Source organism: Eleutherodactylus coqui, chromosome 7 (genome assembly GCF_035609145.1).
Source record: "Eleutherodactylus coqui strain aEleCoq1 chromosome 7, aEleCoq1.hap1, whole genome shotgun sequence".
NCBI classification, from domain to species: domain Eukaryota; kingdom Metazoa; phylum Chordata; class Amphibia; order Anura; family Eleutherodactylidae; genus Eleutherodactylus; species Eleutherodactylus coqui.
In genome coordinates, this window is record NC_089843.1 from 141,375,643 (window position 1) to 141,447,731 (window position 72,089).

The window sequence follows — 72,089 nt, forward strand, 5'->3', positions numbered from 1 at the left end:
TAGATATGTGCAGAATTTAAAGAATTACATTGTGCTTTGTGTCAACAAAGACCAAGAACGTAACAATAGATGTCAGTGAAAAATCTCACTGTCTGTGGACTTGACACATATAAGATATTTAGATTTCTTGGAACATCAGTTTGCTTTTTTTGTCGTTACGTATATTTCTGATATTTCTTAGTAGGATTTTATCTACTCGGCCTCTTACAGTTAAAGAGGGAATCCATCAGCTAGCCTCTACAAAAGAGCCCATGTAATGTCCAATTAATTTACGCCCACTGATTCACCCACACTATTTGCTTCCCCATCCAATAGTCACCAATAGCTAAGTTTATTGTAGGTGAACCGTTTCTGCAATAAAGCATATAAGAGCTACAATTTTTACAGTCAACATTTTGTAAAATTTACTATGCCTTTTAATATGCATAAGATGGAGCTACAGATCTACTATAGTTTACCTTGATAAGTAGCATGTTAAAAACTTCTGTGGCAGTTTATTTGCCCTTCAGTACCTTTTCAATGGTTTTTGTCATTGTTCCAATAAGATATCATGTTACAGCAAGTTATCACAGTTAAAGGGATTATCTAGTTGTAAACTACTGATGGCCTATCCTTAGGACAGGCCATCAACAGCAGATTGGAAAGGACATGTCATCTGGGATCCACGATGATCAGCTGTTTGCCACTCCGCTGCACTTGGGCACTGAGCTCATCTCTGCAGGAAACAGATATCTCTGTTCTCACCATAGTAGCTTGTCTTGGTATTACAGGCAAAGTTCCCATTCTCTTCAATGGTAACACTGTCTGCAGTACCAGGCCTGGCCACTACAGTGAGAACAGAGCTGTCTGCCTCTTGGATGAGCACACTGGCCCGGAGAACAGCTAATTAGAGAGGTTCCCTGGCGGCGGACTTTTGCAGATTAACTATTGATGACCTATCCTAAGGTTAAGTCATCAGTAGTTTACAACTGGACAACCTCTTTAAGTTAAAGGGGTTTTATGTGACATAAAAGATGTAAACCTCTTAAAATGAAGAAAAATTAAACACTCACCTATCCCAGCATCTCCGGTTCCAAAGCAGCAGCACTGGTGCCCACTGCACGGAACCTAAAGAAGTGGCGGTCATATGCTATTCATTGTGCAAGTGACTACTCAGCCACTTACAGGCTTCAGCAGCCATAGAAGAATCACTGCTGAAGCCTGTGAGTGGCCAAGCAGCCACATGTACAATGAATGGCACGTGACTGCCACTTCCTCAGGTTCCATGCAGTGGGCATCAGTACTGCACATTGGACCGGGAGATGCTGAGATAGGTGAGTGTTTAATTTTTTTTCATTTTAAGCGGTTAAAAATTTTTTTAATGTCACGTAAAACCCTTTTAACTTAAAGAGGTTGTCCAGTTGTAAACTACTGATGACGTAACCACCCGCCGCTTCTTCCAGGTTCCAAGTGGCGGGCACTGGGACTGCAGCACTGGATGGGAAGCTACCGAGATAGGTGAGTATTCGATCTTGCTTCATTTTAAGCACTTTTAACTTTTTTATAGTTGCTTGAGAAAGGCGACGAGCTGATGCCGAAACGCGTTGTATTGTTGTACCCTTCATTTATACCCTGTTGTACCCTGTTATACGATTACATTTTTGAACAAAATACTTCTTGGTCAAGCTGCTGGTTGCACATCCAAGGGGAAAGAGGTTTCTAGACATAGATCCCCCTCCTTTTCCAGTAAGTACTATTTTCTTTCTGCATACGTTTCCTATGAGCGCAGAGAAATTTATTTTAATTTACTACTCCATTTTTTATGTCCCTTTTAAGTTTTTTAAAACTTTGCTACATCTGGCCTTATGTGGTGCAGAGTGCTAAGGCAGCAGTATGCAGTCCTAAGCTCTCACTCACGACCTGAAGGTTGCAAGTTCAATTCCTGAATGGTTCAGGTAGCCAGCTCAAAGTTGACACAGCCTTCTATCTTTCTGCAGTCGGTAAAATGAGTATCAGCTTGGTGGGGTGGGGGGAATAAATTACCTGAAAGCGCTACGGAATAAGTTGGCGCTATACAAATAGCAAGTCCCTTTTCCTTACCGTATGTCGAAGCTCATTTTTTTCCATTTTAATTTAGACTTTCTATTTTAAAATAGACACTTTTACACCTCCCTTCGCCTCCCGAGATTACTGGCATTGCTTTAAATAAATCTCCAACTTTCTACTAAGAGCACATAACTTGTTTCTAGTGAAGAATGCAGTCTAGTTTACAGCTCAGTATCTGTGAATTCAACTGCAGCACAGTTATCCCCATTATATAATTTTATGAACTCTGTGTGACTCCTTCTTCTCTCTACCCATGGACCTAATGTACCATTGTGATAAGTTTCAACAGTGTACAGCTATGGTGCTAAAACCTATCCTGAGGACCCACTAACAGGCCTCATTTACTGACTGAGCACCTGGAGAGAATGAAAAGGAACGAGACTGCAAACACCTCACCTGTGCTTCAGCATGAGCATTGTTAAAACATGAGCTGCTAGTAGAGCCCGAGGAAATGTTTAAGTCGCTGCAGTATAGAGAGGTAGGCTTGTGAGAATTTTTTCCTGAATCATAATAAGGTTTATTTTCTCTGGCAGATTATGTGCTGCAGCTCGGAAGTCAGCAGTAAAACACGGTGTGATTTTAACCTTAGTCCTTTGCAGGGTTCCTTTGTGGACTGAATTGCAGATTGACTGTTGTCAGTGTATAGAGATAGACTTCTGTGGAGTTTTTTTTTCCCAAATTATAATAAGGTTTATTTTCTCAGGCAGATTATGCGCTGCAGCTGGGGAGTCAGCAGCAAAACACTGTATGATTTTAACCTTAGTCCTTTGCAAAGTTCTTCCATCAACTCAATACCAGACTGACTGTTGTTGCCTGGGAACAATGTGTTATATCAGTAAGCTCCTACTAGGCTCTGCTATGAAAACACATATTTGTTGACATATTAAACAGGGAGAAGTGTAGTTATTTATTTTTAGTACTGATGGTATAGATACACATTTTAGGGAAAATAATATAAAAAATACTACTTACCAATAAGTGGTTATACACAGCAATGCATGTCCCTAAGGCCACCTGCAGACGGCCGGGTCAGATCTGGCTGCGAGAATTCTCGCAGCGGGACCCGACCCGAGCCCCTGCAGAGAGCAGCGCGTACTCACCTGCTCCCGCGGCCCCGACTATTTGATGTGCAGAGTGGAGCTGGCGGCCGGTGAGTGACGTTCCTGTGCGGGGCTCGCAGAGCCCCGCACACAAATAGAGCAGGCCGCGATTTGTTTGCCGCGTGAAATTTCGCGCGGACAAATCGTGGCCGTCTGTCTAGAATTGCGTTTGTTAATGCAATCCTATGGCAGCTTCCACGGGCGGAAATTCCGCGGGAAATCCCACCGCGGAATTTCCGCCCGTCTGCAGGCAGCCTAAGTATAGTGATAATTGCTATAAGTGCTTCAACAGACAAACGTATATGTAATGGAGCATGTTTGCACATGAACAAGGGTTGTCCGCAGGGTCACACCTTTCACCTGGATTTGTTTAAAACCTGACATAGACTTCTATGGCAACTTTCTGCATAACACACTCATGAGAACGAACCCATTGAAGTCAATGGGTTCAATTGGTCACGTTTTGCAGGGGTGAGTTCCATGAGTGTAAAAATGTACGCAGGCTCGTTAGGGCTCATGTCCACGGGCAAAATGTGATTTAAAATCCGCAGCGGATCTCCCGCGCGCGGATCCGCACCCCATAGGGATGCATTGACCACCCGCGGGTAGATAAATACCCGCGGATCGTCAATAAAAGGCATTTAAAAAAAAATGGAGCATGAAAAAATCTGGACCATGCTCCATTTTCATGCGGGTCTCCCGCGGGGACGGCTCCCGCGGGCTTCTATTGAAGCCTATGGAAGCCGTCCGGATCCGCGGGAGACCTAAAATAGGAATTAAAAGCATTTACACACCCGCAGCGGGCCGCGAAGCTCTGCTCTTCCTCACGGCCGCATCTCCCTTGCTTCGGCTCGGCGGATGTGCCCGGCGCATGCGCGCGGCACGTCGACGACGTGCCGGCGACGTGCCGCCGGCGTCAGGAATTCATCCGCCGGCCGAAAATGAAGATCCGGCCGTGAGGAACAGCTGACCTTCCCCGCACGCTACGGATAGGTAAATGCTTTTAAATTTCTATTTTCAGCGCTCATGTCCGCGGGGCAGGAGGGACCCGCTGCAGATTCTACATGGAGAATCTGCAGCGGATCTGATTTTCCCCGTGGACATGAGGCCTTAGTCTATTTAAGCCCTAAGGTATAGAAAACGAATGTGGTTAGGGATTTATTCATTTTTATAGCAATGCTGTATAAATCTATAACTTAGGGATTCGACAGACGAACGTGATACGCCGCGATTATGCACACAGGAAATTCCTGCGCACATTACGCAGAGAATAGAACCTATTGATTTTAATGGGTTCATTCTTGCATCTTTTTTTTAGGACCTTCTCTATGTTGTAAGTGTTTGCACACCAAAGAACCCCATAGAGGTCTATGGGAAGTGCGTAATCACGGATATCTGCCCGCATGTGTATGCACTCAACGCAGCACATACCTGCAATCACCAACATCTTGTTAGGCAAATTAGCCTTTTAAATCAGGGCAGGGCGACTCACCCACCCGTGTGAACAAGCAGTGCCTGCACAAATTGGCTCTGTATTTGCACAGGCACAAGCGCTAAATATACTTGTTCACTGTGCAAAAAATTGTACAGGAGCAAGTGCATTGCGATTTTGCACGTGTCTGAGCATTTCATTTTTTGCTGGATGAGCTAGGCTTTTTTGCTCACATATTGGCGTATTTTATTGTATTCTTTGCACCCGCAGGGCATGTTTTATTTCCGAACGGGACAAAACCACGCTCCAATTAAATAGTTATTTAGCCTAATGAGTTCCGGATGGGTTCTTTTTCTTGAAGAATCGCACATCGTAATGCACACAAAAGTAGAGCATGCTGCTTTTGTTTCGGGTGCGTGTAATGCGTGTGCAAAAAAGGGAGAGTAGAATGAACATATTGAAAAAAATGGTTTCTAGTATCTGTGTACTGTACATGCAAATTTTGCGCATGCGGATATGCTTTTGTGAAGCTGCCCTCAGGTTATAAAAACTCAGACAGCTTTATTTATTAATTGTAACCATCTTCCATTAACCTATCCAAGACTTCTCCTATGCCATAAGACTATCGACCAATTCAAGTTAGCCTACTGCAATACCTAGAAAGTAAACTATAAGACTCATTCCGCAATGTTTGTTCCTACAGTTGTCTTCCTTTTCTTCTTGCCTTAGGACTCGTTCACATGGGCGTAAGGATGTTTCAGTGGTGTAAATACGCTGCAAATTTACGCAACCGAAAATTACGCACGGCAACGTATTTTAGTCACTCTGGCATGTTTTTATGTGTGCAAATACACTGCATACTTGTGCACACAAAAAAAGAACGCAGAAGAGCCCATTGATATGCTACACAAATATGCAGTGAATAGGCAGGTTGCCTGTGTATTTGCACCGCTAATTTCATGACCTATTGCGGTGCGTAATATGAACCAAAATAGAACTTGCCACATATTTTTACACACAATCGCTCATCGCATGAAAAAATGTGCCCATGTAAACCAGCCCTTAATATGGCCTGATAGCAATTTGAGGATGTTTTTTTTATGTATCCACACATCACAGAGCCATAATACAGTGTGGTCATGACATGGGTTACAGGTGTGGAATATGAGGCCAGTGATGGAGAGGCTTTACACCAGTTGAATAAATTCTTTACAGACAGTAGAATAAAGAATAATATGGCCATAGCATACAGCTGTATTATTTGAATACAATGAAGTTTACTAATGTTTGATTAATGCTATAACTCAGTCCATATATTGGAAATGCACTATGGAATTATCACAGTGAATGAATAGTTTCCCCTGACCGGCATAAATAGATCCACAGATGCTGGTTGAAAATAGGAATCTCCTCTGAAGTAACTTAGTCTTGCAGCAACTTTGGTTAACCAAATGACTAAATTAGCTAAAAAAAATATGCATTCACTATGCCGTGATCAAATTATTAGCATAGTACTTTTTAGGAGGCTGTACGGTGATAACGTTAAAATAATCCATTTTACTGGGGAAGAGTCTGAGATCCTGGGTGATGGTACTCATGATTACTCACCAAGAAAACATGAATATCTGAGTACTGGCTAACAGTCTATTTGCTCTCTCTGAGGGCCTCTCTCCCCTTGACAGCTTGGTACCTGCGGTTGGTAATTGCAGCTGATGTTTCCTTTGACAATCGGTGGATCTCCCCCTGGCACTCATATTGTAACAGCTTGGTAGCACAACTCCATGAATCCAAGTTGCGCTCTCTAGCTCTCAGGTACAGGAAAATCCAGCTCTCCACTAGCACTGGGGCAGCTCACTCCTCACAAGGCTCTCTATTAAAACTGATAAGTCTCAGCAGAGCTCATGGACAGGACCTGCTATTTAAACCAAGTCCAACAGCCATTCAGCAGGCAGCTCAGGCCCTGTTAGTCCACAGCAGCAATGTCAAAGTACAAAAACAGTCACATGACTTCTCTCTGCAGGTGCTGACAGGAACAAGAAGTACAGCAATATTATCAATAGATATATACATGGACATTTAACATTAACACCTTGCATGCAGAAGGCCAAAAATTTTGTGTCAAACTAGAGAATTAATATAATTATTTGCATAATAAGATATGGTTCTTCACCACTAGGAGTTTTAAAGATTTAATTAATCTTGATTATATCTACAGACCATAGGGGAAAGCAGAGTGCCTCTAAACATTGCATGTCAAGGCTAGTCACCTCCCAGGCACGTAGAGGTTCTTATCTTGAATTTGTTTATAGATATTTCCCCTGCCCCCCCCCCCCCTCCCCCTCTGCGACAGACCTGACTGCTGGAGAACTAGTTGCCTATTTCAAAGAAAAAATCGACAACATTCGAAAAGAAATCTCTGAAAACTGCATGGTTAGCCCCGATCACAGTTTCCTCAGCACTGCATCCAGCACATACTCACTTTCTATGTTAGAACCAACGACAGAGGAAGAAGTCTCCAGGCTCCTTTACGCTGCCCGCCCAACTACCTGCACTAGCGACCCTCTCCCCTCTCACCTCCTCCAGGCCCTTTCCCCAGCTCTCATTACTCACCTGACCACAATCTGCAACCTCCCCCTAACCTCTGGCACTTTCCCCATCTCATTTAAACACTTCATCATATCCCCTCTGCTTAAAAAACCAACCCTGCCTTGGAGTCACACTAGACTTCGACCTCTCCTTTACCCCCCATATCCAATCTCTGGCCCAAACATGCCACATGCACCTCAGAAATATTGCTAAAATACGTCCGTTTCTAACCACGGACATGCTAAAGACACTCGTGGTCACCTTCAACCACTCCTGGCTTGACTACTGCAACTCGCTACTCATCGGCTTCCCCCGCACTAGACTTTCTCCACTCCAATCCATACTAAATGCGGCAGCTAGGCTCATTTTTCTATCCAGCCGTTACTCAGATGCCTCTTCATTATGCCAGACGCTGCATTGGCTGCCCATCCACTGCAGAACTAAATTTAAACTCCTCAACCTCACCCACAAAGCTCTGCATGGCACCGTGCCAGCATACATCGCCTCCCTCCTGTCAGTACACCACCCAGCCCGCTCACTCCGATCAGCTAACACATTCAGACTAAACACCCCTGTAAGGGTGACTTCCCACTACAGTTCTTTTTCACTGGGAAAAAAGGGTCTATGGGACTTGCTAATGTTTAAATCGCATCACGCAAAATTGCGATTTCGCGGTAAATTGCGATTTTGCCGTGATGCGTTTTTAACATTAGAAAGCCCCATAGACACCTGGGGAAAAAAAATGCAGCAAATTTGCAAACGGTAGTGGGTAGTCACCCTAATATGAACCTCACATGCTCGCCTACAGGACTTCACCAGAGCAGCACCCATCCTCTGGAACGCTCTACCCCAAGGCATCCAGACAATTCCCGATGCACAAAATTTCAGACATGCCTTAAAAACGCACCTCTTCAGGGAAGCATACCAAATCTCCTGACCTAGTCCCCCACCCCTCCCTATGGCGCCCCACCCCGTTTGCCTTCTAATAACTGATTTCTACATGAAATCCCTATTGCCTGTGTTCCCCATGCCTTGCTCCTCCTGTACCATCCGCAACCCATTTGTGTCAAACCGAATGTACCTCACATTGTAATTGTTGTATTGTTTTGCATTTATCGATGCCTGAAAGTGCTGCGAAATAAGTTGGCGCTATACAAATAAAGATTATTATTATTATTTCTTCTTGGAAAAATATCACTTCTTCCTCTATCTGTAGGTACAATTTTGAAAAGGTAAATGTTACTGAATAAAGAACTGCTTTATATAGAAACAGTAAGACAAATATAGTAAAAGCAAAGCTAGAAATAACTCTAATTTAGGCATATAATAACATGTCAATAGTCTTGCTTATCTCAATCTGCAGCGGCCACATTGAGTGAAATACTGCACAGACCTGCATTCACGCATGTTTGTGCATATACGTGGGTGCGCTGGTTTTGTGCGCACCTATGTACGCACGAGCACACACTCTTGTGAATGAGGCCTAAACTGTTATTCAGTTATATAAATAGTAAAAAGATTAATATTGAAAGTATTGGCCATTTAATAAATAATGTAGGAGAAAATGTAGAGGGTGATGAGGAAAAAGCAAATCTACTAAATAGTTTTTTCTTCAGTGTATTCACAGAGGAAAATGAAATCTTAGATGAGTTGCAGAGTAAATTGTCTACTAATTGTCACCAGTTTAACCCAGGAAGAAGTGCAGAGCTGCCTTAAAAAGATTAAATAGACAAATTGCGGGGTCCTGATGGCATACTACCCAGGGCTTTAAGGGAATTGAGTAATGTGACAGACAGACCATTGTTTCTTATAGTTAAGGACTCTTTAGTGAGAGGTTTATTTCTACTGGATTGGCACATAGCCAATGTGGTGCTGATATTCTAAAAGGAGTAAAAAAAATAACCTGGAAAGTACAGGCTGGTAAGTCTGACTTCTATTGTGGGTAAAATGTTTGAAGCATTTTTAAGAGATGCTGTCCTGGAGTACCTCAAGAAAAATAGTTATATAACTCCATATCAGCATGGTTTTATGAGAGATTACTCCTGTTAAACCAATGTGATCAGCTTCTTTGAGGAAGTAAGTTCTAGAAGAGATCAGGGAGAGTAATTGGATCTTGTGTATTTTGACTTTTCCAAAGTGTTTCATACTGTGCCTCATAGCAGGTTGGTATATAAAATGAGAATGCTTGGTCCCTGTTAAAATGTGTGTAAGTAGATAGATAACTGACGCAATGATAGTAAGCAGAAGGTGGTTATTAGTAGTACATACACTGATTGGGTCACCGTTACTAGTGGGCTACCACATGGGTTAGTATTGGGTCCTATTCTTTGTAATATATTTATTGATGACGGGTAGAAGGACAGAATATGGTTGTAAATAGATCTGGATAAACTGGAGGCTTGGACAAAAAAGTGGAAAATGAGGTTTAACACTGATAAATGTAAGGTTATCCACATGGGCAGGGAAATACATATCACTATTACACACTGAATTGGAAACCACTAGAAAAAAACTGACATGGAGAGGACTTGGTGATTTTAGTTAATGGTAAACTTAACTGGGGCAATCAGTGTCAGGCAGCTACTGCCACGGCAAATAAGATCAAAGGGTGCATCAAAAAAGGTATAGGGCTAAATAGCAGAAACAATGTTCTTCCTCTTTACAGATCACTGGTTAGACCACACATGGAATACTGTGTATTATGCACCAGTACCCAAGAAGGATACATTAGAGCTTGAGCAGGTTCAAAGGTGGGCAACTAAATTAATTAATGGAATGAGCGGACTACAATACCCAGAGAAGTTATTCACTTTAGAAAAACGACTGCTGAGGGGCGACCTAATAACTACGTATGAATATATCAGAGGACAATACTGAGATCTCTTCCACAATCAATTTATACCCAGGACTGTGACTGTAACAAAGGGGCTTCCTCTACGTCTAGAGGTAAAACGGTCTACACCAACATAGAAGGGGGTTCTCTACTGTAACAGCAGTGACATTATAGAACTATCTGCGAGAGGATTGAACAATGGTGAATTTGATAAGAGTTTTAGGAGGGGCCTGGACGCCTTTCTTGAGCATTACAATATTACATGTTACAGTTACTAATTACTTCAGAAGAGTTGCTGATCCAGAGATTATTCTGATTGCTAGACTTCGAGCCAGAAAGGAATTTTTCTTCCTTTAAATTAGGAAAATTGGCTTCTACCTCATTGGATTTTTTTGCCTTCCTCTCGATCAACATTGTGGGGGGTAATAGGCTGAACTGGATGGACATATGTCATTTTCAGCCTAGCATTCCATGTAACTATGTTACCATTGGAAGGAGCAGAGAAAGGTTTTGCATCACGTTTATATGCCTATACAAAATGTGTTTTGTACATTGGGAGAGGGTATATTTCTGCTGCTGTCAATGTATATAGCAGAAAAGCAGACAGACAAAATAAGCTTGGGATGGGGAATATTACAGTTCTCTGTTTGTGGCCTCCGATGCCATTGAAAGTTGCTCGTCCGGCCACTACGAATCATCTGCAAACCTTACACAGTTAGCATTGGAGGCTTAGAATTCAATTGTGCTGCACCACATAGGGACAGTTCACAAAGATACAAGGTATACTCTGGGACCTTCTGTTTTCACATATCATGCCTACCAGGGAATGTGGCTTATTGAATTGGTAGTGCTTTCTTAGTTAATATAAAACAAAAAGAAAACCAAACAAGGAAACAGCAAATAAGCACATTAGTTAGAGGTCGGTCACTTGACGCCTGCATAGTGGCTGCAGATCAAAAACGTGTGGTTTTTTTAACCTTCTTTGAGGAAATGACCAAAATAGTCAGTCATGATGACGCACTAATCAGTATTACCATCTGCCTGTTGGAAAAAATGCTACAGGACTTCAGAGACAATGATGTTTTGTAGTCACAGGAGGAGGTAGGAATACCAATCTCCCAACTGTCAGCTCAGCCTTAAACTCAACACTGCAGGGAGAGAGACTTTGGACAAGAAATGGCTCTGCAATGTTCCTTACATCCATCACTAAGCACATCTATTTTACGTGGATGGTTGGACCATCCATAAAATACTCTGAGACCTGATCCCAAGGAATGTGGATTTTTGTCCTTAGTCACTTTGAGGCATATGAGTGATTTTAAATATCAGATCATTACTGGGTGGCCACTCTCCTTGATCCCCGCTACAAGGCCAAAATGATAACTTTCATTCTAGCAGTGGAGAAGGACTTTAAAATGCAACACTATCAGGAAAGCCTCAGCTCAAGCATAGAATTTCCCTATGGTCATAAGAATATGGATGTCCTGACATTTAACAAAATGAGTCAGGCATGGATTTTTACCTGACTTCTGCAGATTCCACTGATTAGTTAGGATGCTGGCAATTTTTACTCACATATGACTGAGTATAACTGATATTAAAGACCACACTGTGCCCACACTGTTGGTGGTGGTGGTGGTGCTGCTGCTCTCTTTCTCCTGCTTCCACCATGTTTCCTCCTCCTAACTCCCCACAAATGAAAAATATGTCCATATGGAAATACAGATCTAGAACACTTATGTTTTCAGCAGGAGCACACTTTGCCCTCATGGTGCTGTTGTTGGTGGTGCAACAGCTGTTTTCTTCTCATGTTTCCACCATGTTTCCTCCTCCTACTGCCCCCCAAATGACAAATATATTGAAATGTAAATACGGAGCTACAGCTATCATGTTTCCACAAGGAGCACACTCTGCCTTCAAAGTGCTGTTGCTGCTGGTGGTGGAACTGCTGCTCTTCTTCTCCTGCTTCCGCCTTCTTTCCTCTTCCTTATTCTTTTCCCAAAACAAAAAAATTTCGAAAGCACAGGAAACAACTGAAACTCTACAGCTTTTCCTTGTAGTAGGCCCGTGCTTGGCTGTTCTGTTCACCTGGTAGAATTTGTATTTTGTAAAGTTAATGACATTGTTTTACAACAAGCAGCTCACCTGTTGTCTTAGGTAGCAAAAATGTTTAGTAGCTTTACAGCTGCTCCTTGGAGCAGGCCCATGCTTGAGTGTTGTGTTCACCTGGCAAAAAATTTTCTTGTAAAATTTATGACATTGCTTTTAAAACAAGGAGGTGCACAATGTTCCCCAATTATGAGGCTGTATTTCCATGCAATTTTGGAGGTGCTTTGGCTGCATTGGGGACCTTCTCAATGTCAAATTAGTGATCCCAATTTTTACTCCCATTGACTTTAATAGATGTCGGAATCAACTGTCCCCATTCATGATAATTTTCGTAAATTTGGACGGATATGAACACGAGCCACTAATCACTTGTACATCTAGTCCATGCTCTAAAATGCAACTCTGTATTGAAAATAACAAGAAAGTTATATATATATATATATATATATATATATATATATATATATATATATATATATATATATATATTAGAAAATTAGCAGAAATAACATTGCAAAAAGGGTAGGAAAGACTTATTTTGGCGATTAAGTGATACAGCAAACAAAAACATAAAAATGAAGAGATCATCATTGACCCTTGTTCCGTCAGTTTACTAATGACTATTTCATATGTGAAAATAATTGTCAAGGTCCCCCTCAGAGTGAATTAGCAATGAGTGCACTTAAGAAAATGATTCATGAAATATAGTGAAGCTGTGAGTAAAATAAGAGAAGAAACCGTCGTCTTTATCCTAAGCTTTTGTTCAACATCATAGTGTGATTGCACAAGCATCTATGAAAGCAGCTCTCATGAATAAATCCATTATCCATCTGGTTATATTGTTTTCCTCATTTTTTTCAATGCAACGGAATAAAATAGATTCATAAAGCAGAAAAATGATGGTTTGTATTTTTACAACATGCAGACACGACAGGCATATTTAAACATTAATTTTCAAGTATGAGCATAAACACATCCACTGTAAGTGCCATTTTCTCACACAGAAATGACCTTGTGTTTATATAGAAAGATTTAAAGACCTAAACAGACATTGAATACCTTCCTACCTCTTAGTCAGAATGTAGTCGTATTACCATCCGATATAGCGACTCCAGATACCTAGATTGCAGGGGGAATAAAGAATTAAAAATGCAGTGAATAGATGGCATGATTTGCAGAGTACAATAATCCAGAAGATACAGTATGTGCAGAATAACATATGGATTGTGCAGATTAGCCGAACACTTCTGAAGAGTAAACATATGTTTACTGTTTAAGCGACATGCCTATAACGTTACACAATAAATCATGTAATATCAATTTGCCTACTGTTTTAGTAAAAGGTATCATTTACATATTGTGTGAATAAGATAGGTGCAAAACATGTTTTGTCATGTAAAAGAAACTGTTCTCACATCCCAGTGTGAAGTTTTGAAGTTTGTCTAATTTTACAAAATTACTTAAGCAAAGCAGATCTTTTATATGTAAACCCTGCCTTTAAATATTGTGACCCAACTCTGCCCAGTGCCTCCAAAATCGCAACCACAATAAAGCCATAATAGTGTTTCCATAAAGGCATCTACAATGCCATATAACAGACAAGGCCATCTTGACCCCCAAACAGCATTCTAATAGAACCCCAAAAGAGCTAGGAACTGTGCCCCTTGAGTAAAGAAAATGACTTTGAGCTGTTAAGGGGAACACTGTGCTACTCCCAAAATTTGTCAAAATAGTGTACAGTGGTGTAAAGGTGAATCATTGCACATCATGTGTAGTGCTTGTGTTAAAAGCAATGTCACAAAGTCATCAAGTGAACAGAACAGCCAAGCACGGACCTTCTCCAAGGTAAAGCCGCGGAGCTATAGCTGTTTCTTGTGCTTTAGAAATGTTTCATTTTGGGGGAAGGGGAAGGAGGAGTAAACATGGCGGAAGCAGGAGAAGAAGAGCAGCACTACCACAAGCAGCAACATCACTTTGACGGCAGAATGTACTCCTCATGGAAGCATAAGAGCTGTAGCTCCGTATTTTCATATGGACATGTTTTTCATTTGGGGGAAAGTAGGAGTCAATGCGTCAGAAGCAGGAAAGAGAGCAGCACCACCAGCAGCAGCAACAGCATCTTAAGGGCATAAGGTGGTCTTTGATATCAATCTATGCTCAGTCATATATGAGTAAAAATGTCCAGCTGCTAACCAATCAGTGGAATTTGCCATGTGGCTGCAGAAGTCAGATGAAATCTATGCCTGGTTCATTTTCATAAATGTCAGTTGATCCATATTGTCTGTGGACAGGTGGATGTGTCTGTCAATTATTACACCCTAGCTGTGCTGAATACCCTTTCTGACAGCACACTGGCAGCGGGGCAAGTCAGCTCTTCTAAAGCTTGTTGTACAAGCTCCAGTCACTTGTCCAGCTTAGATACCCTGAAGATACCCAGATATTTGTAGACATCTATGAAGGCTTCTCTGAGCCTTCTTTTTGAAAGCTAAACATTCCCAGATCCTTTAATCGTTTCTCATAGAACATGGTTTGCAGACCGCTGACCATCTTGGTAACTCTTCTCTGAACTTGCACCAGTTTGTCTATCTTTTTAAAGAGGGTGCCCAGAAGTGGACACAGTATTCCAGATGAGGTCTGACTAAGGAAGAGTAGAGGGGGATGATTACCTTATGTGATTTAGACTCTATGCTTCTCTTAATTCATCCCAGAATTGTGTTTGCCTTTTTGGCTGCTGCATCACATTGTTGACTCATGTTCAGTCTATGATCTATTAGTATACGCAAGTCTTTTTCACATGTGCTGCTGCTTAACCCAATTCCTCCCATTCTGGATGTGCTTTCTTCATTTTTCTTGCCCAGATGTAGGACCTTGCATGTTTCCTTGTTAAATACCATTCTGTTAGTCACTGCCCACTGTGCAAGCTTTTCTAGATCTTTTTCAATACTCTCTCTCTCCCCTAGGTTTAGCTATCCCTCCTAGCTTTGTGTTGTCAGTAAATTTGATCACTTTCCCATCAATTTCCTCCTCCAGGTCATTTATAAAAATGTTGGACAGATTCGGGCCTAGGGCAGAGCCTTGTGGTAGCCCACTTGATACATTCTTCCACTTTAATGTGTAGCCAGTTATGACCACTCTTTGAGTACGATCACTCAGCCAGTTGTGAATTCACCTAACAGTTGCCTTGTCAATCCCATCAAGATCAGCACCAATGCTGTAATGTAGAATTTGATGCAGATTTTCCACAGCTTACCCGTACTTTAATTTATTACATAAATTAGTTATTACATCAATTAATTTAATCAATATCATGTATATATGTTAAAAATTATAAACTAAATATAAATGAAAATTAAAAACAGCATGTCAACATTTTAAAATTAATGTCACATCAGTAAGTCTCCTAAATTGCTCTGAAACATGCAGCATTTTTCAAATGTACTTCCAAAATAAAGTAACAAGTGAAAATATACATGTGATTTTAAAAAAATTGTACACTATGTATGTATATATTAGACATGCTACAGTTGAAAAAACTACAAATTTTAAAAATGTACCTCAATTTTTGCAGTTTTAAATGAATGTACGCAAATCAAATCAGTCTACTTAAGTGTCATATGTGATTTAAAAAAAAAAAACAATATCAGAATTACTTGGATGTGTAAAACCTTTACAGAGTTATTCTCTGTTTAAGTGACACATGCTAGATTTTCAAAATTTGACCTGGTCAATAAGGCATAGACTCACTTGGTCTTGAAGGGGTCAATATGCGTGCTGTATGTATTATTCTGTCACAAATACATCTAATATAATGTAAATTTAGGAGGGCTAATCATACTGTCAAAAATAGCTGGATTCATATCACCCGATCTAGTAATCCTGAAACTCCTGACCAAAACTCTCAACTTATACCAAATCCACCACATATGTATTAGGTCCCCAAGGATACCAAAGTTGCAGCAACCCTAGGCTGAGTTAGACTTAAATGTTGGGTGGCTTCACATCTGTACTCGGGGGTTCTGCTTTCCTGCTTCGATCGGGTAGCAGGAAAGGGAAATCCCCATGGCCAAATGGTTCTGTCTCTGGACGGAACTGAACAGCGCTGGACTGACCCCATTGACTATAATGGCGTCCATTCGCTTTCTGCTCAGCTACACAGCTTTTGGACAGCTGCATTCAGTGCTTTTTCTTCTGGTATCTTGTCCTGGATCTGTGACAGAACCTCCAACCGGTAGTTTCAACACAGATGTGAAACCGGCCTTAGCCAGTTTCTTTGGATGTAAATATAAATGCATATGTATCTTTTGGACAATGTGAATGTAAATAATTAGAGATGAGCGAACGTACTCGGTAAAGCACTACTCGTCCGAGTAATGTGCTTTATCCGAGTACCTCCCCGCTCGTCCTGAAAGATTCGGGGAGCGCCGCGGAGCGGGGAGCTGCAGGGGAGAGCGGGGAGGAATGGAGGGGAGATCTCTCTCTCCTTCTCTCCCGCCCGCTCTCCCCTGCTCCCCGCCACAACTCACCTGTCAGCAGCGGCGCTCCCCGAATCTTTCAGGACGAGCGGGGAGGTACTCGGATAAAGCACATTACTCGGACGAGTAGTGCTTTACCGAGTACGTTCGCTCATCTCTATAAATAATGTATTTGGTATTCTGATGAGTACTGTATATCTTAAAGGGATTGTCCATGATAACATTTTTTGTTAAACTAAGGCCCCTATGGAAAAAAATAGCAAACCAGCTAATACTCACCTCTCCTAGCTCCTTGAAAAACTCCCATCAGCATTTTTGTCATCTCTGTGACTTAAAAGTTACAGGGTGCAGCAGCCTGCGTTCTTGGACATCACAAGCTGCTGCAGCTAATCGCAGAGCTCAGCACTCCAAGATGATGCTGTAATATCCTGGACAACCTCTTCAAGGCTTGCCTATTCCCATTCACACATAGAAACTTCTTTTTGGAGATCCCTCTCCCAATCTACCGTACATTATATTTTTCTTAGTTTGTTCCCATGTTTGTTCTTTATAAATCATAGATGACCCTTTTCCTCTTTTATTGGTTTTACAAAGATACGCGTATTACTTTAATAGAATACTACTTTGCAGCTTAATCTTATTATCTATGTTATTTTATTTGAGAGATAGATATTTAGTACAGCAACTGAAAGCTGAGAGATCTCGGCCAAACATCTCAAGTAGCAATGGGTAGCATGCAGTGTAGGGAAGCTTTTAAAATATAGACTAATTGAATACATTGAGTGAATAATTGGATCAGAAGCGGCGCTCCAATGGTGTACAAGAAAATTGAGAACAGAATAAATATGAAAAGAAACTCACCGCAACTGAACCGGTCCTATGAAAAGGAGACCGGTCAGTTTGTGAGTCCACTAAGGCCTTTCAAACCAATTTAGGGCGAAATACGTTGACGGTCCTAAGACATCCCCTAGGGGAGAGCAGCAGCGAGCGACTCTGAAACAGTCGTGTCAAGGAGGAAAGAAATATGTATTCAGAATAGGCAAAAAGACTCACTTAATGCGCTCCGTCCAACTGTATCAAAGTATGGAAATCTAACTTGATGGGGGGTGCCTGGACTCCTGGCACCCCAATATCCAAAGGAGCAGGGAAATTCCAACGAAACAGGGGTATTCTTCATAAAACAATTTATTGCATACAAAAGCAAATGGGTAAATATCGCAACGCGTTTCGGCTTTTGACAAGCCTTTTTCAAGCAGGCCACTCTCTCTCTCATTGAATTGAATGGGAGAGAACTACATTACCAAATTGGACCACTATATTACTAATAGCATTTTGATAGATAGTTCCAGCTGTCCACAGCTAATTGGCAGGGTACCCAAGTGGCAGACCCCTATCGATCTCCTACTGGTGACCTATCCTGTTTCCTCCTGGAAAATCCTTTACAGATGTGAGTCTTCCACAGCGAGAGCCAAATGTTATTAGGGGTTCTTCATTCTGGTCATAGAGGAGCCATCCTAAATAGGGTGTGACATCGCTTACATTTTTCTACACCAGTATAGAAGCAGCCATGCACCATCATGTAATTTTTAATTATATCTCACAGCTTTTCAGGATTACTCCAATTTAATGCTCAATTTACATAAATGTCCAAAAAAGTATATGAGCGTATGTGATACTATGCCGGTTTGTTGACGAGTATGATTCTAGAATTAAAAATGGGACGGTCATAATCAAGTTGTTTGCTTAAAATTAACCAGTGTAGGACAATGAGCTATAAATGTATAGTTCTTGGCCCTGGCATTTAAAACTGTGCCATTATAAATGCATGACACAACTTTAAATCAAGCAGGAGCAGATCCGTTGTCACACTGTCACAGACTGCTGCCCATTCCGAAGAGAATGCAGTTTATTACTGCTTCTGTCATCTCTATTTCACCATATGAATTCTATGTAGTGAATAGAGACAGCAAGAATGCCTCTTCCTCTATTGGACCTGACAGTCACGTAATTACTGGTGACCACTTGCATGGCAGAGTTGTGTAGAATATAGCCTATTAAAGAAAATCTAAACTCTGAATGTCTGGTACCACATTAGCAATGAACATGGGCAAAATCCCAAAAAATGTTTGGTCATTTAGGGCCAAAATGCTAAGGTAATTTAGCAGATTCATAAAGATGATTAAGACAAATACAAAGAGCTTAGATGTAGAGATGAGCGAGCACGCTCGTTTAAGGCTGATGCTTAAGCGAGCATCGGTCTTCTCGAGTAACTGATTCCTGGTCTGAGCAAATGCGGGGGGCGGCAGGGGTGAGAGAGAGCTCTCTCTCACTCCCCTCCCCACCCTCCCCCCACATTTGCTTGGATGAGTAATCAGTTACTCGAGAAGACCGATGCTCGCTCAAGCATCAGCCTTAAACGAGCGTGCTCGCTCATCTCTAGTTAGATGCCTTGAAGGCGATCTTCCTTATTGCTAATATTGAAGACATCTCAAGGGGTTGTATGAGATCTAAAAAAAATTGGGAAATATTACAACACAGCAAAAGAAACTATACTCGGCAATTTGATCCCACAACACTCCAGTGCTGCTGCTTCAGTCCTCTCCTCGGGTTTTGGTGCTGCAGTGACATAACTGTATATCAATTGGCTGCTGTGGCCATTCTCCGTCTTCAGTGACCCTGTGTTGTACACAGCGGCACCAGTCACGTTGGAATATTGACATGACACCGCTGCAACCATGCAGATAAAGCCTGGTGGGGAGTACCACAATGGCAGACAACCCCCTTAAATGGCTTTAATATTAGTAATAACTAAAATCACCTGTACAATATCAAAGCTCTTCACTGAGCTCCTCATGAACCTAGTCTATCAGACAAGTGCTTTTTACCCATTGATGATCTTAGTGCTTTGGCCCTAAATGACCAGTTTTTTAGAGACCGATGTGACCAGTGATTCACTGCAGTTGTCATATGGGTATACCGTCACATTACTACTGCATCCGTGCACACAAAGTCCATGGGGAGGACTAGTGTGGCAAAGCAGGGGTGTAGGTTAATTTGTTATTTCTGGTACTTTTCCCTCATTTATCAAAGTTTTTCTAGATCTTAGAAAACCGATTTAAGAGTATGAAAAAAATTGAAAAATACTACAATTCTTTAAATGCTGTTCTTTTCAATTATCGCCTTCATCAATGCCCAGAAGGAAATTTGAAAGACAGTCATAAGGAAGTGATTTACTGCCCTTAGAATTGATGAAAACACAAAATGAAGGCGGAAGTGAAGTGTCAGACCATTGTTGAGAAGTTATGGGGGCTGTCATTGGATGAAGCTGGAGTATTACTTCTTGGCATTATTTAGGTTTAAAGGTCTTATTCCACTTCTCAAGAAATCATCTGCATATATAGCATTTGAAAACATTGGATCAGCACAAATGATACTTTTGCAAATTAATATTTGGAAACTGCTAAAAATTCTATATTTCTCAACTATTCATCATGTTCCAATTCCTTCCTGCTACTGCTTCAAGTTGGCACACCTCCAAAGGAAAAGGATACCATATAATGTAAGCCATCCCATGGCTCAACAAATAAGAAAGTATTAAAGAATGGAGACAATAAAAACAATTAAAAACACAGTTAATACTTAACCATACAAGCCTCTTCTCAGTAAGAAGAGGAATATCAACTTCCCACAAAAATGTACAGTTAACAATGCCTTCCAGCAAAGAACAGATGCTCCTTGGGAATAATAAATTACAAAAAAAATGAAATGATTATACAATATGAGAAATATATTCCTCATAAACCGCTACAAGGAAGAAGAAAGCCGTGAGGTTTATCACACTGAAAACATACATTGTAAGACGACTCTGATATCAAATACTTTCCAAATGCAATTATTAAGGTTAGAGAAGATCATTGTTCTGTGTTAGCATCACAGAGAGAATATACAACCAACGCATTTCATGGTCAGTCCTATACGGTAAATTCCGTTTTAGTCGTAGTTCAAACCCTTTCTGTCTCATAGAACTGTCAACAAAGCAGTTCTGCAGCTGAGAAACATTTTGACAGGTGACAATTTCTAGAAGATGACAATTTTAAACTATCGGTTAGTCATGCGTTTTATGGCTCTTTATTATTTTATTGACCCAGATATCCTTGGAACAAGCTACAATGCGATGACATCACAGCGTGCCATATGCGATCATGCTTTATTGATGTTTAATTGAGGAGTGATGTGAAAATGAGCAATTACAAGTCACATTTTAGCAAATGCACTATGTAACTATACCGAAATGTCTGTTAGTTCCACATGAATTGTTTCAGCTGAATGCTGAATAAAAGCTATTTTCCAAAACTTACTTAGCACTCCGGGCAATTGTCCAAATGTTGGTATTTAACTTGCCTACCATCCAAATGCTTATATGCAAAGCAGGGTATCTGCATCTATCATTCCCAAAATTGTTTTTAGCCACAAAAGACGTACAGTACACAGACAGAATGTTATCAAACTATATTAAATGTACTCAAAATATACAAGGAACCATAACACATACAAATGGAACAATAGCTTGTAACATGAAGGTTTTATTTCAGCTGTTTACAGAGAAACAGAGCAATTGTAAAGCTTCAGTGGAGAGTCCCATAGCCTCCTCGCTGGTTTTACTCTGAAAATATAGCCAAGTCATTTACACACAGAAACAATAAAACAGGTGCACAAGGATGATAATTTTGCCCAATCAGACAAGACTACAAAATAATGAAAACAAGAATAAAACCGCGCAGTCCAAATATACATTGAGGTTCAACTAAATGTCACAAAGCCGCAGCATGAAAGATTTCTATTAGTAATAGAAGCTCTTCCAACATGCACTCCTGTATCAAACATCACCAAAGCAATATTTTACAATTTAACTGACCGAAACAGTAAAAAAAAAAAAAGTTGTGCGAGGTGAAAAAAAATAACATTACTCTTTTCTTTTTTTTTTTTTTTAAGCAGCAGCACCATCCTTGTGGAATAGCTGGGTCTAATAATGCAGCTCAGCCCCATTCGAGTAAATGTTCAGGCTATGATATATATATATATATATATATATATATATATATATATATATATATATATATATACAGCTTCTTTCCGTTGAATTTAATGAATGATATTGAACTAAGCAACAAACAGCAGTGCAGCGTGTATGCATCATTATCCATGAATATCACTAGTTTATTTGAGGTAGTATGCTTACTAGCGCATTTACAATAACAGACATCCGTTGCTATGTTATTTCTGTTCCTTAACAATGAACAACACAGTACATATCCACCAAAATATAAATAAGGGGTTTTATATCATGAAAAGCAATGTGTTACGTTTATGCGGGCAAACAAACACCAGGCCCACACAAGCGTGACGCAGAAAGAAGTTATGGACCACCCTGAACAGTAACAGGAAATGGACTCAGACTGGACGTACTGGCAGAAGACACAAACAGGAACTGAATGATGACACACACTTGCCATGCATACTTGTAGACATAAGCAGATGTTATAGCTATAAAAGGATGAGGTATTGGTTACTATATTGTTCAAAATACTTAAGCCCACAAGCCGCCATCAAGGCTTCTCGTTGTCTTACAGGTCCCTACACTAGCAAGACATCTGACCGCAAGCTGCAGGGAGAATGGCAGGACCTAACCTAATAAGCAAGGTGATCATCTCGACTAAGGTGGCCCCGCACTGGAACCTCAGTCTCGATCATGCCTAAAGGGTTAATACACGGAGCACAAATCACATAGCAACACACTAAGGTTAGCATGCCAGACACACAACTACATAGAACAGGACAGTTCACTCCTCATGCCTAGCCACCTGCACAGACATACAAAACATGATGCTGTTCACACCATACACACAGAACAGGGCTATACACACCTAATGTCTGGCCACCTGCAGAAACACTGGACAACCCATTTTTCACAATATCCACAGAACAGGACTGTCCACACCTAATGCCTGGCCGCATGCACAAAAACTGGACTGATACTGTTCACCCACATAACACATGTACAGGCATGCAAAACCAACAAACCCTAGACTGAAGGGAAACTAGTTTCCTCTTGCAGAGGGAGGGCATTTATCTGCAAACAGACCGATAGTGGCTGACTAGCAGGAGAACCTCACACCCAGCCAGCTCAATCATTCCCCACCTGTGGAACTGTGCTGCTAGAAACCTATGTGGTACAACAGATGCCAGCCAGCACAACCATTACACAATGGTATGCTGCTAGGGTATGGGATCACTTACTGGGGTCTGACTGCCTGGACCTACAGCAATTTTCAGAATGAAGAGACTTCAACACTAGTAGAGCACTGCAGCCTCTTCACAGATTATCTGCGCATCAGCAATCACGATTATCTTAGTTCAGGGTATTGCAGCACAGTCCCATTAACTTGAGTTTTGACTTCTAATTTAGAAGAGCTACCAGGATGGTGAGCAGTCTGCAAGACATGTCCTATGAGAAATGGTTAAAGGATCTGTGAATATTCAGCTTGCAAAAAAAAAGGCTGAGAGGAGACTTAGTAGCGGTCTACAAATATCTGAAGGGCTGTCACAGTACAGAGGGATCAGCCCTATTCTCATTTGTACAAGGAAAGACTAGAAGCAATGGGATGAAACTGAAAGGGAGGAGACACAGATTAGATACTAGTAAAAACTTTCTGATAGTGAGGGTGATCAATGAGTGGAACAGGTTACCACGGGAGGTGGTGAGTTCTCCTTCAAAAGAAATCTTCAAACAAAGGCTGGACAAAAATCTGTCTGGCATGAGTTGGTGATCCGGCATTGATGAGGGGTTGGCCCGATGACCCACAAGGTTTCTTCCAATCCTTCAATTCTATGATTCTATGAGTCTATAGCGGAAAGTACATTATGTCATGTATAGATGTGGGTTTTTTTAGCTTGACCCTTAATGCAATGTGATATCCGGATGTGCCATGCTATCAGGTTGGTTTATTTACAATTTGAATTACTTTACAATGGGCTTTGTTGAGTTAAGATAAAAGTGCAATAATTTTTTTTAATAGGTTAACAGCTTCTACAGAAGGATGAGTAAAATCGTGTAAAATCGCTTGCGCAAAACACAAAGAATAAACTCATTGATTTCAATGAGTTGCCTCACATTCTGCATTTCTGCTCTCAATTTTTGATAGTGTTCTCTTCGCCGCAAGTGTATGTACATGTACACCTGTCTGCAGGAGCCCTAAGATAACGTTTTGCGTAATGTTATCACATTAAAGCTAAAAGTTTCTGCATCTGTAAAACTCCATAACCAGTATTTGTAAAACTGTGTCTTAAATCTATCAAAAGAAAAGAAAGAACTAGGGAAGCTGAACTGAGAATTATTTTGATATTTTGTTGTATTCTAACATTACTGAAAAACAATGTTTTTGGCCTGGATGAAGCCATCCTTTAGCCTAGAGCTAAACAAGAAGAAGAAGGTCAGAAGTCTGAGTCAAGTTTTCAATGTTCATACAATTAAAGATGTTCTAGTTTTTGTTCAAGTTTCCTCCTCTGACTTTTCTCGGATATTCTTAAGCCATTGTAAATTGTAGTGAAGTCTCAGTCAGAAGCAACTTCAATGTATTCAATCAAATTATGAGATTTAATGGAAATTGGAGGATTAAAAAAATCTGTATGGGATGTGTTGCCAGGTAGAAGAGGGCCGGAGTTGTGCTTAGTGCTGAGCGGTCTGTTCTATCTACATTACGAGTTGGAGTTTATCTGCTACATGTCTCTTCCAGATGACCGGGGCATTACAGCAACCTATTCCCACCTTACCTTGTATGATAGGAGTTGTGTGTAAATTTCCACAACTACAACAGGTGAACAGCTATTTGGCATTTGGCTAGTGCATTCACTAAAGTGCAAGCAATATTACCCAATAGTGCACCATGTACCATCAACATTCATAAAAAGGTGTCGTGTATTAAGGGTCTAAAGGTGCCTTTACACGGCACGATTACCATTCAAAAAAATTGCTAAATCATTCAAATTTAAATGATAAATATTCAGTGCAAACAAGGCCAACAACTGATTGACGAATGAGAATTTGTTTGCTTCTCATTCGTCATTTATTTCATGCAGGCATAAACTTCATGGTTCACTCGTTTACACATCTTTGTGTGTTAGTAGCAGTAGTTTAGTCCTTCATTGGTGCATTGAATGTGAACAACTGTATGATTTACAAGTCAACGAGCCAACAATTTATGTATAAATAGGCTGCACGAGCAAACAAGTGAGCTCTGTCATTGTTCGCTTGTTTGCTCATGCCAACAATAAATCGCTCAGTGTAAAAGAACCCTTAGACATAAACGTGTGCACAAAAACGCGTGTGTAAGCATAGCACGTTTGCACCATGGACGATGCACTTTTGCGTGCATTTTTGTGCATATTCCTGAATTTTTCGCGATCGCAGGGCCACTTCACTTGGGAGCGGGACACACCCACGCTTTGATTTTAAAGGTTTTTTAGCCCAATTAGTTTCCGGTGTGTTCTTTCCCCCAGGAATTTCTTAGCATATAGCGCAATTGCACATGTGGATATTGAGTGTGCATTTGCGCATCTCCAATAGACGTCTATGAGGACTTTTGGTGTACAGATGCACATAAAATAGAACATGTTGTGTTTTGTGTGCGCAAATACGTTCGTGTTAACCCACCCTTAGAGGAGATATTTGCTTTAGACAATCCCTTTTTGTTGTAAGAGCCACCTAAAAATAAGCTGAGTACCGATGCCCTGCTGATGGGACCCCTAACAATCAGTTGGAATCTACTAGATCAGGGGTCCCCAACTCCAGTCCTCAGGGACCACCAACAGGTCATGTTTTCAGGATATCCTATGGTAAGAACACCTGTGGCAATGTCTGAGGCAACGATAATAATGACATCACCTGTGCAACACTGAGGAAATCCTGAAAACATGACCTGTTGGGGTGCCTTGAGGACCGGAGTTGGGGAACACTGTACTAGATAACCCCTGAGCAAGGTGTTAGTTCCCCTGCAGCACCACCACAGGTTGAATGAAACAATACATAGTACCTAATAAAATCAGTAGGCTGTGCACATAATATATGGTCATGCCTGGTCCTCCAGAGAGAAATGCTCTTTAAAGGAACTCTCCACTGGCTAATTCATAAAGGCTCCAAGTAAGGGATTTCTCTCTATCAACTTAGAGTGCTTTAATATGCTATTTCAAAAAGAGTATCTGTTTATTACTTACTGGAATCATTTATCTTTGAAAACAGGATAGAGAAATTTCTTTTCAGGTCCAGCTTCCACTACATGCAACAGATACCTGTAGATAAAGCACCTGAGATTTGAGCTTCAATCTGCTTGATGAGAGACTTGGGTCTATAGAGACTGAATAATTCACTGAATATAGATCTTCTCCATCTGAGCCAAAAAAGAAATAATTAACTAGACCATAAAAAATATAGAAGAATTATTCTTAATTAACTTGCACTTCAGGATCAAAGAGGTTGCTTAACAATAAAAAGGATTTTTTACCCCACCAACAGCGTCACTGCCGTCAGCGGATTGTGTCTGGTATTACAAAATCACAGAAAAGTGAAACATAAACAGACAAAATAAATCACTGAAAGCGGCCATATACCTACTGATACACTAATAGGTATAAATACCACTTATCCCTCAACATGCAGACAGCCAAACTGCCATATGGAGGAGTAATTGCACAGGTGAAGGTACTGATGAACAGCCACTCACACGCCTTCCTTATATTGGGGTGGGGGCTGCTTATTACTATACTTGCACAAAAAGAGAGCATATACTGGGTGTCAGGTCACAGAGTACATGTAGTGCACCATGTAAGCTTACAACCTATTAATAACGTACTATGTGGACTGACACCCTGTATATGCCTTTTTTGTACAAGAATAGTACTAAGCAGCCGCCCCCCTCAATATAAGAAGGTGTACGATTGGCTGTTCATCAGTACCTTCACCTGTGCAATTGCTCCTCCACATGGTAGTTAGGCTGTCTGCATGTTGAGGGATGTGGTGTCTATACCTGCCCTCTTGTATTAGAGTATCAGTAAGTTTATGGCTGCTTTCTGGGATTTTATTTTTCTGAGTTGAGTATTACAGCTCATCTCCATCCACTTGAATATGGATTAGTTGGAATACGAGATACAGCCCATGGACAGAAGTGGCGCTGTTGCCGGTCAACCCCTTTTTGTGAAAGTCAGTGCGATGTCCTGAAGAAGGACGGTATTATTCAAAGTACAAGAAAATGTATTGTTCAACATAGACAGTACATGTGTTCTTAGGCAAAATCTAAATTACCGAATGATTGGTTGCTGTAGTACTACATTCTGTGAAAGCCCTGAGTTGACAAATAAAGATCCAAACAACATGTTGAATCAGTAAGAGGTATTCTTTTACGCGGTGCCAGAAAACATAGCTTTGGAATAAATGTAACTGTAAATCTGTCTGCCTTATTAAGATCTAGAAGTGCTAACCTGAGAAGCTTGGCTGCTTTGGCAATTGATTTCAGGTTTCATTTCTTAGAAAACTCTAAATAGTGAAGTGTTTGCCAATCAAGTGTTTTATTTAAACTCATCCAATCCCGTCCTTATCAGTGAGCCAGTAAAAAAGAATGGGCTAGAATGGTTTATAACTGTGTGGGCAACGGATCAGAATGCAATTACTTCAGACAGAAGGCAGAAGCAAGGAAGAATCAAGCCTCCACATATCAGACTTTAATTTAAAAATCTGCATGTAACTGTAGGCAAAGTTGAAGACTGCAAACATTCCCCCTGTTTTAGAAGTCATTATCACATACCGAAAGCTGGCACCTTGCATGAAATGTTTCAAGTCATTTTCTGTGGTTGATGAGCAGTAATCAAGTATATTCTCCCTTTGTCAGGCATGTTAACACAGATAGCAACTTGTCTTTTCTTCATCGACTTTAACAGTAATTTGTTTTCTCTTTTTATATACCATTGTGGAATTGCTTTTTCCTTTAGATTTCTTTATTTCATGAATAAGCAAACAAGAAAACAATAAACTCGTTAATTTTGTGTTATACTTTTATAGCTCAGTGACAAAAATGACTGGATTATATTATTTAGGGGATGGATAAAATAGGGGAGATGGAGAATCCAGATTAAGCACAGGAGTCAAAGTGACGGTTTTAGTAGCCCAACTTTGAAGAGGAGCGGTCCTTTCTCCTGAAATGTCTGTTGTAATAAATACTTCTATTCTCCAGAAAAACAATGCTTGGACATCTTTTCTTAAAACTCTGCATTGCACCATTCCTCTAGTATGCCTCCTAGAAATGTATGAATCGATTGGGTTTAGGGGTGTATAAAGAAGTCATGGGCAACATAGCAAAATTTAGATTGAGCCTCTCCACCCCCACTCTCCCAAAAAAACTATTATATTAGGGGCAGCTGTTACGTGTGCTGCTGGGATCTGTAGTTCTAGGCTTCCTAGCAGCACAGTCCTCACAGGGTTAATTGATTGAGCTGGCTGTGTGTGGTACTTCCTGCTAGCCAATCTCCTGGGTCTGTGCTCACATATAAACCCAGCTTCTGGTCAGTCTAAAGCTGGTCTTGTACTGTTTGGATGTATCTGTGACCTGTGTCCTGTTATCTGTTATGTTGCAGCTTGCTGTGTGATCTGTGCCTTGCTGTTCATGTTCGTTTGTACGTTTGGCTTGCAGCTTAAGTTCATTGGCCAATGTATGAACTAACAGCTTGCATTTATATTCAGCTTATCATCTGCTATTAGTGTTTGTGTTGTGGCTGCCGTATGTTGTGTATTCTGCTCTGTGTGTCCTGTTTTTCAGTCCCTGTCATGTGGCATGTGACTGCGTCCTGTTCTGGTGCGTGGCTCCTAGGATCAGCTAGGGCCCAGATCTGAAGACTGCTGGACTGCCCTTATTGGGGCAATGTCCCCGCTTAGGTAAGGCCAGGTCAACCTCCCTGTAGCACAGGGTCAGTTTGCTTGAAACCCGTGTGAATACCGTGTGAAACCCATGTGTGTACCCAGTCCCCTTTGGTCATGATCATGTGGGCCCCATGCTTAGTTTGCCCACACGATCGTAACAGCAGCATAACAGGTGCAGATACAGCTGCTCAGCTCTAGTATAAGGGAGCGTTCACATAGCCTTATTCACTCCTGGGTGATTACATTTGGGGATTTTATGTTAGCCACAGAAAATTTGCGTTTTGACGGTACCCACAAACTGAACCATTCACTTGTATTATGGAAGAGACGCCCTTTGGTGTCATCTTACAAGGGTTCTCTTCAGTTGCATTTTATTTCAAGGTTAGAATGAAGAAGTTAACTATGCTATTCTTTACTCCAAATATAAGAGAAACCAATGTAAACCTTGCAAAATGTGCACCAGAGGGGTATCCGTTTAACCATTGTAAGTGAATGGCTCCGTTTGTTTTCTTTTTGGGGGTTCCATCACAGTACTGTTTTCTGCAACTGTCAAGGGACCCTAGACCTGAATCACACATGTATTAAATAACTCTAATTAATGCACTCACCATATAATAGATACTGGCTCTACACAGTGATAGTGTCCCCTCTCTGTGGCTCCAAAAGATAATAGTGCCCCCTCTGTAACCCCATGAGGTACTTGTGTTCCCCCTTCCTCAAATGTTGGACCATCAGCACAAGAGTTTCAGTAACTTACAGTGCTGCTGCTCGGGACATTTCTCGCAGTCAGTGCACAGGCTGCTTCCCCCTCTCCGTAGTAGTATAGTGAGAGCACAGGAAGGAGAGGGAGGAGCCGACCACACTGACTGAGAGCTCCATCCTGAGCAGTAATACTGTAAGTTACTAAGGCCTCATGTCCACGGAGAAAATCAGGCCCGCCACGGATTCTCCATGCAGAATCCCGCAGCGGGTCCCTCCTTTCCTGGGGACATTAGGCTAAAAAAAAGTTTAAACTTACCTGTCCGGACACTGCGGATCTTCCATCCGTCGCGGCCGGATCTTCTTTCTTCGGCCCGGCAGATGTGCGCGGCACGCCGGCAGCGTGCCGGCAGCGTGCCGAGCGCATGCGCCGAGCACTCCACCTTTTTTGAACTCCTGCTCTCCCGCACTAACGCGCCGGAGAGCAGAAATTCAGGTACGGGTGTTCCGCGGATATGGACGGCTTCCATAAGCTTTAACAGAAGCCTGCGGGAGCCGTCCCCGTGGGAGACCTGCACTAAAAATGGAGCATGCCGCGGGTGTTTTCCCGCAGATGCAATCCGCGCCTGAAGGGAAAATGACATCCGCAGGTATTTAACTACCTGCGGGTGTCCAATGCATCCCTATGGGGCGCGGATCACGCTGCGGGAAAAATGCTGTGGATTTTTAATCACATTTTACCAGTGGACATGAAGCCTAAAACCTCTGTAATAATGGCTGGATATTCAGGTTAATGGGGAAGTGAGTCAGTGGTGGGTCAGAAGGTGGGGCCATTAGGCCACAGGCCCCCTGTCCTATGGGCCCCATAGCAGTTGAGGGGTCTGCCTACATTGGCAGCTTGCCACTGACTGGGTTTAGTATGCCCCTTCTCAATAGGGTATGTACTTACACAATCTGACACTATCCAGTCAGTACTTCCAGAGTGTATAGGGCCACTCTGAAGTGACAATGGAAATGGTATAACCTACAGTGGTTAAAAATGTATTCATACATTGATATCTCATTCTAAGATATGCAGCAATAAAATCTCAAATATCATATTTAGGTCAGTGTAGAACTTTAATCAGAAGGTGAAAGAGAATGGCCTAGTATTTCCTATAAGTTTAAAAAGAACTATAAAATGTTTATTACTAAGGTTGCCAGTGCAAGAGTCACTCATTATAAGTGGATCACCTGTATGTCTAATCGAAGGGGTCTCAAAGCAGATGATCATCCATCCATGATGTCCATATTCCTCAGGCGACAACCCTTTAAAGCTCACTAATTGTGTTTGACAAAGTGTTAAAAAAAACTATTGAAATCTATCTGATCATAGTCATCAAAGGGTGAGGCTAAACTATCTCAGCATCAGCATGATACCACTTACCGTCATACATTGTGTTATGATATGCGCCATTCTGAAACAGTCGGACTCTAGCTTACATTTTTCTAACACAAGTATGAAAATAAAATAATTAATTTGATTGGTCAACATAAACCCCAATGGTAAAACAACGATCTGCCGGCCTACAGAAATAGGGAGTGCTGTCGTGGGGATAAGACACAAAAGCTCTTCTTATAAATAGCCTCTAACTTCAACCTCTCAAACAGACAAGAAGGATATATTATTTTGCTTTTCACATTAAAAATAAAATTATTTAAGGGCCTTTAATATAAATCTTCTGGATCTCTATTAGTGATATATTTCTTTTTCTTTATTTGTTGTTTCAGTTGATTTTCTATGATATATACAACAAATATGTGTTGTAGAAATCATCACGAAACAGGCTCGCTGCTGTTAACAGATATTAGTACGGCTGTATTCTGATTGTAGATCTGGTTTCTGTGAATCCCTGGAAGAGTAGAAATTATTAAATGCTCACTGCACTTTCAGATAATTTGTATGATGGCCAATGTGATAACTTGTGTGTAATACCTTGTATGTGATAACTTGCATGATAGCCAATGTGATAACTTGTGTGTAATACCTTGTATGTGATAACTTGTATGATAGCCAATGTGATAACTTGTGTGTAATACCTTGTATGTGATAACTTGTATGATAGCCAATGTGATAACTTGTGTGTAATACCTTGTATGTGATAACTTGCATGATAGCCAATGTGATAACTTGTGTGTAATACCTTGCATGTGATAACTTGTATGATAGCCAATGTGATAACTAGCAAAAGTGCAGATTGATAAATCATGGAGAAATTCTATAATATTCACGCAGAGAGCCGCATGACTCTCTGGCACTGGAAAAGATTAAGGGGTTGTCCAAGATAAAAAGGAATCCCTCAGTTTATGTATGACGGGAAGTTTTGTCATTTTGATGCTGAGATCGTTCTTCTCACAGGCAGCCTTTAACCTCATCCTTTGATGACTCTAATCAGATATATTTTAATAGATTTTCTCACACATTGTCAAACGCAAGCATAATTAGTAAGCTTTAAAAGGGTTGTCTCATGAGGCATATGAACATCATGGAGGGGGTCATCTGCTGGGAACTCCCCTTGATACAGCTCATACTTAATAGCCGGGTCTGGTATTGCAGCTCAGCCCCATTTGAGTAAATAAGACAGGCTAAGTGCATAAGTGGAGATGTATCTAGGAGAAAGCACCCATGATATATATATATATATATATATATATATATATATATATTCTTTACGTTGAATGTAATGAATGATACCGAACTAAGCAACAAACAGCAGTGCAGCGTGTATACATCATTATCCATGAATATCATTATCTTATTTCTGATAGTATGCTTACTAGCGCATTTACAATAACAGCCATCCGTTGCTATGTTATTACTTTTCCTTAACAATGAACAACACAGTACATATCCACCAGAATATAAATAGGGGGTTTTACATCATAGAAAGCAATAGTATGCTGCTAGAATATGGGATCACTTACTGGGGTCTGACTACCGGGACCTACAGCAATTTTCAGAGTGAAGGGACTTTAGCACTGGTATACCACTGCAGCCCCTTCACAGATTATCTGCGCATCAGCAATCACAACTATCATAGTTCCGGGTATTGCAGCACAGTCCCATTAACTTGAGTTTTGACTTCTAATTAATGTATGATTTAGAAGAGTTCCCAGGATGGTGAGCGGTCTGTAAACCATGTCCTATGAGGAACTGTTAAAGGATCTGGGAATGTTTAGTTTGCAAAAAAGAAAACTGCGAGGAGACTTAATAGCGGTCTACAAATATCTGAAGGGCTGTCACAGTGCACAGGGATCAGCCCTATTCTCATTTGTACAAGGAAAGACTAGAAGCAATGGGATGAAACTGAAAGGGAGGAGACACAGATTAGATATTAGAAAAATCTTTCTGACAATGAGGGTGATCAATGAGTGGAACAGGTTACCACGGGAGGTGGTGAGTTCTCCTTCAATGGAAGTCTGCAAACAGATGTTGGACAGATATCTGTCTGGAATGGTTTAGTGATCCAGCATTGAGCAAGGGGTTGGACCAGATGACCCTGGAGGTCCCTCCTAACTCTACGATTCTGTGAATCTATAGTGGAAAGTACATTATGTCATATACAGATGTTTGTTTTTTTTGTAGCTTGACCCTTAATGCAATGTGATATCGGGATGTGTCGTGCTATCAGGGTGGTTTATTTACACTTTGAATTGCTTTACAATGGGTGTTGTTGAGTTAAAATAGGAGAGCTATAGCTTTTTTAATAGGTTAACGGCTTCTACAGAAGGGCGATTTTGTGCTTGTAAATTCCACATGTGGTTCCGGGTCTCCCTGCTGAATTCATGTTTGCAGACTGCAGTCAGCTTGTACCATGCCATAAGCAGGCTGCTGCCAATGTCAGAGCCTAGCAATCGTCGCTGAGCTCCGTCATTGGCTGCAGCAGCAGGTTTATGGGATGCTGGCTACAGCCTGCAAAGAAAACAGCACAGCAGAGACCCAGAACAGCATTAAGAGACACATGGGGAACAGGGAGCAGTGAGTATGAGCTCTATTAGATCTTTATTATGCTTACACACTGGGTAATCCCTTTTGAAAAAGGTTTTGTTTTTTTTTATCTTGGACAATCCCTTTAAGTAAGTCTATTTCCTGGCACTAAAAGGGTTCAGTGATTTCTGTATAACCAAGGAGTTCATTATCTCCAGAGAGAGAGACCACAACACAGGCAAGTAACCTCCACAAGGACAGCCAGTAATTAGAGATGAGCGAGCATACTCATTAAGGCGATTTACTCGAGAGAGCATCGCCTTTTTCGAGTACCTGCTGGCTCGTCGCTGAAGATTCGGGGGAGGGCTGCAGGGGTGAGCGGGGGGTTACGGAGGGGATTGGGAGGGAGAGAGAGATCTCTCACTCTCCACCTGGCTCCCCTCCGCCGCCCCGCCACCCCGAATCTTCAGGGACGAGCCAGCAGGTACTTGAAAAAGGCGATGCTCTCTCGAGTAAATCGCCTTCACGAGTATGCTCGCTCATCTCTATCAGTAATATGATCTAAGACATGTTGGGATGTTCCATTGCTCTTTTAAACAGAACATTTTCACCCTCCTCCCCGCCTCCCGGAAAAGTTTTTTGTTATTAAAATGAGAAGGATGTGACGTAAAAGTGTCCAGTTCTGTTATAAGTTTTGACCTAAACTACACGTGGTCTTTTGCTGCTTGCACCTTCACATAGAACACATGGTTTGCTTTTCCATCATGCTTTTGGGAACGGTACAAATGAGTAATTAGCTAGAATACTTTATTGCTAGATCAAGAGGTTGCTTCTAATGTGCAGCAGCGTTTTTATGTAAATTTCTGTGCTGTTTGTGGCAATGACTAACTATTTTGGCTGTTGAAAGTATAAGTTGTGTACACTGTTTTCTCCCTTTAGTCTTTATTCTAAAGGGATAAGAAGGGAATAAAGAGAACCTATTAACAGAAATCACTTTACCTAAAATTGTATTTTCTTCATTCTAATAAGCTGCCTATAACCTATTGTCAAGTAACGTCTATTTGTGGTAACAAAAATAACAAGGAGGACAGGAAATGGAGGAAGGTAATGACCAATAATGTCCATAGAAGTCTATGAAGAGGAGGACGAGAAGGAGAAAAGAGACAGAAACAGAGACTCACACATGCTGCAGCAGCTGAGAATTAGATATACAGCCTGCAGAAGAGACAAATAGAGATAAATGCAGAATACGAGGCATATATAGGCCAAATATAATGTTACGAACACACACATGATAGCTTATTCTGAAAGGCCTTCTGAAAGTGTAGGTACTCTTTAACCACAAATACTTCACACTCATTGATAGGGCTGTCTCATGAAGACAACTTCTTTTGAAAAAAGAAGCTTCCATAATCTCCAACAAACAGCTGATATCACCAGGGGAAGCTGTGTGCAAATATATATTATAAATGAATGGTTCTCCAAGTAATCTATGGACACAACGGGGCTGCTACAGCCGGTGCTGGTCTTAGAGAGTGGCTCTCCATTCTAGCACACAGAGGGGTCTTAGGTAGGACTCATTCCTCTGTGACATTAATGTACCCTGATAGAACATATAGTCAGTAATTGTCATGAGTCGTTATGTTTGTCTAAATAGTTTAAGTGACCTATAAATGCCTAATAGGTCCTGTATGATATTCTGCATTATGTGTATCTTGTATTAGTGGAATCCTCTGTCTCTTCCCTCCTCTTCTAGAGAGACAAGGGTGTCAGCAGCACAATCTTCAAGAAGCTCATTTCAGCTGGACAGTCAATATGCATGTCACCTAGATGAGTTTGATCTAAAAAGCTCAAAGGATACAGTAGAGAGAACAGGCGTGACAGTATACATGGCACAGATAAAAGATCCTCTTTATTCCTCCCAGATGACCAAACAACACATACGACGTTTCGACTCGATGAGTCTTTGTCAAGTCTTGACAAAGACTCATCGAGTCGAAATGTTGTATGTATTGTTCTGTCATCTGTGAGAAATAAAGAGGATCTGCACCACGTATACTGTCACACAGAGGCATAGCTAATGGCTCATGGGCCTAGGTACAAAAGTTTATCTTGGGGCCCCCCCAACTTCTCTTAACTCCTTAACACGGAGGCATAACTTGAAGCTCCTGGGCCCAAATGCAAAAATGTGCAACAGGGTCCTCAACTATAATACTTTATTCATAGCACTGGGCTCCCTATATGGACAAGAGAGGCCTTATGAGCCCCCTAAGGCTCCCTCCGGGGCCCGCATCCCCTATAGTTACACCAGTGCTGTCATGCCTGTTCTCTCTACTCTTTACTTCTCTTTTATCATTGCCTTACATAATATTGGTGCCATTGACTGTAGAACTGCACATAACATACACTTAACCGTACCCAAAGACTACAAAATGTCCCAGATTTCAACACAGTTCATTCCCAGTGCTCAGTACACAAATAATTACATGAAATATAATGACCTACAATGCTATCCAATAATCAATATAGTAAACGAATCCAAAGTACTTAAATAGATGATAAAGGAAAAATCCAATCCATAAACAACTGCTTGCTGACTTTTTCCAGGTACCAATAGGAGATTTAAAAATATATTACATTTTACAATGATTCTACACATTTTCTGAAAATACAGTATAATCAATGTTAATATGTAAATTGCCAAGTATCCTTTTTCCTTACGGGTCAGATCATTGATCGGTATGTTAAAATCGTTTACATGGCTACATTCTACATTTCATGTGATTGCACAGTATTTCTGATTGTCTAGCCTAATAAAAGCAATGTTTGCATATTGTAGCTTTGCATATAGAATTCTACAAGTGAATATATGTGTTTTCAGCACTATGGAAAGCGCCAGATGTAAACTTGCTCCAGAAGAGTAATCACTTTATATGGTTTCATTCCGAGAAATCTGCAAGAACGTTTATGGTTTTCATATATTTAGAAGAGATGCTAACATTCTAAGGATGCCACTATGAATCATAGTTTTTATCAAGAAGCAGACAGGTTTCTATTAACCTTTATTGGCTACATGTATTATGTATGCTCTTTATAATGTTCCTTAATGATAAGCAATTCACATTGCCATTCTTGAATTTGTGTCTTAGTTGCCAGACAAGTCTGCGTGATGTTGATGTTTTCCTCATATTTGCAACAGCTTTTTTTAATGTAGCAACATAATGGATTGTTACAGACACAGTGTATTTTCATGCCTGTTTTACCCTAACTGTGCAATCAGCATACAGATGTGTCAGAGCTGGGTTTCTCTATGTACCAGAGCAGACTTTGCCATTTGACACAACTCAGAATGATTTTACAGGATGCAATATGCAGACCTTTGTCGCAAAGTGCAGATTTAAACCAGATTTTTTAAAGCAGTTGTTTTAGAGTGAACACGAGGAGTGGCGCACAGGTATATATATATATATATATATATATATATATATATACAGATAGCAGAGCTCCCAGCAAGAATATAGTATATGGTCTAAGGATGAGTGAGCACGCTCATTTAAGGCTGATGCTCGAGTGAGCATCAGTCTTCTCGAGTAACTGATTACTCGTCCGAGCAAATGCGAGGGGGTGGCTGGGAGAGAGAGAGAGATCTCTCTCACTCTCCCCCCCCCCCCCCCCACTGTCCCCTGCCGCCCCCCTGCATTTGCTCAGACGAGTAATCAGTTACTCGAGAAGACCGATGCTCACTCGAGCATCAGCCTTAAACGAGCATGCTCACTCATCTCTAATATGGTCCCCTTGCTCTCCAATAGCTTATAGCAATTTACTCAAAAGTGTAAGGTATGAAAGCCATCAGTCCCTTACATATAATCTAACAGAAAGTAGGAAGTTACCTTCAGCAGGACGGATTGCACATGCAGTGTGATACATGCAATCCTTAAAAGAGTATTCTGGGATTTTACTATTGATGACTTATCCTTAGAATGAATCCGCAATAGTTGATCAGCAGAGGTCTACTGCTTGGGATTCTCAACAATCAGCTGATATGCTGTCAGTGCAGTTGAACCAGATGTCGCCATCAGTTGTCAGGCTAGAAGTATGCTAGACAATTTCAATCCCATAAATGGGAGTGATGCCTTCTGTTACACTTCCAGCTTTGATTACAATGAGAAGCTAGAAGTGTAATATCAGGCATCGTGTCTATTCATTGTAATGAGAGTGAAGCCCTCTAGTACACTTCTGATGCTGACCATTAATGACGATGTCCGGTTCCTTTGCACTTACAGTGGGCTGAAGGATTAGCTGATCAGTGAGGATCCCAAGCAGCAGATCCCTGCCAATCGACTATTGATTACTTATCCTGAGGAAAGGTGATGAATAGTAAATGTCCAGAATACACCTTAAAGGGGTTGTCTCGCGGCAAGCATCAAAATTTTACATTAGCCCATTCCCCCGTCACCCCCCTGGCATAAAATAGCAATTTAAAGCGGTTTTTAAACCGCTTGCTACTCACCGATCCGACGAAATAAGGAGTTTAAAAAATCTTCTCCCAAAGATGGCCGCCGGTCCTTTCCCAGGAATGCGGTTTTCTCCCATGGTGCACCGCGGGTCTTCTCCCATGGTGCACCATGGGCTCTGTGCGTTCCATTGCCGATTCCAGCCTCCTGATTGGCTGGAATCGGCACACGTGACGGGGCGGAGCTACGATGACGACGCGGTGACCAGCTCTCCGGCACAAGCAGCCCCTTTCACCAGGCAGAAGACTGCACAGCGCAAGCGCGTCTAAAAAAGCAAGAAGCCAGCGAAATTAGACGGATCCATGGAGACGTGGACGCTAGCAACGGAGCAGGTAAGTGAATAACTTCTGTATGGCTCATATTTAATGCACGATGTATATTACAAAGTGCATTAATATGGCCATACAGAAGTGTATAACCCCACTTGCATTCGCGAGACAACCCCTTTAAGTACTAAGCACAGTAAATTTATGGCGCTTGGTCCTGGGCTTTAATTCCATCTAATAGTAAAAATACGGCGCAGGATTAAAGCTTCTGCTCCAGCAATCCTACAGAAAAAGGTCAGTACCTTGACTATTAGTCACAGCTGAAGACGTAGAGTAGAAGGCAGAAGCGTTTACAGGCTACAATGAGCGCTATGTAGTGAAGAGAGAACGCGGAAGTGTTACTTCCAATATTTGACCCTGTGATCAAGTGACCACTGGGTGAGCCCTGCCAAGGCAGAGCTGCAGGGTCCTATTAGGCCTAGCTCTGTTAGTGACTACTGTCACCACAGGGGATGTTTTTCCCTGTAACTAGGGCTTCTATGGATACCCCAGTTACAGTTCAAAAGTGTGAAATTTAAAAAAACAGACAATATGAAGGACCCTTAGAGGTCTTATTTGATGTAATGGGGGACACAGATGTTACCAAAAAAAAGTAACAAAAATAAAAGTTAAAAAAATTACAGAATAAAATAAACATACAGTTATAAAATAGGAAAAAAGCCACCACCGACTAAAACCAAAACCATTGCCACATGTGCCCTGTAAACCAAGACTACAAAATTTATGTATCAGAAAATCCAAAACAAAATGAGGAATCCATTCTTGTACTTTATTTTAGCGTAAATATACTAATTTTAAAAATAAACTACTATAAATATAAAAAATCTTTTTTACCCTAATAAAAAGCTGAAAAAAAGTCAGTGAAAAAGCATATTAATAAAATAACACTATACGTCACATGTAAAGGAAATGCAACAAAAATAATTTTGGTAGCTGAAGAAAAAAAAATGAGGGTTGTAAAACCACCATGGGTAAAATCTAGAGATGAGCGAGCGTACTCGGAAAAGCACTACTAGCTCGAGTAATTTGCTTTATCCGAGTATCGCTGTGCTCGGGTCTGAAGATTCGGGTGACGGCACGGAGCGGGGAGCTGCAGGGGAGAGCGGGGAGGAACGGAGGTAAGATCTTTCTCTCCCTCTCTCCCGCCCGCTCTCCCCTGCTCCCCGCTGCGACTCACCTGTCAGCCGCAGCGGCACCCGAATCTTCAGGGACGAGCACAGCGATACTCGGATAAAGCAAATTACTCGAGCGAGTAGTGCTTTTCCGAGTACGCTCGCTCATCTCTAGTAAAATCCCTAACAATTGTCTGGGGTTTTAGAACCAAAACACCCTGGTCCTTAAGGGGTTAAGGAACCTAAGCAGAACACAGGTATAAAGGAAATACATATATGTATCTTCTCTCCTGAGTCCAATGCTCTCCTGTTATTCGCCCATGTGAAACTGGCCTAAGGGTTATTCTGAAAAAAGGGACTACTGTTCTCTGGCAAGGAAAATGATAGGTCCTTTTGAAATGAGCAGGTATTTGATTGAGCCGAATTGTATTATATCTGTCACATAAGAAAGTCCTAAAAACATTGTTTGTTTCAAGCACCTAAGATCTTTACATACGAACTGCAAAACAGAGGTGTTGACAGCCAATCATATTTGCTCTTAATATAATGCGGTATTATGAATTCTACAAACATAGATTATTCTTTACAAGATTTTAAGTTACTAGATTGATCCGATGTTCGCTACGCGAACATAAAAAGCTTGGCAAAGGGGGTGGTAAATGTTTTAAGAAATGTCGAGCCGAGGATTTGGCTTGAACTGTTCACCATCCATGGTCGGTCTTTAGATTTTAGGGACATGGCAACAGTCAATTAGTATATATTGTATGTCAGTATATTACACCCCTTTGTATAATATATGTTACTGTGGAGCCCACAGTTTATTCTCTGTATCCTATGGTAATATCTTGTATCTCTGGTATACTCTCCAGATTGTATCTACTACAGAGCTAGAACAGTGTGTGTAACTGCGTGTAGCAGAGCTAAGTGTGTGTACCAGGATGTAGCAGTCTGAGTGTGCATAGCTGCATGTTACAGAGCTGAGTATGTATAGCGGCATGTATCAGAGCTGAGTGTGTGTACCTACGTCTATCAGTGCTGAGTGTGCATAGCTGCGTGTAGCAGAGCTGAATGGTTGTACCTGTGTGTATCAGTGCTGAGTGTGTGTAGCTGCTTTTTGCAAAGTTGAGTATGTGTAGCGGTGTGTAGTAGAGCTGGTTGTGTGTACCTGCGTATAGCATAGCTGAGTTTGTGTAGCTGCGTGTTTCAGTGCTGAGTGTGTGTATCTGTGTGTAGTAGAGCTGAGTCTGTATACCTGCATGTAGCGGAGCTGAGTGTGTATTCCTGCGTGTAGTAGAGCTGAGCGTGTGTAGCTGCGTGTAGCAGAGCTGAGTGTGTGTTGCTGTGTGTATTAGTCTGAGTGTGCATACCTGTGTGTAGCAGAGCTAAGTGTGTATCACTGCATGTAGCAGACCTAAGTGGTTGTACCTGCGTGTATCAGGGCTGAGTGTGTGTAGCTGCATGTGGCATAGCTGAGTGTGTGTAGTAGCATGTAGCAGAGCTGAGTGTGTATAGCTACGTGTAGAAGAACTGAGTGTGTGTACCTGTGTGTAGCAGAACTGAGTGTGGATAGCTGTGTGTAGCTGCATGAAGCAGAGCTAAATGCGTATAGCTGCATGCAGCAGAGCTGAATGCGTATAGCTACGTGTAGCAGTGCTGAGTGTGTGTAGCTGCATGTAGCAGTGCTGAGTGTGTGTAGCTGCTTGTAGCAAAGCTGAGTGTGTGTAGCTGCGTGTAGGAGAGCTGAGTGTGTGTAGCTGCATGTAGCAGAGCTCCCTTCCTCCCCCTAACCGCTCACCTGCAGCACTTGCTCACCTGCAGCACTTGCTCACCTTCAGCACCGCTCACTTTCAGCACCATTCGGCTTCAGCACCGCTCTCTCTCTGCATCGCTTGTCTGCAGCACCACTTGCGTCTCCCAGTCGCATAGCAACACTTCACTGTCCCTAGCGGGGCATGGCCATAGATTTAACATAGGAACCTGAATGTGTCAAACTCAAATTTTAGGATCTTACGATGGAGGTGAGGATGTAAGAAATCTAATGACACCAAAGGTCAAGCAAAGGGTCAAATTATGGTGCAAGAAAAAGCCGGTAGGCTTTTTTGTATTACATACAATTTTCCTAAATATTTTCTGTATCAGTTCTTTGTGGCTTACAAGATCTCTGCTTGCAGTCATTGAAGAGGACACTTCATTGATTATTTCCAGTGAATCAAAATCTTCCCTGGCCATGTGATAGAGGCGTAGATGATCAATACATTTCAAGGCATAACTCTGATAACTGTACTAGAAGGGTAATGAGTCGAGCACACATATGTTCATCTCGTGACCAATACAGATTTTTATCCACTGGAAGTAAACAGTGTTTAGATTTTTTCTTAAAGGGAACCTATCACATTCTATTCTGCATGTTATATAGCAGAATGGGAGAGAAGATTAATTTAAAGTTTTGTGAGAAAAGACTGAGTATTGCTTTTATTTTATTCATCTCCGTTCATTGAGAGCTTAGAGGTTATCACGGCCTGTGAACCGCAAATGTGGATCGGGCGCAGGGTGACACCATGGCATCAGCCCCGGCTCATGTGACCCTAATGCCGGTGCGTGCCTATGGGGACACTTCCCTGCCAGTATATGGATAGATTGGTTGGGAGGTGTGCCTTTCAGCCAGCCAATCAGCTTTAGTTTGTGTAAATTCATCCTGGCCCCTGCTCACAGAGAATGCCTTTTATACTCTCAGTCTGAAGGTCTTTCTGGCCTGTTGGCAACTTCTTGTCCTGACTTACATTCCTCTTAAGATAAGTCTGCTAATTTTCTTATTTATCTGCACTCTGCTAGTAGTTAGGGTTTTCCCTTATCTTAGGGTTTAGGGTTAGATTCCCCATCTTCCTTTTGTGTTTCCTTTTTACATGTTTGTGTTCTCTGTGTTTATATTGTTTGTGTATATTTACTCATCCATTTAGGATCCAATTAATACCTCCAGGTTGGACATAACAGAGGTCCAGTGGGCGGTCTTATCAGTGATTAACAGCTTTTTCTGTGTGCACAGTCATACATGATAGCTGTCAATCACTGATAGAACTGCCCACTGGACCTCAAAGTTCAGAATAAGTAGAGAGTAGAGATGAGCAAGCATACTCGCTAAGGGCAATTGCTCGAGCGAGCATTGTCCTTAGCGAGTACCTGCCCGCTCGACAGAAAAGATTAGGCTGCCAGAGCAGGTGACAGGTAAGTTGTAGCAGTGAGCAGGGGGGAGCGGGGGGGGAGAGAGGGAGAGAGAGATCTCCCCTCCGTTCCTCTCCGCTCTCCCCTGCCGCTCCCCGCCCCCCGCCGGCACCCGAACCTTTTCTCTCGAGCGGGCAGGTACTCGCTAAGGGCAATACTCGCTCGAGCAATTGCCCTTAGCGAGTATGCTCGCTCATCACTAGTAGAGAGTTAACTAAATTATTACAAGTTTTCCTGAATCTTTTCCAACACCCCTATATATTAATCTGCTCGCCATCTCCTCCTCTGTAACATGCTGCATTGCTCTAGTGTTTGGTGGGGTCCCAATGGGTGGACCCCCACCACTCTAGCATTTATCCAGTAGACAGGTGATAAATGCTTCAGGCTGGAATACCTCTTTAAAAGGATTGTAAGGTATAAAATGCATAGCTAATTTCTTTCAGAAAAGGGCTTGTTTTATACATTGGCAGATGTATATTTGCAGCTCAGTCACATTTAAAAGGATTGCTTGGTTACTGGAAAACCCCTTTTCAATAGGATCCCCTGTGTCTGTCAAGGGAATAATCAAGACTACAGCGGGCTGCAACACTGGATCCCGGTGGCCACAAAGGGAAAGTATATCTCTATATATTATTCGGGGGTCAGAAATGCTCTTTTCTCCTTAGGGAGAGCAACTATATACTATAAGCTAAGTGAGGAGACTCAAATGGCCATGCACGCTCCTCTGGGTAATATGCAAATAAGGGACATGGAATAAATCCTCCACAGTGCCACCTATTGAAAGGTGGCACTGTGGAGGATTTATTCCATCTCCCTTATTTCTATATACTATTTTCACACAGGGAGTCCTATTGAAGAAGGGTTTTCCAGTAATGGGACTAAACTGTAGTACTGCACATGACCTAAAGAACAGAGTGGCCCTGTTTCACGTAGAAGGCAACCATGTTTTCCTATTCTCATACAACCCTTTTAACCCTTTCCAATCCAATTTGCCTGCCATCCACACACTCCCCAGCTATTACTTATTTTGGGTGGGAAAGCACATTGTGGATTCCTTGGAATTACTCAACAGAAATGCGTAAAAATGATCTATCATGATGATTTTATTAGCAATTTTTTTAAATTAACAATTCCTAATCCATTGTCAGCCTTCATCCGACATTAAGATTTCCCTGCATAGCTCTGATGTTGGATGAGGGCCGACATGTGTTTCTAACAGTATGCAGGACAGCGCTCTGATATCAGAGCACTGTCCTGCATACAGTAGCATACATATTTAGAACAGCCTTCGAAATCGGAGCTCTGTCCTACATACTGTTAGAAACATGTGTCAGCTCTCGACGGACATCGGAGCTATGCAGGGAAATATTAATATCGAACGAGGGACAACTCTAGCTGTGAAATGGGTTAATATTTCCCCCCACCCCCTCCCAACTGAGTTACTCTGGTATACTAAAGAAAAGGTTTAAATGATGAATTTAAGTCTGCTACATACTGCATGCAGATATATAGAGAAAATATCAATGTTATGGCAAGTATTGGACATGGCAGCTTATATGCATGCTTCACATTGCCATTTTCATAATAATTGATATGGCTGTTATTCAGGCAGTCTTCCACATCACATGGTCCATTTTAGTTCACTATATCTTAAATATGCTCTTAAAGCGGAGCTTGGGCTGATATTTAAGATGAGTAGATCTTGAAACTAATTACCTGTTATATTGAATTGGACATAATAGGGTCTAATGGATAGTAGTGAGTAATGGCTGCTTCTCTTCAGACTCACAGATTGCTTTGACAAATGACTGCACAGGTTGTCAGTTGTCTGCTTTGTAGATATCGAGGATCACTTTGAAACCACAGGAAATGGACATGAGATGTCCCTCATACATTACAAAATTGTAATCTGGTAGAAGAGACGCAGCTACATTTCATGCTGATATTCATTTCATACAATACATGCACCTCAGCAGCAAGGGAAGAATATTGTTCCTGGTAATGGCTATAGGGCTTGTAGCTTTTATCTGCTGAAATCCTTCTAGAAGAGATCTTGTGGAGCGACTTCTATTTGCATCAGATGAAATAATGCAGAACACAATGCTTATACTGTATATGACGTATGATGTGATGCCATCTAACCTACATATTATTATACTTTACTAATTACATGTTTCTAAAACAGTGTTTCTAGCTATAAGCCTTTATTGTCTTCTACTGTCAAGTTATTAAAAGCCTATTTAGTTGTTTCGTACTTAGGGCTTATTCAAAGACCATATGCATAAAAACACTCGCCCCAGGGCAACATTTGGACGTGTGTCTGTGCATAGAGCTCTATTTTTTCCGTTGATTAAAAGACTAGTCTAATGAGACCCAGATTTGATGTTTTACCTGCATTTTGCGCAGTGCTTCCCCTTATGTATTTGTGCACCCCCATAGACTTCTTTGGGGGCCTTTGCTGCACAAAACTCAGAAAGATAGAGTAGGCCCTACTTTTTTTACGCAAAACATGTTTAAGGGAAAGAACCAATTAAAATCAATGGATTCTATTCTCTGTGTTTTGCACGCGCAAATACCCATGCAAACAAAGTCGTGTGAAGAAGCCCTTTTACTACATCTGCTTTTGAAAAAGTTGTGTGACAACAATATGGAGACTTTATAGTCCCCACAGAGGTTGTAATATGGAAATGTCACCGGCGGATGTACAGTAATGCAGGATTCAGGATACGACGCAGCAGAAGGAGTAACCAAAATACATAATATTTGTTTAAGAACACAGGAATGAAGGTAAAAAATTAAACAGTAATGATTAAGCAACTGAATTTTACCATCAGGTACCTACACACTATCTACTGATAACTAAAACACAGGAATAGTAATATTTTGTGAACAGCCTGTTGAAACGGTAATACCTGGAGAACAATATCAATAACACTTCACCAACAACCATACCATTTCACAGGAATATAATACACGATTTCTCCTTTGGGCTCAACACTCCAATATCCTTCAATAGAAAGGACAATTATAGTTTACCCTCGTATTGTCTCTTCAAGTATTACTGAATACCCCTTGCCAGCAAACGGCTCAGTCTATTCGCAGAGGCTTGAGCTCCAGAAGCTTGCTAACAGTTCAGTTTCCTCAGTGCAAATTCTATTCCCCTACAGCAGACCTGCTGACTAAGCATATCTGGCCCTAGCACATCTACACTCTTAGGGAGGCCGGACTCACATACGGCTTTGTAGTGCTGAAACCACAGTTTCTTTTGACTGTGAACCTCTGTAGTCATCCGCCTTACAGATTTTGCAGGTTCATGGGGTCGCTAGTCAGGATCACAGCCGGATTCCGTTGCAGGCTTCCTATGCAGAATCCGACCTAGTCGTGTGCAGCTGGCCTTCATCTATGGGGAAACCTGGTAGCAAGTGTTCACATTTCCTGCAGAGCCACCAAAGGGCAAATTAATGATTACATAGTGCCATTCATACTAATGGGTTGTGTGTGAAAAGCAGGACAGGTCCTCCAGAGCAAGTGATGCTCTTGTAACCACTCTCTGCATTGGCCAAGGGATGATGATCTGAACTTAGGACCCCCTCTCTTAATTCAGTATTCCCTAATAATCACTGACCAGGAAAATAATTATATCACTCCATAGCAAAACACTTCACTGTAAGGCTGGGTTCACACGGGGCGGGTTCCCGGCAAAAATCTCGCGGTTTGGCCGCAGAGAAAAACAGAGAGATTTCTGCCAGGAGAAGCGCTCCTCAGCCGCGGGTTGTTAAGCGGCCTGGCCGCTCGCTCTTCCGCTGCGGCCGGCGCTCCCATAGAGGTGCAGCAGAAGAAGAAAAAAAATGAACATGCTGCAGCCGGCGAATCCGTGCCGCAACGCCAGCTTCTGCCGGCTTTGCTGCGGCAGATTTGTCGTCCTGTGTGGACGAGATTTCTGAGAAATCTTGTCCTCATGGCTGGCTAATCCTGGGTTTAGCGGCCGCAGGCGGATTTGCCGTGGCGAAATTCCAGACGGAATTTCCGCGGCAAATCCACCCTGTGTGAACCCAGCCTAAGGACCACTAAAATGTAACTTTTCTTTAAATACTTTAAAATACAGCTCGAGCTAATGAAAGAAAAAAAGCACCTACAATGCTTCTATTTACCCAATTACTCCACAACTCTTCAAAGCTAAAGAAGGTAGTTGAATAAGAATAGCAGAGGTTGGCTTGTAGAGAATGTTGTAAACTGTCGAGGGCATGAAATAACTCAATGTCTAGGCAAATATATTGTCTCCCTCTTCCAACACCCGTCAGATGGAACCACCTCCCAATGTTTCCTAGTATTGAAGCCTGTTGTTTTCATTTCACTCACTGACTAAGACCCTTCATGAATAACGAGACAGCGACTACTAGGGCTGATGAAATGTATTGAGCTTTATAGATTAAAGTATGAATATGGCATGTGAAGGGTTTTTCACAATCAGTGAGTGGGAATAATGAATAAAGTATTTGGGATACATCAAAGATGATAATTTGGGCTTAAAAACATCAGGCTTCAATTCTAGAAAACATTGGGAGGCGGTTCCATCTGAGAAGGATGTTGGAAGATGGGGACAATATATTTGCCTAGTCCTTGACTTACTTTATGCCCTCTATGGTTTACAACATTCTCTAGAAGACAGCCTCCACTATTTCTATATGGTTGCCTTCTCTTTCTGCTAAGAGAATATGGAGTAATTGGGTAAAGAGGTGCATTGTAGGTGATTTTTTTTTTTCTTTCATCAGCTTGAACTCTATTTTAAAGTATATAAATAAAAGCTACGTTTTAGAGGTCCTTACAGTGAAAGAATTCCCTAGTAGGTATATTAAAATGGCTTTTCTTAACTGAAATACTCTTTTAAAAACATTACTGCTTCCTTGTTCAGCCAGAGCTTCTTACATGGGAGCTTGGCCTCTAAACAATCTAAGGAAAAAAAAGAAATGCTATATTTATCAGCTTTTAGTACAGATGACCTGTCCTCAGGAAAGGTAATCAGTAATTGATTGGTGGGGATCTGCCAGTTGGAATTCCCATTAACAAGCTGATGCTCCGACCCACTGTCAGTGTATCAGGCTAAATCTCGTCATCAGTGGTCAGAACTGGGAGTGTAACAAAGAGGCTTTGCTCCCATTTAAATCAATGGGAGTAATGCCTTCTATTACACTTTTGACTTCTCATTGCGCTCAGAGTCGGAAGTGTAATAGGAGGCATCACTCCCATTGACTTCAGTGGGAACAAAGCCGTCAATTGCACTGCCAGCCTTGACCATTGATGACGACATCCGGCCCCGCTCCACTGACCGTTGGCCCAAGGATCAGCTGATCAGAGGGGATCTATGAGCCTCACATCCCTGTCAATCAACTAGTGATGACCTATCCTGAGGACAGGTCACTAGAGATGAGCGAACGTACTCGTTAAGGGTGATTTCGCAATCAAGCATCGCTATTTTCGAGTACCTGGCTACTTGGGTGAAAAGATTCGGGGGGCACCGGGACTGAGCGGGGGGTTGCAGAGGGGAGTTGCAGAGGGGAGAGAGAGAGCTCACCCCTGTTCCTCACTGCTACCCCCCGCTCCACCACGCCGCCCCCCGGCGCCCTCGAATCTTTTCACCCGAGTAGCCAGGTACTCGAAAATAGCGATGCTCGATTGCGAAATCGCCCTTAACGAGTACGTTTGCTCATCTCTATAGGTCACCAATAGAAAAGCGCAGAATATCCCTTTTATTATTGCCTCCAGTAAAAACTTTCAGCAAGTATTAAGAAGAAGGTTCTACCATTAGCATGTACATCCTGCTTGGCCTTACATACTTGGCAATCCTGTAGAGTTTGTGGAGTTGAGCATCTGTCGGCACTGCTGGGAAATAACAGAAAAGTCGAACCTGATTAATTTTCCACTGATGTAGTGCATCGGGTGAGGGCCTAGCTGCCCCATGGAAATAACATTGTGAGTCTCATAATTATGTCTATGGGTTTTCGACTGTTTCTTACAGAGTTTTTATTTACAAATATACAAAAGCAGCTGTTAATGTGTCTGAATCCATGAAATGCGCTGTGCTGTGCTTAAAATTAGCATTTTATCATGGGTTAATATACAGTGGTAGTATATGTAGCTATATCATGTACTAACAGAAGCCACCATAAAATGAATTACATTTTTATGACTTTAGTAAATGGCAATAATCATAAATACCCCAAAGCCAAATAACAACAACATTATGAAGAGCAGAAAAACATGCTATTTATGCAAACAGCAGTTATTGCACTTCATTAGTGAAAAAAAAATGTATTCCCTTAATTGTCAAATTCCCTGTACAAATTTACCATTACTGACCCTAAATGCTATTTTGGTGGAATGTCCTAGTTTATTGTGAGTCACAAATAGGCCACGAGTTCCAGAATTCCTTCCAGCTGCAGGCCCAGCTATTATCAGAACTGGTAGCGCTTGCAAGTCTTAGATTTCCAGAACATCATTTTACTTGCTGAAAACAACAACTAAAAATAATTTGATCCTGGGACATTTTGTCTTTTTATTATGATAATGCCACAGGGACACATTCATGATGGGAACATGCTAGATGTTATTGGGAGGATAATGCATATGTGCTACTGCTGCTGCTGCATCACCGCCGAATGGACCCTCGGAATAAAGTGTGCACCTTGAATAGATATAATAACACAGCGTTTTGCCATTTGTTATTCTGAAGCTTGTCTGGTAATCATGTCATTACTGATTCCGAACACATGACAACTCGGGAATGAAATGCAGTTTATTACAAGCATACAGGAAAAACCCAAAATGAATCAAGTTAAACCAGCACACAAATACGGAGTGTATCTTTTCTCTCTCTCTCATGAGAGTCGTCACAGCGATTGCTTTTCATCTATCTTTTTAAAAATACTGTCACTGATATAACTAAGAGGACATTATACAGCAAGAAAGGCACACAATGAAAAAAGAGAGTGTTTTTTTATTCATGCAGTTTTCTAATTTCATTATAAATGCAGCAGAAAAATAAAACATCCCTCTTCTTACCTGCACTGTCATTTGAAAATAGACATGGTAGGTGCATTTAGTTAGAGAGTCATAATCAACAGTGTACAGCACCATTAATCTTTCCTCTTGTTTGCGTCCTAGCATTGGGTGTGTTCCTTCTGCTGTGTGCATGATACTCTGCTGCCACCTTCAGGATGTCTGGGAAACATTTCCCAGTTTTCTTTGAAGTTTAGCTGACAAAGTTTGGAAATAAAGTTGAAAAGTTTAACTTTTGACCTCATGCACGCAACCATATTACAGCTCTGTGTTAATTCTGGGTGGTAGAATGTCATAATACAGCATACATACAGAATGAATTGAAGTCTGTGGATCCATTCTGTACATTTGAATGGGTATGATTTCATTGTGTTGAGTATGATAAGCTTCGAAAAGCACTGAGGGAGGTAGGAGTACCAGTGTACCCGATCACATTGGTCAGGTTCCTCTATAGCAATCAAGAAGCCACAGTGAGAAGCAGGTATGGGAATACAGAATGATTCAAGATCAAAAAGGGGCACAAGACAAGGATCCTCTCTCCTTTTCTTTTTAAACTCTATACGGAAGTGATCATGAGGCAGCTGGACTTAGATGATCAGGGTATTAGGATGAAAATAGGTGGAAGAACCATCAGTGATCTAAGATATGCAGACAATACGATCTTGATAGCTGAGACAGCAAAGCATCTGAAGGCGCTGATCCAGAAGCATACACGATAAACTTGTGTCTATACATGGTACGCCTATAGTCTGAGCCAACAGCTCTCACCAGTACAGGTCCCTCTTGCTTTGTAAGAAGCAGTATTAATCACCGAAGCCCTCCCTCTCAAGTTGAGCTGCAAGTTTTTCTCTGCAACAGGGCCTTTCTTTTATATACTCAGCCAATAAATGTGCAGCTCAGGTCAACAAAACCATGTGACCCCTCTCTGAAGGTCCTGGCTGTAAGCAATATTCATACATATATATATATACATATATGAATATTTACAGTATATACATATATTGCCATTTAACTACTTACAACTTAACAGGCTGTAGTAAGAGTTTTGTGCTTCCCAGGTTTTATCACAGGGAATCGTTTGACTATTATCTTAAAACGAGAAGAGTTTAGTTACGTGTTAGCCAGTAGCGAAAAGTGTGATTGTTCTCCGTGAGAGAAACCAAGTAATCTTGTAGATATGATACCTTTTAATGGCTAACAAAAATACATGATGTTAATGCGAGCTTTCAGATCCTCTCTGTTTCATTATGCCCAAAGAAGGATTTCTGAGAGGATCCAAAAGCTTGCTATAACATCATGTATCTTTGTTAGCCATTAAAAGCTATCATATCTACAAGATTACTTGCATTCTCTTACTGAGAACAATCACACTATTATCTTAATCCTGCTTGATCCTCTTTTTCCCGCATCACTCTCTGCATTTGGTTTGCCAAGAGGGAAGAACTTGTCGGGAGTGGTGGTGCATCGCAGGTCCAGGATGGCATGACGATGACAAACGGAAAGAGGCACAATCTTTTTCTATAAAAATAACTTTACTAAATAGTTGCATAATAAACAGGTTACATGTCATAGGAGGGCTTGTGTACTTTTAACATTATATAATAAACCGATAGCATGAACTCTCTCACTTAGGGCTTATTCAGACGACTGTATATCGGCCGGGTATTCATGCCCGGCCGATATATGGTGTCCCTCTCTGCAGGGGGAGGAGGCTGGAAGAGTCGGGAACAGTGCCTCTTCCAGCCTCTCCGCCCCTCGGCACTACTTGCAATGGGAGGGGGCAGAGCCAAGTTACTGGAGTTAGCTCCGCCCCTGTTCCACCCCTCCCATTGTAAATAGTGCCGAGGGGCGAAGAGGGGGTGGAGAGGGGGCAGGAGCTCAGTGCACTGCTCCCGGCTCCTCCAGCCTCCTCCCCCTGCAGAGAGGGACAAAGTATATCGGCCGGGCATGAATACCCAACCGATATACGGTCGTCTGAATAAACCCTTAAAGTGATAGAACTCTTAAAGGGGCAGTACTTCTCATCACTTGGCCTCTTTCGCTGACATATACATGTCGTTCTGTTCCTCTATAGTTCCTTCTGCAGTAGCAAGGCACATGGTGTTCCTCTTATTTTTCCAGCATAATTTTACATCTCATTACTTGCTGTGTAAGTGCCACATACATCATTATTAGCTTGTTACCCGCGCCTTCGTTCACATGGAATTCTATTCTATTCCAAATTGTATTCTTTTTTATCTTATCTGTGTTTTGCTGTATATTGAAATGTAAAAAGTTGAAATAGTGAAAAGAATGTAACAGTAATCTGCTGTCAACTCAGTTCTGTACGTTTTTGATCTTGTCATCTTTTGCTAGGAGATGTGATTGGTTGCTATGGGCAACACAGATTTTCTTAAAAATCTCAATTCATGTTAATGTGTCTTTAGTTCAAATTGCAAGGCAAAATCTGCCTGTTTGTGTTGTACAGCTCAGCTTTCATTTGTTACACTGCTGAAGTAAAATGAAAACTGCATTGTAATTGGTTGCTACGGGCAACACAGATTTTCTTTAAAATCTCAATCCATGTTAATGAGTCTTTCATTCAAGTATTAATCTCAGGCAACGCAGGGTATCCTTGCTAGCTTATTAAATGCATACGTGCGACAACGACGTCTGCCTTAAGTGTGTCTGCCCATTTGGGGAGGCTTAGCTTAGCACCCCCTTCCCCTTCACCTCACCGCACGGCAGCGGAGCAGAGGTGCGCCTGCGCATCACCAAATAAATCTGCCTTATCGTGCTCCCTAGAGAACTCTATACATTTTGGGAATAAAACGTAGCCTACGTCCTTCCTCAAGATGCAAGCTATCTCCCTGCCAAATCATCAAAATCACTTCAGCGGTTTAGGCGTGAAAAGGTAACAAACAGACATACAGTTTTTTTGCATTTATAATATCAGTATGGATGGTCGTAGGCCCCGACCTCAAATACCCTGTAGGAGAAGCTTTCCTTACTAGCGGTTTCTCATTCATATTACTCTACATTTCGTCCTGCTGTGACATCTTAAGCAAGTGCCTGTCTTCATTTTGATATGCATCACTTATCTGCATTAACGCTTTATATTACATTTTATCCACATCACTCAGACACATTACATTACATGGTCATTAATCCTTTTATAATGCATAATATTATAACATGGCATATAACATTTCTCCACCTAACCTTAGCCTTCGCAAGGCCTTGCTCGACCATTCTATGACGCAATATTAACCCTTTTATGCTAACAGTCCCATGAGACCATTTAATCCCCCCCCCCCCCCCCCTGCCTTTAGCTAAGGATCGAAGTCCACTTATCCTTGCTGACATCGTATTTGCTGCTCACTTCTCTCTTGGTGCGTAGTGATTCTTCGGCACCGCCGCTTCGGTGACAGCCATGCTGTCTCGGTGCTGCTGCCCTGCTCCTCTGCAGTCTCTATTCCTGCACCACTGGTCCTCCTTTGAACTGTGATGCAGTTCCTCTTATATATCGTGTACCCACTGGCTTTGTGCTGGAGAGCAGGCAGGGCCTAGGCCAGCACTAAGCCCTAATCTTCTAAGAGGCTCACCAAATATGACACCCACGTGCGCCTCAATCTTCCTGTGTTTTCTCTACCCAGTCATGAATCTGGCCAGCGGAGGGGAGCATGTTACACAGCCTTGCTGTGTTCTTCTGACTGGCACTGGCAAGCACCAGTCTTCTAGCCAGGTCTTGGACCAGGAGAGGGCAGGGCATACTACAGTGGCCATCGACCGCTAGTAACAAGTGACTGCTGGAGCCACTAATAAGGAAGAGCAGGACACCGCTACCCCCTTACAAGAGCATGAATAGAATAAGAGCCTGAATACTTGAAAACACCTATTAAACAAAGATAGTGACTAAACCAACAGATCGACCAAATGAACAAGAAACCAATAGATCAACTGGATTATGATGGATGGTAATCTAATCAGTGGTCCAGCAATGAAGGGCAGTAAAACCCTGGATCATCTAAAATGTTTCTGAAACTATAGGCTGGACCTCACTAGTGAGATGCCCCCACCTATTAGTGAGTCTGTTATATTGAGTTAAGCTAACAAATGAATTAGAAATTGAGCCATATATGTAATTTTGGCAGGAACATAGACCACAAGTGGTAAGGTACAAACATCATCATCTTCCTGATGGTGTGGTCCCAGTCAATAAAACTTAAGAAACCCTGCTAACACAACGAAATAAGAGGTACTATATCACATACCTGGGTCATGACACTGCTCGAGACACGATGCCCATGTATTAAAATAGACTGGAATGACAGCATTGGGTTAAACATTTAAGGGCCTTTTACATGGCTTGATGCTTGTTTGCCCAATCATCAGACCTTGTGAGGGTGCCGCTGATCACCAGAAGATTGAACAAATACTTGTTTCTCGGGTGATTGCATCTTTCAGGCGTTGCCAAAAATCGTTATTGTTGGCAAGACATTTCTCCATATAAATGGGGGGATTTTGATGGTGACAGTGATGAAACTGTATGGGGGTAAATGATCAAATTAAAGATTGTACTTCCCCCATACTGTCTGAACTAGTCTTTGTGAAGGCCAGGTAAACAAACGCTGAACTTGATAATTAGTGTTTATTACACAGCTTAGATTAAGCTAAGGGTGCAATTACATTGCGCTAGCGGATGCCACTGGCCCAAAATATTTTAGCACTAATTGCCAGGCTGAACCTGCACTTCTAAGTTCAACCTTGCAATTAACTTGAAAATACAAGCACTAGCAGTTGCCACTGGCGTTCATGTGATAGGACCTGAAAAAGACCTTTAAAATTGTAATCAGTTGCATCAAATCAAGTGTAAATGATTAGAACATGGTTAGCAATGATCTTGGAGAAATATAGCTTATTAAAATCTTTTTGCTTTCTTGTTGTTGAAATATGTAGTATCACCATGCCTACACGATAAGGGCTTTCTGAGGCTTTTAGAAAGAGGGTAAAGATACAGAGAGCATGGAAAGAGATTTAAAAACCTATTGGACATCATCTTATTTCAAACAACTGTCAACTTGTACAGACCAAGTGTCCCAGCAGATTCAGTCTGAGAGCAGAATGTAAGTTGCTGAAAGAAGTGTTTAAAAAGCTCAGAATGTAATCACCGAAACTGCAGGTATCTCTCATCACTACTGATGTCAAATTGCATGAGTCTACCATTAGAGAGAAGCTACATAAATAAGAGCTACATGGGTGATAGTTTAAAAAAACACCAGGCAAGTCTAAAGTTTGCTCTGAAAACACTAGGACGTCTGGAGTTATGTGCTGCGGACAAACAAGGCAGAGATAGACTAGACTTATTCGGGCATAGTGACAAAAGACATGTCTGGCAAAAGTCGAAGACTGTATTTTACCAGAAGAACCTACAGTTGTAATCAAACTTACTCACCCCTCAATGCAAAGTAGAGCAAATGGAGAAACAATACTAGTCGCCCGACGCCGCTCTCCGATAAATTTCAAAAGGCAGCGGGATACAATTTATCCAACTTCTCTTTTTATTGTGTCAGTTAAAATCAGCAGATACGCATTTCGGGGTAGGCCCCTTCAGCAGTCAAGCTGGGTTAGACATGACTCTTGGGGCTGGAGAATATACCCAAAAGTGCTGGTGTTACCAGAAGGTACTGCGAGCCTACCAGGGAACACCAGGCGAAGTGGTCTTGACAGGTTTCTCCATTTGCTCCATTTTGTCCACCAGTTGGTGGCTTTATCTGGTTGGCAGCGCCTCCTAGTGAAGTTAATTTTCACGCAAGTCTACACTCTTTTTTTCTTCAGCTCCTTGAGGCTTCTGGTCCCTGGACATCCCCATATACACTGTGTTTGTTCCACCCCTTTTCTATCTCATTGCACAGTAGGTTTATTTGCCAAATTTACAAACTTTCAGCTGGTTGCGGTCCCAGAATTATTCAAGCTCTTCATGACAAGTGTCTTTAGTACTTAGTGGAGCACACTTTGCTATTTTGACCTGTTGCAAACATGATGCATAGCCAGACACCAGCTTCTGACAGTGTTCCTCAAGAATCTTAGCCCATTCCTCATGGGCAGTGACCTCCAGTTCACTAATATTCTTGAGTTTGCATGCTGCAACTGCCTTCTTCATCCATCCATCTTGCCCTCCACACACTGCATGTTCCCAGTGCCACAGGAAGCAAAGCAGCCCCAGAGAATGACTGAGCCACCACTATGCTTTACTGCGAACGGGGCGTTTGCTTCATTCTTCCTCCTCCAAATATACTGCTGATCCATGGGCCTGAAAAGTTGCAGCTTTGTTCATTACTCTGCAGAACAGAACCTTAAAACTTCTGTGACTTATTTTTAATATCTTGAGCATATTGGAGTCCACCTTTCTTTTGCTTTTCGGACAGCAGAGGTGGATGTCTTGGAGTTTAGGCATGAAGGCCATTTTGTATGCGTCTTATTGTGCAAATGGAAACCTCAGTGCTTGCTACCAACAGATCTTGCTGCAGGTCTTTTGCTGTTACTTAAGGGTTTGTGATTATCTGCCTCAGGAATCAAGTGGCAGCCAGTGACAGCTTCCTCTTTCGGCCACATCCAAGTAATGTAGCCAGTGTTCCTTTAATGTTGAACTTGAGAACTGTGCTTCCAGCTATATCTCTAGGAACATTCAATGCTACGTATCTTTTTGTATCCTTTTCCTTGTTTGTGCAAGGAATTATCTCTCTCTTCTCTTAACTTTTTGAACCACCTTCTTCCCTTAGGGTCTTGTTACATAGAGCAACAAATCGTTCACACAAGCAAACAATGACAGAGTTTGCTTGTTCTGACAGTTTATACATGCAGATAAATCTTTAACATATCGTTCTCTTGCTGTATCAGTGAATGTGAATGGCTAAACAATCGCTGTTTACATGCAACAATGAACAATGATTTTTACGCCTGCAGAAAATGAATGACAAATGAGAAGCGAACGCATTCTTGGTCGTCGTTCAATCGTTGGCTGTGTTAATACTGAAGGATCAAATTTGAGCCACAACACTGAAGGATCCGTGTGATCCAATTTGCATGATCCAACGATTTTTTTGAATGATGATCGTTCAATGTAAAAGGAGTCCTTACCCATATTTCTAACATGCAATCAAACATCACAGTCAACAAAGCCCTAGTCAATCCAGGTATTTAAATGTAATGAAGTACTTGATTAGTTGCATCAGGTGTGCTTGAGACAGCACCTGATTTGCAAATGTGTGCTTTATGTGGGATTCTATGCAGGGGGTTGAATAATTATGAGATTGCAGTAGTCATTCAAAGTCGCATTTTGTGTTGAATTTGGAGAAAACACTTGTTATATTAGTTGTATGGAGCTATTTAAATTTTTCCTTTTTTTTGCAAAAAGTGGAAAATGTGTACATTTGGCAAATAAACCTCATTTGCAATGTAGGGCTGAATAATTTTGATTGGAACTGCAATAGAAACTGTAAAGCATTAAAGGGTTTTTCTCAGACTCTTCTTTTCCGTTTTTGTCCTAATGTACCCTACTAAAAATCTCTAATCTGCACCATGCAGAAATTACCTACCGTATCCTGCTCTCTCAAGGGCTACCAATGGGACCACCTCTATTTCTGGTCCACTTGTATTCATGGGCTGTACATTGGCCATGTGAGTTTTTCCTGCTCCAAATGCCTAAAATGAATGTGTCGTCATACATCATATCACATTACTGGGCAGTAGCGTTGGCTGACTAACAATAGCACATGCATGAAAAATATAGATCACGGATGTGCTCTTGTGACACTTGATCCTGACCGCCCCACCTCTTATTCTGCTGTCACCAATCCCATTAGGCTCTGTGAAGGCGTAGAGATCATGTCACGCAGGGAGAAAGGCGATCATCTGCCTGATCTCTACCATGCGAAAGTCATGTGACTAGGTCATAAAAAACTTAAATGTGAGCACTCGTTTGAAGGTGTGAAATCCATGGCAAATTTGGACGATTTGTTGTAGATTTGCCACTGTAGAACATCCACAATGGCCGAAAGCGAAAATAAAATTGCGTCGCTTACCACAACGCATGTATGAGGGAGGCCTAAGTTTTAATAAAAGTTTCCCTTTTTAAAAACTGTGTTCTGCATCATCTCCTGGAACCTGCACCGTGTACCACAATCTGTGACATTTTTGTGCACTATTATAATTTGCCACTGTTTTAAAAAGGTACAGTTTTTATGCAAATAAGTGATGGAGTTATCTTCTGCAGTCAGACTTAATGGAATTGTAGCTACCCTTTGAGTCAATATACAACCTCTTATCAGAATATTCAGGCTTGACTTATATCCCTAGTCATATTGCAAGGCCTGTTAAGAGGTGAGGTTGAATATTGACTAAAGGATAACTACCATTCCAATAGGTGGTGCTGTTGAAGATAATTTCATCACTCATTTGCATTATTTTTTCCCAGGGAGCATTGCATGGTCTATATAACACTGCCTACAGCCTTGTGGAATTCTCTACAGTGGAGCTCTCCACAAGGCTAAATATTACCCTTCACCCACGAAATACAGGTTCTACATTGTAGCTCCTGATGGCTTTTATTACCAAGACCGGTGTTTCATCCCAAAATATATGTAAGGCTCCATCTCCTTATGTTACCGCCTTCTCCCTACATCAGTTGTGAGGTGAAAAAAGATCAGAAATCACAAATTCTGCATCACTTGAGCAATTAAACATGTTTTAGCCCAGCCATCATAGGTGTCTTATAGATTTATTTTACCTTCGGCGTATAAGTCATGTCTAGGGAAGTATCTATATGTACACAGTAAGATCGTTAAACTCTTTGCTTGAGAATATATAGGATCTCCATTATGTTGGTGTTACATAACTGCTGACTATGAAATTATGATATGTTTATTCCCAAAGTAACTATATTCCTAATATAGTGAAGTATATAATAGACCTTGAGCAACTAGTACATTAACTCAGCAGTCGCACCATCTCTGTGTTTAGTATAATTACCTTATTTTTATAATGCACTGTATGTTTTTACTGCGCAAACTACAGTAAATATAAATTATGATGCACACAGACAAATGGAATTTTTAATGGAAATAAATCATAAAAATGCTGGTTAAATAACTAGTCTAACCTTGACTGGTTTGTCCTTGCGTAGCTATTAGAATTCATTTTGTGTGTAGGGCTACATATTAATAGAAAGGAAGCTTTTATTATAATTCATACATAAAAAAAAGTAGCCAAAACTAACTTTTGCATTTAACTTTTACATCCACTTCAATGGGACAAGCCATTGAACAGCCGCTATAAAAGATACAGCATTCTGAGTATGAATACAATCCTGCTCAGATATAAACAGTGAAAAGGCTACAGCACTCATACGAGCACCACAACCTCTTCGATCAGCGATCGACGGGGATCCTGTGGATGGCCTACCCTGAGGATAGGCCATCAATTAATAAAGACTGAAAAATCCCTTTAATCTGAGATATACTGCACTAACATAACCTACCAGACAGAAATACTGAAAACATCTATAAGTGTGGCACCTGGGAAAAAGGATTTAGTACTACTAATTGTGCATCCTTTTTTTTTGTGCCTTACAGTGTTTTTATAATGTCTCGTGTTGATTATGGCATCCTGTTCAATGTGTCTTGTGTTTGCAGTTAGTGGCTGCTGCTTGTCTGACTAGTATACAGCATAGGAAGGGTTAAGCAGCCCAGGCTATAGTTTACATACAAACTGCCTGCAATCAGAGTTAGGCAAGTGGGAGGAGTTTGAGTTATAGTAAAGTCAGCCACACAGTTCACGGGCTTAGGCTCAGTTAGGGAGAATTCACACAGCATTATTTAATATGTTGTGTGATTCTGTTCAGGAGTTCCATGACAGCTGCAGAAAAAAGCACTGTGACGGAACCCCCAAAAGGAGACAAAGTGAGTCATTCACTTGTATTATGCAATGGACACCCCTTTGGTGTATGTTATAAAAAGTTTATATGGAACCCCCAAAAGGAATCACATAGTATAGTTAATGCTGTGTGAATTCTCCTTTAAGCTCACAGAGTTAACTTTCATGCTCTTTTCCAAGGCTTACGAAAGGCAAATGTGAGGCCCACTTTTGAGTGGAGGAAAACTAAGACCCAGGCTATGCTGAGTCCTTATTCCTGCTATCACTATACATAGGATACAATGCTAATAGGAGTACAGTGTCTCTAGTATGAGCAGCATTAAGAATCTGAAGATTACAGGGCAATAAGGCTTAGCCTACATACTACAGTACTCAGGGCAAGAGAGCTAGAGAGAGGAATAACAACCACCACCAGCACAGTGACAGAGCCTAAGCTTCACCAGCCTCCCGCCGTCAGCCCCATCCCCAATGATCACATAAGCAGAAGGTTTCTATTCAGCAGTGATTTATGCAATGAACTGTCTTTGCTCCAAGCCTGTGATACGTGTTTCTAAAGGAGAAGAAAGTACGACACCCAGACATGACAACAGATTATTCAACATTGGGTCATTGGAATTCAGCTTTCATGATGCAGGTTGTGCCTGGCACCAGAATGTACTGCCTCTATTCTTAGTTTATGCTGATCTCATTGTCCTCATTTCAAATGAAACAAAAACTACAGCTAAGATTTCTAGCATATGTAAATTAGCACTGAGATCAGCAAAAATGAAATATAGAAATAAATGGTTAAAGGGAGCTTCACTGGGAAGGATATTGGCTCTTTTGCCAAAGGTTTAAAACGGATTGCCAAAGATGCTGCAAGGAAGGTTGGGAATGTCGTGGCCGAGCTAGTCATTGGGCACTGAGGCCTTGCCTGATAAGCGCTTGAGCATTTTACTTGTGGCAATCTCAAAAACCAGGAATAACAAATACTTAATATGCAGAAAAGTGCTGCTGTTGAAGTAGATAAATGTCAAGTGAGTAAATTGGTCTGAAAGGGTCCATGACTCTTCCACTAACCTTAGTAACATAATTTGAAAGGTTGAAAAGCACATACAGCTGTCAAGTTTAGGCTATTATTTTGAAATGTTGATCTAAAGGAAGGAAAAAATCCCTATAAGGTGAAAGACAATTTTGCTCATTTTAGGAAAAAAATATTTCTCGATTCCAATCTGACAATCAGAATAGATCCCTGGATCAACACTCCTTCTGAAATAATCAGTGACTATAACATGTAATATTGTAGCACTCAAGAAAGGCGCCCAGACCCCTCTTGAACTCTTTTAGTGAGTTCACCATCACTACGTCCTCAGGCAGAGAGTTCCATAATCTCACTGCTCTTACAGTAAAGAACCTTCTTCTATGTTGGTGTTTGTTTAACCTTGGGTAAAATTGTTTGGAAATGTTTCTAAAAATGCACCTTTGTCCCTGACATTCACCTTATAAGATTATTATATAAAATAAATTGTACAAAGACTTTAAGATGAAGTACAATAGAGCAGTACTACAAAGCATTAAGGGTGTTCTCCTGGGTTATAGCATTGATGGTCTGTCCTTGATCAGTGAGAAAGAAACTCTGGACCCCCCTCTCCTGTCACCACAATAATTGGGCTGCTGTGCTCCTTCCTTCCTATTTTTCATAGTTAACATATGCACTGCAGCTTGTCTGTGTGGGCTTTATTAGAATACATGGTTCCACTGGGCGTTCTTAGGAGGGTAGAAGCACTAGTTTTGGAGCCCAGGAAAAGGTTGTTGTGGCACCAGAGAGAAAGAAGAGGAGCAGGTCTTCTGCTTCTCTGGTCTTCAGAACTCTTTGGGCAAAATGGTATCCCTACAGGAAGAAGAGTGGTCCTTCATTATTTCAGTACTTGGACGCCTGTAGTAGTTGTGTATGAAGAATCAAAACATTATGGACACTTTTCATATTTGCCACTCTGAGAAAAGTGTCTGTTGTAACCTCCTTGGTAAGAGAAACGATAATGCACTTCATAAAGCCTTTGAACTACGATCTCTTTTTTTCATTCGTTTCAAGTGAACGTTATTTTCAAAGCATCACAATGTGGCATAGTGACACATTTCTGTATGACTCCCAGTAAGGGCTGAGCAGTAGTCAAGCCAGGATCATTTGCCTGGATCAGGTGAGTGGGGGAGACTTACACCCTACCCAGCTGCCTTGCCCGGTGCCAGGGTAGTTTCTGTAACAACTACTCTGTGGACCACACCTGCATCCTGAGAGCTTCTGTCTTATACCCTAGACATTCTACATAGCTTGGTACTGCTGTTCATTACATTAATTGGAAGAGGTTCTGTATGTCCTAAAAGACCAATAATGTTATGCTGTAGTTCCAGAAGTCCCATAGAACCCCTTTCAGTATTGTTAGTGCAATATGACAGTAATATAAACGTTTATGGCTGAAGATGGCCTGTATAGCCAAAATACTGCTAGTGCTACATACACTATCATTGCATAAAGAACATTTCTCCAATGTTTTTGAGCTATTGGCAACTGGTAAGAAGCAATTTCCATCACTGTAAAACTTTTTGGAGTAAAACTCGAAATGAGCTATCAATATTCAAGACCGAACTCCACTCCGAAAGGGCTCTGAGCTATTCCTAACTAATAGGTTGACATTCTATAAGGCCCCTTCACAGCTCTCCAAACTAATTCTGTCAAAGCATGTAAACCTGCCATACTTTAACTATTATACAATATATGTCAGTATCATGTAGGGAATCTATTGTGTCAATACAGAATGACTGGATCTTTCTGGTGAAAAAGATGTATCCTCTACTCTAAATGTATAGAGCGCAGATCATTTTCTTCAAAAATGACTGAAATTGTACATTTCATTCCTTTGCTCACGAATGCAAAATTGGAACTTTGTTTCAAGAATGATTGTTCTATACAAACAATATATTTGATATGGCTTTAGACCTTAATAGTAACATTTTTGTCTTATTTTCAAAGTGAGAAAAAAGAAATTGATATAATGAGTGACAGCAGAATACACATCTGATATACCTCTAAAAGGATATTTAAGGGATGTACTCTTTATCCTTCCCAGCTCACATCATTTATATTGGAGGCGAGCACTCTGCTCTTCTCTCACAAGGCTTACAAAGGGCCCTGTTTAGCTAAGCTTTCTGGGTCTTTCTTCTATCCTACGCAGAAAGCTTCCTGGCATCAGCCTGCCTTGGCAAGTTCCTAGTTTGTATTCTGTCATGGCTCTCTCCAGTCTGGTGCTTACGCTGCTACAGACAGAAGCCATTAAGGAAAGGGCTTTCAGAATGTACCAGCATTTTATTCTTAAGCTACAGTACTTCATTTATTCATTGCAAAATTGTAGGTGTAGTATGATGGATTGATCTATCTAATATGCTAACAAAAAGCACAATAATAAAACCTTTAGAGCAGCCATTATCACATAAATGAATTAGGAAATAGAACAATAAATACATTAATAATAGAAAGTATACACACAATATTATATAGGATAGAGGGAGCGGACAGATTAGATTAGTAACACTTTGTGTACTGAGTCAACTCATGTTTCACCCCTTTAGACATTATTATCCCAGGATTTCCTGTATACATTTTGTATCACCATTATTATAGTCACAGCCTTAGTTTTACATATTATGCACTTAATTTCCTTTTTTTGTTATTTGCCTAATTATATGAAATCTCTTATGAATCTGCATTCCATGATAAACGGAAGTCTGGGCCAGAGCTTTTGTATAATTAGTAGCCTGCTCGCAGAGCTGCTTACCACTCATGGATCATTAATTTGGACTTGATTATTTCAGCTCATAACATTTGCAATCCAGACACACAATGAAGTCATAAAGTAAACCAGTGGCAAAAAGCATTGTTTTATAAAGGACAGTCAGAAACTAGGAGCAATGAGTGGTGGAAAAATGCTTTGTTTTAAAGGTGGCTTTCTCTAATCCTGTCATTTGTAATACTTAATATCACTAATTAGGAGCTTCTTAATGAGGTTAATCACTTCAGTTACATCTCTCACTGATAGACTTAAAGGCATAGTACAGGCATACTTTGACATCGGGCACAGAGAGATGCAACTGCAACCTGGGCAGGTCAGTTACCAAGCAAACTATCTGATGCCTAGTGGGTATTAGGTATGGCTTCTATTCTAATTAAAAAGACCAATGCACAATACTCACTTGCCACCTCTCACAGCCAATGCACAGTTAGTTGTCTCTGATCAGGTGAGAGAGTATGCCTGCACAAACCTTTGGAAGTAAATGTCTTCCTTTAAAGACAGTTTTTGTTATGTCCCCTGGGTACACAAAGCATCAACGCCTCAGCACGGATGCAAGATAGTGTTCTAATAAAATTTAAAACACACACAGCATTTGCAAGGACTAATTGCACCACTCCAGGCAAAGATGGAAGAAAACCTGTTTCTTACTAATTAGGACAGGTGGGGCACCATTCCAAAAAGCGGGGTAGGTGCCCTAATAAGGACGACTCCACTGTTTTCATCTACAACTTGTCTATCCCTGATTAGGAGCCTGGAGAGATGCACAAAACATAGGACACGACACTTTTCACACACATAGAACACGACTGTTCATATACCACATGTCTGGCCACCTGCATAGACCCAATGAACATGTCGCTGTTTACACCAATACACCAGGTAATGCATACCACACAAAACAGAACTGCACATACAGCACATGTCTGGCCACATGCACAGACATAAAACACGTCGCTATTCACACCAACACACCGGGTAATGCAAACCACACAAAACAGGAAGCCCACTCAGAACTCTCATGCTTACAGCTAGTAAACTATAGCTAGCCCAAGTGTCCTCACACTAAGGGGAACGAGAGTAAGCCACTGACAGTGTCAGAAATCACCCATCTGACCATACATGACATCAGACATCTGGAGGCCATGCCTGTCAAAAGGGAAAGAGAGGAGTTCTGCATAAGATGCAGATGAGGACAACAGGTGTCCACACCATCCTCAGGGAAGGTAAAAGAAACACTTTAGACTAACAAGCATAACACCAAGCTCTGCGTGGGAATAACACACTGCAGGTTCGTCTGCAGTCACTCCTCCCCAACCTGGGCTGGGTTGAGTGGGTGGCTGCATATAAGTATGCAGTGAACAATTTAGCTCCTCCAGTTTATAGTCTGGCTTGCTACATTTAGTTGGGGTCTACGGCGATTGTGCCTCCCTACGGTGATTGTGCCCGCCTTATCGCGATTGTGCCTGCAGAGATTGTGCCTTCTCCTCATCTTATCAGGTACTGCATTTTTGGCTCTTTTCCAGTAAAATAACATTATGTACCAGAGTAAAATGCATGCAGAGCCCAGCAGTATGGTCATTTGTAACTGACAGATGTTAATTTTGTTTAAAATGCTGGTCAAGGTGTTTAGGCACAGCACCTTGTGTACCGACTGGCACTATGCTGGCTTGTGCCAAAGACGCTGTATTTTGACCTTCAAATCTTCCTATTTGGTCATTTTCTGTTGCTGTTTCTCATTAACCCTGCCATTACCAGGTATAGTAATGTAAATGTCTAAAATCATTGCTTCTGCTTCTTTTTTCAGAGTTCCTGATGTTAACTATAGCCAGGACTTTTGTTTATGTGCAACATGCAACAAGCGGGAAAAAACCTGCACTCTGAGCGGTTTCTAAGAGATGGCTGAGGAGCCATGTCATGGTGGCAATGAGAGCAGCACTCTATATAGTCTTGTGCACAGGTGAAGGTAGACAACAGGATATGATCGACTAATAGAATTAACTGAATGTGACGCCAGTGCCTGTTTTAGAAGAACTTGGTAGAGATATAAGACTAACAAACGTATTTAAGTAAACTACAGGCACACCATTTACTATTGACTATGGAAGTCAGCAAACATTTTAGACAGTAGAACTTGCATAAACACAATTTAAACTTTGATACATGGTTAAATAAGCCCTGGGGCAGAGCACCTGAGATAATGGAAGCTATAGAGAGAGACTGATGAGGACTTCTTATTAACCCTACTAGTAGAAATTGGCAACCAGAAAAATGCGCTAAAGTTCTCCAGTACTCACTCAGTTGATCCTATGGAGAGTCTCTGCTGTCTTCAGCTTGTGGGTCAGCGCCTCCTCTAGCTGTTTGCTGTAAGCATGGAGGCAAAGCACGACGTGACAGGGTTTCAGGTCTTGGAAACTGCCACAGGCTTCCTTCAAAGTAGTTGGTGAATAGTCAGTTCAACAGGGGATTACAGGATGGTGCAGTAGCTTCTCTAGTTACAGGACAGGGGAGGGAAAAAGCAGCAACAGTCCTCTTCCCCCAATCTTCTTGGACATTTAAAGTGTGTCAATATCACTACATGGATATAGTGAACGGTCATTGGTTTTCTTCTTTTTCAATCCAAAGCATCCAGCTCAGCTTGAGTCCAGGTAACAGCAGTGTATCTGATGATGGGTATAGCCTAGATGTAAACGGCTGTCATGGTATTCCCACCATTCAGCTGTGTCTTCAGTATTTTCCTTACTTTTTGGATCGATTCCTTACTAATCACATTTTTCACTTGCCCATGCTTGATATTATCCAACTACAAAATGCCAAGGGCCTCAGGCTGCTATCATCTTATAATTTCACCATTGGGCATTTCAATGCGATCACTTTCCAGGATTTTTTCCTTTTCCCTTCAACATTTATCCAGGCCCTTCAACACTTATCTAAATTCCATGGTGATATATGTACTAAAGATTTGAACAGTGTTCATCAACGACTGGATTTCTACTTGTTTTTCCATACAAATTCAGGTCATCCATTTACAGCAGATGTGAAATATTTATCATAGTGATGATAAACAGTAGTGGTGACAGAGAGCCACCCTGGAAGATTCCATGCTTGATGTTAACTGTTCTGTAACATTTGTTTACAACTAACAATTCTGTCTTCCAGTGTTCCATCACATTTTCTGTAAATAAGCCGATGTTTCGGCTGATGCCTATAATTTTGAGGAGTTTAATGGTAATTAACAATAAGAATTAATTATTATTATTATTGTTAAGTGTTAAATGTTTAACTCGGTTAATACTGGTACCAAGTGCTAAGTCGGACAGCGGTCAAGACAGAGCGACCACAGCAATACAAAAATTAAAAATGTGTGTCGTGTGTGTGTGTCCAAGTCTAGAAACATTCTGACAATCTGGCATGTATTTAGTATGACTGCTTTTGTAGCAACATGAATATCTTTTTGTTTAGATTTAAAGTTTCTAGACTTTTGCAAAATAAGATCGGTGGCAAAAGAAGACCTGTCCACCAAAGGACACGATGGATGATACTGTCAAAGCTGATACTGGCATGGATATCATACAACTAAAAGAAGCAGTGCAAAACCGAAAAACATAGAGGGAGCTCGCCTTTGGGTCGTCGATGGTCGTGAAGGACTAAATGCCTAACAACAACAATGTGGAACAATCCGCTGGTAGTAAGGATAAAAGGCACAATAAGTACCCTATCCATTCGCCACAGGCGTCTCTATTTGTATGTGTTAAATGTTTAACTCAGTTAATACTGGTACCACATACTAAGCCAGACAACAGTCAAGACAGAGTCCAAAGCTATGCAAAAATTAAGCCTGTGTGGTATTTGTGTGTGTCCACATCTAGAAACGTTATTATTATTATATAATTATTATTATTATATATCTATGAAGGGTTTGGAACTTTATGTCATAAAAATGGAGCCCTGGCCACTATTAAAAAATACATTAGGGCTACATTCACACTAGTGCTTTCTTCAACTGATCCAGTTTTACCAAAAATTGAAATCAGAAAAACAGAAACCATTCTTCCCGTTTCCTGGTGGACTTATTAAACAGATCTGTCAAAAAACATACAGAATACTTTTCTTTTTACAGCATTGAAAACAGATCTGTTTTCCTGTGTAGCCTGGTTGAAGTGAACAAATAACACCCTTTGGCACTAAAGAAAGTGTTTGTGCTCCAGTTTGGACACATGGTGGTGTAATGAATGTCACTCACTGGTTAGCACTGTTGTCTTGCAGTGTTGGGGTAATAGGTTGAAATCTCACCAAGGACTGTGCTGCTTCATTCATTTCAATATACTAAAATTTCTATAATGTGCTTTTCTGCTTAATAAAGAATCTGTTGCTACCGGGAAACCATAAACAAGCAGCTTGCTACTCATCTACCTTAGGGTGCATTCACACGAACGTATATCGGCTCGGTTTTCACGCCGAGCCGATATACGTCATCCTCATCTGCAGGGGGGAAGAGCCAGGAGCAGGAACTGAGCTCCCACCCCCTCTCTGCCTCCTTTCCGCCCCTCCTTTCCGAGTACTTCCGTACTCGGGCGAAAAGATTCGGGGGGCGCCGTGGGTGAGTGGGGGGTTGCAGCGGGGAGTGGGGTTCCCCGCTGCTACCCCCACTCCGCCACACCTCCCCCCGCCCCCCGGCGCCCCCCGAATCTTTTCACTCGAGTAGTGAAGTACTCGAAAATCGCGGTGCTCGATCGAGTAATTACTCGAAACGAGTACGTTCGCTCATCTCTACTCGTTAACACATGAAAACATGATTCCCAATGACACGTGAACGTACTGATCTCCATATGAATTTACCTATGGAATAATTTACATATGAATGCATTCTACTTGCCAATAATCCTTTTGGACATTTACAGGATACCATGATTCTTGAGTGATGTCTGCAACAACTTCTTTAGAATATCTCACAAATCAAGTAAAATATCATTCATACATTACATGTTTACACTAAACACCAACAATGGTTTTCATAGCAGTTCTATTCTGCCATGTATGTACCATATTGCATTTTTTAATAAAACTTAATCAAATCCATAGACATTTACAAATATGTGGACTAAGATACATCCATGCAGTCCGATCCATACAATTTTGGTAATTAAACGTCTCAGATACTAATACCCTTTTGACCACTTCCCAATCACATCATGTATATATATAGCTTGCAGTTGCAGATGGGGTATGCAGTTGGCTTGAGAGTCGACATTTTTTTTGTTAACAAACATCCCCCAAAAATAAATACAAAGTAATAAAAAGATATACATCCGAAAAGGGTATTAATAAAAGCTACATCTTGCCCTGCAAAGTTCAATTGATAAAATAATTTTTGTGTGGGTCTCAGTCCCTCAGAATACGGCAGAGGAAAGCAATTTTGTTTAAAAAAGTTTCTTAACTTTTTAAAAGTAGTAAAACTTTTAATATGTAAATATCCTCCTCGCCCACAAAATTAATTTCACGTCATTTTTACTGCATCATGAATGCTGTAAAAATTACCTCCCCCATTAAAAAAACAGCACAATTGCTTTTCTTTTTCATTTCACCCCACTTAAAAATTGTTAAAGTTTTTTCAGTAAGATATATGGTACATTCAACGGTACTAGAAAAAACTGTAACTCATCCCACAAAATACAGGCCATCATATAGCCATGTCAACAGAAAAATAAGGAAGGCAAGGACAAAAAGAGAGAAAAAGGAAAATCTCTGATCTTGAAGGGGTTAAGGTGCTATACCCCCTTTACTTTGCAACCCTTGCTAGTGGTTCAAAATCACAATGTTAGGCTGGATTCAGACGAACGTATATCGGCTCGGTTTTCACGCCCAGCCGATATACGTCGTCCTCATCTGCAGGAGGGGAGGATGGAAGAGCCAGGAGCAGGAACTGAGCTCCCGCCCCCTCTCTGCCTTCTCTCCACACCCTCTCCGCCCCTCTGCACTATTTGCAATGAAAGGAGGCGGGATGGGGCGGGGCTATTGTTGTTGTGCTATGAACGAGGCTTATTTGCGTGCGTATTGGAGTATTCTACTGTACTTTTTTTGCCCGCAGGACATTTACATTTGCATGCAGCAAACAAATGTACCAATTGAAATGGCTAATTTGTTCCAGATGTGTTCTTTATCCAGCGCAAATCCACAGTGTTTCACTCATCTCCTTGTGTAATGCGCGTACATTTATGCATCCCCATTGACTTCTATGGGGATCTTTGGTGCGCGAATCCGCAGGAAAATAAAACATCCTTTCTTGCACAGCCGAAATACGCGTGAAGCCGGCCTAAGTAAATCATACTTAACCCTTGATTTGCTGGTTTCTGTACATTCCAGTGTAGCTACACTTGTTGCACGCTGGCTGTATGTTAACGTTCTTCATGAAATACGCAGAATGATGTTGCTGTATAATGGGGGCGAGAAACAGGTGAGAAAGCGAACCATGACAGCTGTCAGAATCATACAGTTTACAGAAAATGAAAGCCTATGGCACAGCTCAAGGGGTGCATTAATAATGATGGCGGGGAAGATAATAATATTAATAACAGTAATGCTAATCTTAGCAGGTCTGGTTCTGCCTGCTCTCCACATCTTGCCGTGCATAGCACCTTTTTCTTTGGTCTAGCAATTTACACCTTTTCTATTATATTTGTCTGTACAAAGAACATCTTAATTACACAGTGGATGTCTCCTAGTCTTGTTTACTTGTCTTGCGCTAACTTTTCTGCCGCACTGACAGAAATAAAAGCCTTATTAGCAGCAAGACTTTTTATCTTTTCACCTTCACATGTTTTCGACTGCTTATGTCTCCTAAAAATCATACGCAGAGTTGAAAGGTAAGAGCACTTATCAAATCACACAATGCGGTATGCAAATCCTTACAGAGTTAGTTTTTGTTAAGCAATACACAAAAGTCTGAGAAAGGTTACATAAGTGCAATACTATCCTGATTTGTGCCACAAAGCACGAAATCCAAAAATGACAGTCTGCGTTACCGTTAATATATTATTACAGTAATAGCTAAGATTATGTTCTAAAAGACAATCTGGTCTAGAATTCCCTATATTGGAAATGCTAGGATTGAGGGAGAACAAGAGTATGTTCACATGCGGATTTGTGTGCAGGAAATAGGCAGCGTATTACAGTAGCAGCAAAGTGGATGAGATTGCAAAAAAATCTCATCCGTGCGCTGCGGAAAAAAGTCTGCAACTGAAATGTGAAATTGCAACGTGTCAATGTATGCAGATTTGTTGCAGATTTTCCCCATTGTGTTCAATGGGGAAGTTATATCCGTAGCAAATCCAAGTTGTTATGGTTTTGCTAATACATAAAAATTAGAGATGAGCGAGTGTACTTGGAAAAGCACTACTCACTCGAGTAATGTGCTTTATCCGAGTATCGCTGTGCTCGTCCCTGAAGATTCGGGTGCCGCTGTGGCTGACAGGTGAGTCGCAGCGGGGAGCAGGGGAGAGCGGGCGGGAGAGAGGGAGAGAAAGATCTCCCCTCCGTTCCTCCCCGCTCTCCCCTGCAGTTCCCCGCTCCGTGCCGGCACCCGAATCTTCAGGGACGAGCACAGCGATACTCGGATAAAGCAAATTACTCGAGCGAGTAGTGCTTTTCCGAGTACGCTCGCTCATCTCTAATAAAAATACATTATACTGGAATGTTCTTCAGCTTCTCCTGTGGAGTATAGAGACTTGCTTGCTGCCCTGACAGTTTCTGCATCCTCCAGTGATAACATGTATAGACATGTGATCAATCACAGACTGCAACAGTCACGAGTTGAGACATCACCCAACAGAGCCAGGGGTGCAGGAAAAAAAAATTGCTGCATGACCTATCTTTTCGCATTCAGTGGAACGCTTCAACCATTGCGTTCAGGGCTCTTTTAAACAGGCGTAGCTTTCGCGCTGCTAGCAGTGCACAGAACGGGATTCTATAGGGAACCAATAGGTTTCTATAGAAGCGTTCACATGGATGATTGTCAGGCCTTACAAAGATGGGACATGCGAGTGCAAACTCACATGTCGGCTGCGAGATGCATGCAAAGATAGGACATGTCTCCTATGGAAGCCTGAAAGCATGCAGCACGCACCTCGGATTCTGGAAATGGACTACTTCAAGTAGGTGGAAGCAGACGGTTCATGCGATCTTTACAGCTCTATAGCCATGATCTTTTTGTGCTGCTAGCAGTGCAAAAACTACACTCATCTGAATGAGCCCTCAAGAGGACAGGAAAACACATTGCATGGCTAGTGCAATGCGAAGTTTCCCATTAAAAACAATCAGAAACACTTACGGATCCTCTAACGTGGCTAAAAGCCAAGCTTGGGGATCTCTACTTTTACTAAAGTGAAGGGAGGCATTTTGGACAGAAAACCACTTTTCATTGCCATTGAGAAGCACATTGGTGAGCGCGATATCGGGCCGAGTTTCTTGGCTCAATATCACGCTCAGCCATGTGTAGGTAGCCCAAGAAGAAAAACCTACAATCTACATACAAGGACTATAAACGGCACATGATAGTCAGGGGCACAGTTACATATTTACATCAGGGCCCAGGTTACACCTCCCGGCTATAGAGGCTAGACAGGTCTAGGATTGTTATTTCTTTAATGCTAACAATGATGGCAGATAAATATTGTGCGGTTGGGTCATAAGAGAATAGACGTCCATTTAAATCCCTTTGATAGACTATAGGATACCTACCAAACTTTCAAACATGATTCATGCAGCAATAAGAGGTGGAGAACAGTTTTTTGTCTTCCCAGGAGGCAGAACTTGAATCTCCTGGACCTAAGTGCAAAATGTGTAAGAAGGCCCCAACCAAAAAACTTTATTTACCTAAAATGTTTTC